The sequence below is a fragment of the Eschrichtius robustus genome, chromosome 3, assembly GCF_028021215.1.
Source record: "Eschrichtius robustus isolate mEscRob2 chromosome 3, mEscRob2.pri, whole genome shotgun sequence".
NCBI lineage: Eukaryota > Metazoa > Chordata > Mammalia > Artiodactyla > Eschrichtiidae > Eschrichtius > Eschrichtius robustus.
Genome location: NC_090826.1, coordinates 88,084,036 through 88,156,124, shown reverse-complemented (window position 1 = coordinate 88,156,124; position 72,089 = coordinate 88,084,036).

Genomic DNA, 72,089 nt, shown 5'->3' with positions numbered 1-72,089 from the left:
GTCTCTGAGGAATGAGCCTATTTTAGCATTCCTGCCAGACTCAGTCAGTGGCTGGGAGTAACCCCTGAGAGGCACGGTCTTGATGCAAATACAGGGATGGATTTCAGAGTACAACAGTTGGGACCCCTGGTCGATTATATTCCCATAGTTGGATGTCTGAGAGGCACATTCTCATGACAGCCGCAGTGATAAACGCTGTGGAAAGAAAATAGAGCAAGGGAGGAGAATAAAGATCTCTAATGGGTGGCAAGTTGCAGTTTAGAATTGGGCTCTTAAGGTAGACTCAATGAGAGAGGAGCATTTGAACAAGGCCTTGAAGGAGGGGTGGGACTTAGCCATGAGGATAGCAGTGGGAAGAGCCGATCAGGAAAAGCCTGTGCAAAGGGCCTTGGGTGGACTCTTATCTAGCATGTTTTAGGAGCAAGGCCAGTATGGTTAGACAGCTGGGACTGAAGGGAAGCATAACAGGAGATGTGATTGGAATTGTAACTAGTCTCGGTCCATGAACGGGTCTTGTTAGGCCATTGTAAGGACTTTGGCTTTTACTCTGTGTGGGGTAAGAAGCCATTGAGGTGTTCTGAGCAGAGAAGTAACATGACCTAGCATGTTTTGCAAGGATGGAAGCAGGGAGACTAGGTAGGATGCTACAGCAGTAATTCAGCTGAGAAATGATGGTAGCTTGAGCCAAGGTGGTACAATGAGGGTAGTGGGAACTGGTTGAACTGTGGATATATTTTAAAGTAGAACCCACAGTATTTCCTGAGATTGGATATGCGGTTTGAGAGAAAGAGAGGGTTCATGATAACTCTAAGATGCTTGCACTGAGCAAATGGAAGTTGCCATCAATTGAGATACAGAAGTTGTGAAATAATTTTTTTTTTGAGGAAGAGGGTAGATACCAAGTGCTCAGTTTTGGACAAGTGGATTAGTTATCATGTGGAAATGTTGAATAGACAATTGGATATATGAGTTTGGAGTTCAGGAAAGATGGCTCATCTGGATTTATAAAATTTATTTTATCTCTGGTAATAAGTAGGATCACAAAATATCTAGAACTATGGTCCACAAAGCAGCATAATCTAGTGAACTAGTATTTATTCAATGTTAAATATATATTTATGACCGAATTCAGTCATTGTAAAATAGATACACAATAGAGCTCTATCTGCTCTCAATTACCTTATTAAAGTAATTTTACTATTTTGTTGTTTGCCAACCAATGTAAGTGAGGATGGCAAGAGTTAAAAGTTATGGTCCATTAACTGAGCTTATATTAGGAGTTAAGAGACATAAGAGCTTCTGAGACAGTGCGTTTTCTTAAAATGAATTTGCTTTCTGGTTGGAGAGGTAAGACATAGGCTTGAAACAATTAGAGGACAAAAGAATAGTAAACAAACTGTCACTGTATTCTGATAAAACGTAGTGCTAACTATTGCACTAATTGAGACCAGGATAGTATAGCGTGGTTAGTAATAGTGGTGTATGGCACAAAAAGTAAGTGCAAAATAAGTTGAAGAAGATAAAAATTAATGTGAGTTGCAGGAAAGCTACTACAGGGAGAAAGCAGAACTTAAAAGCAGAGAAGTCATTTCTAAGTGTCAGAGGGAGGGAAATACAATGTATTCAAAGACCAGAAAAGAAATTGTCCTTACCTGGGGCAGAGAGGAGAATTAGATAGAAACACTGATAGAAATATATATCCATACATAGAATTTGATGTTCAGGGAAAGTGAATTAGGGGAGTGGGTGAAGAAAGATCAAATTCGTATTTCAGAAGAATAAAACTGTCAACTCTTTTCAGAACATATAGGAAGAGGGAAGGATTAGGTAGGAAGATCTTTTAGGAAGGTAGGAAGTATGAAATATGAGTGCTTGCGGATAGAGCCTAAAAAATTGCCAATGTTCTGTAAAAGGAAGGGTGCCCAGGCCTTTTTCTAACCTTCAGGTGTGAGCCTGGAGGCCAAGGAGTAAATGAATAAGTAGGACAAAGTAAGTGGAGTAGTACTTAAGGTGCTAATACAAATATTTAAAAACCCAAGGGTGATGGCGATGGGAATGATTTATAAGGGAGAAATCCAAAAGAAATTTCAGTAAGAGGGTTAAATTAGACAGAAGCATGAGAATTTGATAGGTTCCAAATTATGGACAAAACAGAGCCTTAGATTAGAGATTTTGGATTGCAAACCACAGAGAAATAAAATCCAAATAAAATAATGGCAGGAAGAACATTGAAGGAAACCAAGGGTAGGAAGTAAATAATTCTAAGATGTATATGTGAAAAGATTTTCTAGAGCCTTTCTGAAGCCAGATCCCATTAGGAAAGTGGGTGCTCACTCTCTGACCCTTCTCTCTCTTGTTCTCTCTTTCTTCCCTTCTTTCTTTATGACTTCTCAGACTTCTGGAGGCCAGAAATGGTGTCTGCCTAAGGAGAGAGTTTCCTTCTCATAGTCAGTAGATGTTTAACCAACGTGTGAAGTATGGATAGATGAATGAACAAATGATCAGAACTCAGGGTACTCGGGCTCCCATGTAGTAGTGACACCCCTTTACAATTTCATATCCAGTTCCATAATTGTATCCCTATGATCACCAAACTGTTCTTTGAAACCTCTGTATCTCTGAAAGAATCATTAAAAACATCCTGATTCTCAGATTTGTTACGTGATAACCAGTCTGTCTCTATTCTTGTTGCCCTTGACTCTTACTTTCACATCCTTTCCTTCTCTAGTATGGGATGGTATTTAATTGCTATAAGCAAGTAACAAACAGGTATGTAAATGGGGTGATCACATAAATACCAAGAGATTCCTGATACTGGTTTATATTTATGCTGGGTTCTCTATATAGCTGGGTTGACAATATGCCTATTTCTTTGTTAGGTAATTTGAGCTTTATGGTTTAGAGGCTAAATGAGGAAAATGCAATAGGCTTCAAGACCGTCTATGGTGCATGTGCTCATCTTACTTGAACTGTTCACAGCACTGGGCAGAGTTGATTCCTCTTTTCTTCTTTCTTCACTTGGCCGCCATGCTATGCACTCTTGATTTTATTCCCACCTCACTAGTCTCTCCTTCTTAGCCTTCTTTGCTGATTCCTTCTCTTTTCCCCAACCTGAACACCAGGGTTCAGTTGCTGGTGCTCATTTCTTCTCTATTATTCTCTACTCACTCCCTAGAGATCTCATTTCATCTCATTCTAATGCCATTTATATGCCAAGACTGCATTTATTTTTTATCTACAGCTTAGACTCCCCTTCTGCCCTAGGATCTTAGGAACTCACTTACCCCAAATACCTGCATGGCTCATTCCCTCACCTTTTTTTGGTCTTTGCCAAGATGTCACCTTCTCAGTGAGGCCTCCCCCTGACCACACTATAGAAAACCACAGACCTCTCTGATTCTAGCAATCCCCCCCACCTGGATCTATTTTTTGCCATAACCCTTATCATCTTCTACAATACTATATAATGCACCCTTTTTGTTTGTTGGTTGCTTGGATTATTGTCTTTCTTCTTTCACTATGGGGGCAACTTCCACATAGTGAAGGGTTTTGTCTGTATTTGGAAATCAACGCTTGAAAAGATTCAGTAACCTATCAAGGGGTTACATATCCAGTAAGCAATGAGACCAGGATTTTAAATCTGGGATTGTCTTGTCCCAGAGCTCCGCCACAGTCCACTATATCATCCTACCTCTATTTTTCCTCAGTTGGAATGAGACACCATAGCACCAGGTTTAACTACATATATTATTACATGCCTAGAATAACACATTATGCATGAGGAGCCAACTTGGTCACTTTGGTAATTTGTGGAATTGATTTTTTAAGACTGCACACAATCTATAACCATTTTTCTTTAGGGATTTGTTTAAAAATTAAACTACAGCTTTTCTGTAAGTGAAGTATTCCAGAGGTATACCAGTACCAAAAAAAAAAAAAAAAAAAAAAAATTCTACTAGCAGATATTTAAAGTGTGTTTGTGGATAAGCATGCTGCTTTCTCTTTGAAAAACTTGCAGTTCTTTCAGGCTGAGTTTCCTAGAATTCAAACAACTGCTTAATTTAGTGGAAAAGAATATTTAACTAAACCAATTGTTGGACTTTTTGGAGATGAAGGAAGCAGCTGTTTTCTGAACTCAGCCTCAGTTATATAATAGCCTATCAAAAATAGCCACAGACAAAAAATTACCTATTAACAAACGAAACATACATAGCAAAAAAATCCCCCCAAACACCCATCAAACAAAATGCAAGTGTTCCATAATTTATTTCTTTTCTCATGTGCACATAAAATGAGAAGTTAATATTTAACATATTTAGGATCTTATATTTTAGTTTCCTCTGACTCAGTTTACAAATGGACATGAAGATAATCAGCATCGTAAAAATGTTAGCATTGATGTCAACATCACCAGGGATAAGTCATCTTGAGAGTACATACCCTTGATATGATGTGATGGGAATGGCACTTTACCTTTGTGATCTTCCTCACCAAAAACTCTGAAAAACTTCAGAGTCTAAAGAGTCTACAATTATCATTCTAGCAAGATCAAGGACGATAGGTGCCTCAGCACAATGAATTCTCCTCTATCAAATCACCACCCTCACATCCAAACCTAGTGGCTTTCATACCCGTGTATAGTGTACACCATAGAGGGGATGAAAGTACCATCTAAGCTGAACTTTAAGTGTACTTTTTTTGAGTCAGAGCATTTGGTGAGGACCGTTTGCCTTATGCATTTTCCTGCCTTTGTTAGCAGTGTAAGGAAGCTGCCCTTCCCTTGGCATTGTTTTCGGGTTTGGGTGTTTTCAAAAATGCTGTTCCACTGTGATACCTTCACTTGATGCTTTCGTTTTCAGTCAGTCAATTCAATATTTAAAATATTTGGACCAAGAATGTTCCTGAAGTCAAAAGTATTTTGAATGGTGTCCACAATATGTGATACTACACGTACTCAACTGGATATTTAAATTGTCCAGTTTGCCTCTGTGTGTACTCAGCTGTTTTTTAAACTTGAAAAGTTTGAACTTTCTTTGTTTCTTGTTTTGAAAAATTATTTTGTATTTTTCTCCTCAAATTTGTGATTTTAGTTGAAAGAGTAACTGTAAGTTTTAACATTTGAGTAGTTGGATTTTTTTTGCCCTCGATTTGCACAAAGAAATATTGAGTGGGGCCCCTTGTATTTACTAAAATTTTCGCATTCCCTTTTTACTTTCTCCTTAAGTTTGAATCTCAGGTTTTGTTGGTATAGCAAAATAAATAACCTTCTATATGTATTGGGATCATATATGCAAATAGAGTAGTTGAAACTGATCATTGAGGAGCTATCCTCCCCATAAAGGAGTCACTGATTCCCTAATTCTGCTAGACTCTTGAATTTAGACTCGGGGATTCCTGGTTCTCATATTTAAATCTCAAACACCTTTATTCCCTGAGAAGTTTCAGAGAACAGTTTGGCCATCACAGGAATGCAATTATGGAATTGGGTGTGGAATTGTAAAGGGGTGTCAGTATTACATGGCAGCCCAAGTACCCTGAGTTCTGATCATTTGTTCACTCATCTATCCATACTTCACACGTTGGTCAAACATCTGACTGTGCAACTGACATTGTGCTATGTGCTAGAGACAGAAATGAATAAGACAATGAGCTCTCTTCAGTGGAGGAGACAGGAGATAGAAGACAAGTAAACGCTGTGTGAAAAGTGCTGGTCACTAAAGTCAGATTCAGGGCAGAGGGAAGGCCAGAGTTCACCTAAGTCATCCTAGCAGAGATGACAGCTGAGCCGAGTGTCTGAATCTTTTAGATTTGGACAATTAGGAGTTAATTAATCAAGAGAATGAGTCAGGTTGGAGGGTGGGGAAGCAAAGGGGAAATAGCACAGCCACAGTCCCTGATTTTCTAGATCATCCTAGACAAATGGAATAGTCTCCCCAGATACAGATTCCTTAGCAGATGATAGAATGACTGACTTACCAAGTTGTCCACATGCAGGCTTATAAGTCCCGAGTTTATTATGTAAGGTATGTGGTATTCAAAGACTATTTGTATGTATGACCCAGCAATCCCACTACCGGGCATATACCCGGAGAAAACCATCATTCAAAAAGAGTCATGTATCACAATGTTCATTGCAGCTCTATTTACAATAGCCAGGACATGGAAGCAACCTAAGTGTCCATCGACAGATGAATGGATAAAGAAGATGTGGCACATATGTGCAAAGGAATATTACTCAGCCATAAAAAGAAATGAAATTGAGTTATTTGTAGTGAGGTGGATGGAACTAGAGTCTGTCATACAGAATGAAGTAAGTCACAAAGAGAAAAACAAATAACGTATGCTAACACATATATATGGAATCTAAAAAAAAAAAAAAGGTTCTGGAGAACATAGGAGCAGGACAGGAATAAAGATACAGACATAGAGAATGGACTTGAGGACATGGGGAGGGGGAAGGGTAAGCTGGGACAAAGTGAGAGAGTGGCATGGACATATACACACTACCAAATGTAAAATAGATAGCTAGTGGGAAGCAGCCGCATAGCACAGGGTGATCAGCTCGGTGCTTTGTGACCACCTAAAGGGGTGGGATAGGGAGGGTGGGAGGAAGACGCAAGAGGGAGGAGATACGGGGATATATGTATATGTACAGCTGATTCACTTTGTTATCAAGTAGAAACTAACACACCATTTTAAAGCAATTATACTCCAATAAAGATGTTAAAAAAACCCCAAAAAACCAAAGACTATACGTATGTATACATATATACACACATATAAATATGTTTGTCTACATATATATTTATTAATGTTCCTTAACTAATTCACATATATCAAAATCTTGATTTCTTAATTAGAAAGTTAATAAATATAGGTGGTTTTGAATCAGAGAGACATGGGCTTATTTTCCAACTTTTCCACTTACTAGGTGAGTGAACTTGGAAAAATCAGTCTCAGAGAGTCTGTTTCTTCAGGTGTAAACTGATAGTAATTACAGTTCTCATAAAAATTTTTGACCAAAGTCAAATGAATATTTAGGTAAAGGTGATAATGGAACATAATAGTTGCTTAATAAATGGCAACTGTTATTATTAGTTAACTTCTTATTGTACAAGTCAATTTCTTAGACAGGTCTATTAAATCTTGCAGGGACATTATTATTTTTTTCAATGCTTTCACATTTGCTGAATGCATCTTTCTACACATATAACCTAATATTGTGATTGACTTGTTCAGGAGAAAGACCAGAGTCTCATCCTTCTGTGTGAACCAAGAAGCTATCGGATGGGTTCATTTCCAACATGGGGAAACTGAGGCTTAGATGGACTGATTGATTGGGGCAGGGAGCCAGTTCATTAAATGTTAGCATTCTCTGTCCAGCAGTCCTTCCATTTGACTGTCTGTGGAAATCTTGGAAGTCTTGGTCTGATTCTTTGTTATTATGGAAATATGCTAGAAGCTTATCCAATTAGATTGGCTCCTAGTAGAGCCATCACTCTGAAAGCCAGGGTGCCAGCCAGTTATGTTAAAGAAGATTTACATGGCAAAGCAAGAAATGAGCCAGCTGTCAGTGTGTCTACCCTTCAGTCCATTTTACTATTGAGAGTGAAGGCTGTGAGGTTTAGCCTACTGACAGATTGGATTCCAGACAATAGCAATTCTAGCCTGAAGATTTTTAGAAATAAGTGTTTTGAAAGATGCCAACTGAAAGTTTACTTCTAAAATATTTAATGGGTCTCCCTTTGGAGAGTTGGATGTTTTGTAAGGGCCAGTGATTATTGCATGCCTTAGGCCTTTAAAAAAGAACCTAAACAAAACAAAACCAAAAAAACCCCAAACATTTTCATTTAGAAGTTTTACTCTATTTTAGCATAGTATGAAAAATCGTTGTTATTTTGTGATTAGATCTGTCATCATTAGATCCTTTCCTCTCCTCCCCCTCCCCCTCCCTTCTCTCCTCTCTCCTTTCCCCTCTTCTCTTCTCTCTGGTGAGATTCTAACTGTAGGAGTTAGATTGCTTAATGCCCGTCCAGGGCAAAGATCGAAAGAATTGCAGTATGCAGTCACGCAGTGGTGTGGGTGGGGTGAGAATTTAAGAGAACACTAAGTTCCAAGAAATATAGTTGCCACAAACAGACTTGTAAGACCTCCCTTAAAGCTGGAGGTTAATTAGAGTCCTTATTTCCTGTGAAATGTGAAGTTCTAGGGTATAGTCCAAATAGTGTCAAAGATAGCTGCCGCTTTATACCCACATCGGTTGTCCAACACCCACTGTTTAAAAAAAAAAATCTCAGCAACAAAAATATTCCTTTGTATACAGCTAATTTTATTTTAAAATTTATTTTATTGAAGTATGTTGATTTATAATGTATTTATATCTAATTTTAATCTTATAATATAAAAATATTTTTGGAAGAGAAATTTAACAATTTAGCTAAAAATTTCCTTCTAAGTGAAATTCCAAACAGCAGTCCACTCTGTTCCTGATAGACATTGGAATTGTTAAAAATGAAATCCTAAGCTAATATGGTACCACAATAGTAACCAGCCCTCTAAAGCCAGCCCCTGAATAGGGAAAGAATAGTAATTTAGCTGGGAAAGAAAGGTCAAGCCAGATGACTATCTCTGGTTAGTTTTGTCTAAGGCTTTATTAACTTACTATGGTTTGCCCATTTGACACTTGATTTTTATCAAGCTGTATTCTTATCTCCCTCTTTTATTTACATATCCCTTTCGGAAATGGGTATGAATGAAATAAAAATCACATCATTTTGGGGTGTGGGCATATCCATTTTCCTTTGTTTGAATTTACCAAATCTGTGTGTGTGTGAAGAAGCCAGAAATGCATTTTATGATGGCCTAATGAAGTAAGTATTTTGTTTCCTGGAGCTATTGAAAGTAGTTAGCTCACTTCCAACAGTGCAATGTAAACACTTTCAATTTTGTGTCAAGCTTTGTGTGATTGCTGGGTCTTCTCCCTCTTTCCACAAATCTACCAAGTACAAATGCATATGCTGACAAATGGAATGCAAACAAATGGTATGCCATGGGTACACAATGGGTGAAATGTACAGAGAGGCTCTTATACACCAGTACAAATGGTAGTCCCCAAATGCCAAGTTATTTATAACGAGGAGAAGAGACTTCCTAACATAGGGCTCAAAATAAAGAGGGTTTGTCTACAAAAAGAATCTGATGATTCAGTTCTGTGCATTTGTTTACTGATGATCACTTTTTCCCCTTATGTCTTGACATTCCACCAAAGCAAACTACATGATCTTCCCCTTGAGAACCAATCCAGAGCTTAGCTTTATTTACAAGTTTCATTACACTAAAGAGCAAAATGTTCTAACTGATTGAATAGATATCACATGGCAGCCCACTGACTGTTTGGGAGAAATATTTGACTCCTACAGAGAAGTCCTAAATGTTAGCTGATTCACGGTTAGTTTTGTTTTTGTTTTGTATTTACCGTAGCCTGAACCACTGCCTATGGTTCCTTCCTCCCTCCCTCCCTCCCTTCCTTCTTTTTTTCAGTATGGTGTTTCTCTACTTCAGGGATCCAAGGGGACGGGAAAGACCTAGACTTTTAGGAGTAGAGTGCCCTCATGGGCTGGGAGCTCCAGCATCAAAGATAATTGCAATGACTACTATATCCTTGATGGTCTCCCTGGCTCTCTAGGATGGGTGTGGCCTGGGGAAGATCTTTTAGTACATAGTGGTTATTCCAATATCAAAATGTAAATTCAACACTCTACAGAAATAACATTTTTGAAAAGAGACTAGATTTTTCTAAAGTCACTTTGGTAAGGTATTAGAATAATAGTTGAGAGTCCTTGCTTCTCACAGCAATGTTACTGCAGCTTTTATTCCTGTCTCTGCCAATAGCCCTTGGTTCTTTCCACCAAACCAATGAATGCTAACACATTATTTGAAGCTTATAGCCAACATTGTGATTCAGGCAGCATGCGTAATTAATCCCCTATCATGGCCAGTATTACTTTCTCTCTCTCATCCAAAAGTGCACAGAGCTCTTGATTATTACCTGTATCCTCACTACCTAAATAAAGTTCATCTGTCCCTTTCCCTTTCTCCTTCCTCCCTTTAACCTCCCTAAGAATTGTTATTCTTAGGTGGAACACGACCAAATGGGTCTAGGTATATTTATTAATTTACCACCCCTCAAAGTGTTTAGGTCAATCTGAATGATATATTTAGGGATGAAAACACTTCCCATAGTCTAAATGGAACGTAAGCTTGAGCATTAAAGTTTTACTGAGTGGTCAACTCGTGTACGAAAAGAAGTAACCCTTCACCTGAGGCACTAGCTTGAAATCAGTAAGACTTTTGTGGGAATTACAGTCTGCATATCACCTGTGTGTCAGCTGGTGTTGTGTTGGTGCCTCTGTGGTTGGTTGGAAAGATAAATCACTTGGAATGACAAAATCTTGGTTCAAACATGTTGATGGGAATCAAATGATTACTGAAGGTCTTTTGAGATTTAAAACTCTGTTCACGGTGTGAAACTTTTCAATGCTATACACCTTAGAGAGATGACTGTTGTGGCATGGTTGTATTCATGCACTCAGCCAGTATTCATTGTGTATTTGCCATGACTTGGGCACCGTACACGAGGCTGGCGACAGGGTTCTGAGCAGATAGACACTGTCTCTGCTCTCTTGAGCCTTAGATTTCAGTGGTGAAAATAGACATGAGAAAAGCAAACGCATAACCACAGTTTTAGATAGTTTTAACTGCCGTAGAGAAAACAAAGCAAGGATTTCAGTAAAGTTACTGGTTATGGGTGGTGGCAGTGGCAGGGCATTTAGCTAATTTAGACTGAGCAGTCAAGGAAGGTCTCCCTGAGGAGATAATATTTAAATTGTTCCAAGTTGAAAACTTAGGGATCTTTTTGAATTAGATTCCTCTTTTCATAGTTCTGGATTTATGAGATTTAACTGAATACTTATTTGATTTTTATTTGCTCTTTCTCAGCTAGCCAAACCTTTTTGCTGTTGTCATAGAAACATTTAATAAGCTTGCAAATTGACCATAGGGGAGAGTTTGTTTGTTTCCTTTTAAGAATTACCATAAATATCTCACAACTAGGGAAAACTGCCTCCAGGTAACAGGTGATACTTGTTGAAAAAATAGCCTCATGACTTTAATACCCAGACTTTAGCTATGAGCATATTTTTTTTGAGCAATAATAGATTTTTTTTCCCCAATGAAAAGCCACTTTTCTTTTAGTAATTCTATATAGTTAAACCCATCCCAACATTGTTGGCATGAGAGGTATGTCTTTTTGATGGCTTCTCAATCAAAGAAGTGACAAAAGAAGTTACCTCAGTCCTTTCAGAATTTAGCTATGTGAAAAGAGAAGTAATTTAGTAATTCTAGCTATGGTAGAGCCACCAGCCTCAGAGAATGTAACCCACCCAATATCTTCATTGTCAAATCAGCTTGCTTGACCTTCGTTCTTTATGCATTTTAACTAGGTGCATCGGTAATTGGATCCTGGGGTGGATGTTTCAAGATGGATAGCTCCCAGTAGATAGATATTGAGATATTGAAGTACTGGTCAATTACGCTTTACCTTGCTGGTGGGTATCAGTCAATTGCTGTCCTCAAGGCCCCTCCTGTAATGCTTCAGAAGACATCCATTAGGGATGAGAGCTATGAGTTTCTTTCCACTAGAGGCTTGCCCTGGAGGTCACCCAGTCCTGGTCTTTCTCTCTTAAGGAATTAAGTAAAAATATAGGTCCAAAACAGAAAAACTTTAGAGACCCTTTAAAAAGTTTATGAAAGATAGTATTTGAATGAGACACAGGTGGTTAACTGTATGGCTCATTTATGACTCATTCATTCACAGATATTTAGAGAGGGAGCATGGCAGGGAGACTTCAGGCTGTGATGCAGGTCTGCCACCTGTGAAAGGAGAGCGGCAAGGAAAGAGGATTGTATAGAAGGAGCTTCAGAGCTCAGTGCAATTTTGAAAGCATCTTAGGTAGGCTGATGGGGGGTTCCTGGGTCAAGGTTGTTTGTTAGAGGAGTCCCACATCAAAACAGCCTAGCTCTAGTTCTCCTACTGCATTTAGTCATTCTGGGAACAGCCAGGAGGAAGCATTGCCTCAGAGTGAACTTTGAGACAGATCTGAAAGAGTGCCCTGTGAGACAGTTTTTCTTGAAGGGAGGTCTGAATGGTGCACCCATGGCCACCATAGACAACATCCAGAATTTTATCTTGAGTGACTCCTGGTGAGAGAGAATGAGTGAGAGAGAAACAGGTATGTTTTTGTTTTGTTTTGTGTATAAATTAAGAGTGTGGTTTTAAATTTGATAAATATGAAGTATCTAAGACATCCACATGGAGGTAGATACACCAGGATTTACTAGATAGGATCTCAGAGAAGAGGTTGGGCTGGAGAATCAGTTTTGAAGTCATCATATTTTATAGATAGTATTTAAAGCCATGGGAATAGATGAGATCATTTTGGGGAGAGATTGTAGAGAAAGGAGAAAATGCCCAAGACTGAGCTCTATGGAAATCCAATACTGAGAGGCCAGGAACAGGAGGAGAAACAAGCAGGGGAGACTGAGTAGGAACAGCCAGAAAGATAGGAGGAAAGGCAGGAAAGTGTGCAAGATGAGTGTTAAAGGGGGAGGAAGTGAGACAACTGCATGAAATGCTACTTTTTGGGCTAAAGTAGAAGATGACACAGTTGGCAATATGGAAGTCTCCGGTAGCTTTCTTTCTTCTGAGTATCATGAGTTCAGAAGACAGTTCAGAATAGGCTAAAGAGAGAATGGAAAATGAGGAATTGGAGTAAATATGTATCTAAAACTCAAGAAATTTGGTGATTTATGGGAGCAGGGAAATAGGGCAGTGGCTGGAAGTGGGTATGTAGAGAAGAAAGTTCTTGTTTTTCATGACTGTAGATACTGGAAGATATTTGTAAGCCAATGGGAATGATCCTATGGAGGGTAAGCAATTAATTTTGTAAGAGAAAGAAAGGATAGCTAAAGAAGAAAAGTTGCTGGAAAGATGAATCTGGGATCCCGAGTGCAGATAGAAGGCCTGGCCTTTGCTCGGAGGAGGGAGATGGCATATGTATGAGATATCATTCTTCCCCAGGGGTCTGCAGTGCCTCTCCGCTCAACTTTCTGTTTGTCCAGGGAAGGCTGGAAGGCAGCCTTCATTCTGTTTGGCCATGTGCTCAGCTAGAGATACTATTACCATGGAAGAAAGAAAAATGGATACGGGAGAACAACTAGGAAAAATCTTTATTAGATTTATTCCTAGTATATTTTTGTTGCTATTGTAAAGGATGTATCTTTTTTTTTTTAAGTTACATTCCACAGTTCTCTTTCAAAGCATAGATCTTATCATATCATACCACTTCCCTGGACTCCTTTAACTACACAATAAAGTCTGAACCTCAGCCTGGAAGTCAAAGCCCTTTGCAGTCTGTCCTCATCTACCGGCTCCCATACTTCCCATTTTACTTACTAGTCCCTGCATATGAAATGTACCTGTGAAGTCACTCTGTCCTTCCTTTCTTCCCCAGCTTTGAAACTTCTCACCCTTCCAAGGCCTGCTGAAAGGACTCTTCCTCTCTGAAGCCTACCTGGATTTGTAGAACTAATTATTCACTCACATGTGCCTCCATAGCCCATGATACCTGCTTTTATTATACCACTCAATATATTGCAGTTTCAAATGTATTTGGAAATCTGTCTGCCCATGAAAACATGAGATCTGCTAGTTCCAAAAGTGTTTTAATCATCTGGTAGTAAATTTTATTTAATTCTTTTTCTTCCTTCCTTCCTTCCTTCCTTCCTTCCTTCCTTCCTTCCTTCCTTCCTTCCTTCCTTCCTTCCTTCCTTCCTTCCTTTCTTTCTTTCTTTCTTTCTTTCTTTCTCTTTCATTCTTTTTCTTATTTTTTAAATTGAAGTATAGTTGATTTACAATGTTGTGTTAATTTTTGTTGTACAGCAAAGTGATTCAGTTATACATACATATATATATTCTTTTTTATATTTTTTTCCATTATGGTTTATCTCATAAACCATAATGGGAAAGAATATTATTTAATTCTTAATGTCAAGCTCATAAGATATATTTTTGGAGAATTTTTCTTACAGGCTAATGAAAGCCATTTGATGACATTGGGCCTGATTTTTTCATAAAAGGTGATGATAAAGCAATTCTTTTGCATTGGGCCTGAGTATTTGGGTGGAAATACAGCTGCCCCTGCAACAACATTACCATGTCTCCTTTTTTTTTTTTTTTTTTTATACCATGTCTTCTTGTCAACAAGGACAGAGTTCACCCAGAGACAGGAATATATGCCAAAGGGGAAGTACTGGAAGGGGGAAAACATACTTCTCTTGGACACATGTCCATCCTTTCCAATTTGCCTGGCCTGGAAGCGTGTAAATGCAGTGCTGGAGCACACACATTCAAACCTGTTGGAATCTCTAGCCACCTCTCTTTATATTCCTTAAGTTTTAGAATTATTATGATTAAGCAGTCATTGAGTGCCAGCTACTTCAGTAAGTGCTATGCCGTTCTGATCGCATTGACTTCTTACGACGATGCTAGAAGAAAGGTAGTTTTATGATTTCCATTGGAAATTGAGACCAAGAGTGATGAGGAGACTTGCCCAAAGTCACACACACACAACCTGCAGCAGAATGAGGGTTTCAGTCCTTTTCTGCTTGAATTTAGAGACTGAACTTTAAACACTGTGCTCTGAAAACCCTCCTAGGTGTTTGGTCAACCCATGTCTCTGCTGGGAAGGCCCAAGTTGGAGACAGAGCTGATTTAAGAGAGCCCCATGGTGTATGACAGCGCTCTAGGTCAAATCCCAGGAAAGATAAAGCTCCTTTTAATGTTTTCCAAAGTCTTCTTCCCTGTAGTCTATTATAATGCTGTCCTCCAGCTGTCCAAAGCCCACCCAAACTCACTCGAAATTTCTTTTTTTTCAAAAACAGCTTTATGGAGATATAATTCACATACCATATAATTTATCCATTAAAATGGATTTTTAGTATATTCAGTGTTGTTCATCCATCACCACAATCAATTTTAGGACATTTTTATTACTTCAAAAAGAAACCCATACCCCTTTGCCATCACTCCCAATCTTCTTGTACCCATAGCTCTAGGCAACCACTAATATACTTTCTGTCTCTATAGATTTGCCTATTCTGAACATTTCCTATAAATGGAAATGTACAATATATGGCCTTTTGTTTCTGACTTTTATTTAGCAAAATGTTTTTAAGGTTCATTCATGTTGTAGCATATATCGGGACTTTTCTGTGGCCAAATAATATTCCATTGTCTGAACACACCATATCTTATTTATCTATTCATCAGTCGAAGGATATTTCAGTTGTTTTCACTTTTTGGCTATTAAACATAATGTTGATGTGAATATCATTCAAAGTTTCTAGTCCATCTTTTCATTTTTCTACTCAGAACTTCCACTTCCCCATATCTAAGTCCAGAGCTAGGAGAGCATTAGAACAGTCTAATGATCGTAATTCATACTGAGGGGTAGGTGACTGAGGTACTAAATGCATTTTAAAAGAGGAGCGTTATGACATGAAAGCAACCTAATTGTCCATCATCGGATGAATGGATAAAGAAGATGTGGTACATATATACAATGGAATATTACTCAGCCATAAAAAGAAACGAAATGGAGGTATTTGTAGTGAGGTGGATGGAGTTAGAGTCTGTCATACAGAGTGAAGTAAGTCAGAAAGAGAAAAGCAAATACAGTATGCTAACACATATATATGGAATCTAAGGAAAAAAAAATGTCATGAAGAACCTAGTGGCAAGACGGGAATAAAGACACAGACCTACTAGAGAATGGACTTGAGGATATGGGGAGGGGGAAGGGTAAGATGTGACAGGGTGAGAGAGTGTCATGGACATATATACACTACCAAATGTAAAATAGATAGCTAGTGGGAAGCAGCCGCATAGCACAGGGAGATCAGCTCGGTGCTTTGTGACCACCTAGAGGGGTGGGATAGGGAGGGTGGGAGGGAGGGAGACGCAAGAGGGAAGAGATATGGGAACATATGTATATGTATAACTGATTCACTTTGTTATAGAGCAGAAACTAACGCACCATTGTAGAGCAACTACACTCCAATAAAGATGTTTTAAAAAAAAAAAAAAAAGAGGAGCGTTATGACTCAAGTAAGCCTCAAATTAGTGAGATGGTTGCAGATAGTTCTTTTTGAGAAATGAAGTCTTCCCGGTGCCTTTTTCTTATACTGGCTGCCACCTGTCACTTTTCTCTCCACACCCACAAAATTCCCAAAGAAGCAGTTTAGCAGTCATTTCTGAAAAGCTGCAGATCCTTTCAACAGTTCTGGGTTTAATCCTTTCTCATTTTCTTCCTGTCACATTCTATTTTTCTTCTCTATTATAATTTTTTTTCTGGGTAAAGATTATTATTCTGAATCTTGTCATTACCCATAATTGCAATATCTCCATAATCTCTTCCCACTCTATGACCATTACTTCCTATCTTCTAGCTCCCTCCTTCTAGAACCATGGCTCCAACAATTTGATTCCACTTAGATCTGCAACCCACTGATCTTACCACCTTTTCACTGTCACCCTCTTGATGTCCTCTCTTCACTCTTCACCAAGCTTGAATTCCATTTGCAATCAGTATAGTCACTCTCATGCATATACCCTCAATTCCCTTGCCTGTTTTGGCTTCAGTGTTCTTCCTCGCAAAAGCCACTAAATCCATCTGTCTGTCTACTACATGCCTACACCAATCCATCAGAACATGACAAGAGAAACACAAAAAACCTTGCCTCACTATATAATTTGCACAGATTTAACCCACTGTAAATTGATGACTGTCTACTTCAGGTGGGCCTCTGTCGCTTTATACTTCATCCTTAATGCTGCCTGGAGATGGTTTCCCTAGTCTGTTGGCTTTCCCAGTTTTCTAGCTAATTTTTTTCACATCTCTCCTCAAACCTCAAATACCTCCTGCATCATCCTCAATCACAACTGGAAGAAAATTCTCGAGCCTCCAACCCCCATTTTTACCCGTCTGCAGCATCTGCATCCTTTAGCTCCACCCTCTGCCCTTGTTTCCATTGTTTCTCCTTAGAGTGAAAGCTAATCTTTCTACTTGTGTGCTAGATCCTGCCTTTTACCAGCCAAAGATCATTGCCCCAACAATTCTCCCCTCTGTCTCCTGCTTCCTCAATTTTTCACTTTCTTGGAACGTTATTACCAAAATACAAATATGTTATTTATTATATTGTCTATCTTGAAACAAATAATGAGAACCAAAGCTTTCTACTGACTCCACTATCCTTGCCAGTTACCACTCTACTTCTTTGCTTTCCTTTGCAGCAAAACTCTTTGAAATAGTTGCCTCTATCCACCACCTTCTTGAAATCTCCACTAAAAGGGCTAATCAATATCACAAACAATATATCCAAAATGGAATGTCTGATCCTCACGCCTGCAATACTTCTTCTCCATTTGTCTCCATCTCAGTTGATGCCAACGCCACCCTTTTCATTGCTCAGAGCCAAGTTCCTAGAGGTACCTCTGATCTTCTCTTTCTCTCTTGCCCCACAGCCAGTCAGAAAATCTCATTTGCCCTACTTTTAAACTCTGTGCTTTATCTGATCAATTCTTATCATCTCTATCATTAGCACCCTGGTACAAGCCCACTATTGTCTCTCACCCCCTAATTGGTCTCCCTGCTTCCGTCTTTGCTTCTTATCATTTGTTTCAACAAGGATTGATCCTTGTAAAGCCTAAGTCAGATCATGTCACTTTTCTACATATAACCCTCAGTGTAAAAGCCAAAATACTATCAACAGCGTACACAACCCTGCACAAAGGACCCCTATTAATCCCTGACCTTGTCTTCTATTTCTTGTCCCTTCCTACTCACAAAGCTGATGTGCTCTACCTCAGGACCTTTGCATGGGCCTCTGCCTGGAATCATCTTCCCCTAGAAACCCACGTGGCCAGCTCTTTCAATTGCTGAAAGCTTTCAAACATCACCTTCTCAATTATGTACACCTGAGTCACCCTATTTAAAATCGTATAAAAAAATAAATAAATAAAATTGTATAGCATCTCCACCCTGGTTGTCTCACCCTGTTCTGTTTTTGTATAGTGTTTGCCACCTTCTAATATACAATATATATATAATTTTGCTGTTTTTTAATGTTTATTTTTTACTGTCTGTCTCTTTCCACTACAATGTGAGCTCCATGAAGTCTGGGATTTTTGTCTGTTTTATTCATAAGCATTTAGGTGCTCAATTAATATTTGATCAATGAATTAATCTGAGAAGTAGAGAAATGCATCCAGTATAGCCTAATAAATTTAACAATCAACTTGCTCTACTGTGTGAAATATCAATTTTCTTTGAAAGTTTGGTACTTGAATCATATATTAAACCTGAAACTTATTTTCAAAAGATATATATATATAAGTATACATACTTATATTTATCACCCCCATTGCCACTCCTGTCATAAGCTTTCATTGAAATGGTTGCTATTTAGAGTTTGCTATAGAAAAATATTTGTTTTAGCCTATATTATATTTAAAAGCAACATTCTTTTGATAACTAAAACCTAAAATCATTCGTTTTAAAAAGAGAAGTTTGAAGCCATGGTATTAGCTTTGTGTTCTGGAATTTGGCACTGAGGACTCCCCGGAATTCTCCAACTGCTGAGACCTAGCTGAGAGCTAAGAATAGTGCAGAACATAAACTTCTATAGAGGCAACTGTGAAAGGAATTTTTAGAAGCAGTGTGAGACTACAGTGTTGTCAAAGAGTTTGGGAAATGGCAGTCTTTAATTGTCAAACAGTACAGAGTTTTAGTTATATATTTTATTATCCTAAATTTGTAAGGAAATCTGTGGAAAGCTCGTAGGACTCTGCCTCACAGTCTCATTAATTCTCTATTCATTCACATCTTATTTAACATTATGAGGGAACATAGGGTAAGGTCTATATTTGGCAAAAGGCATGTTGTTATTGCCACTTTTTAAAATTTATTTATTTATTATTATTTTTTTATTTTTTAAATTTATTTTTTGCTGTGCTGGGTCTTAGTTCCGGCATGCGGAATCTATCATTGCGGCGTGGGCTTCTCTCTAGTTGTGGCGCGCAGGCTTTCTCTTCTCTAGTTGTGACGTGCAGGCTCTAGAGCGCATGGGCTCTGTAGTTTGCAGCATGCGGGCTCTCTAGTTGAGGTGCGCGAGCTCAGTAGTTGTGGCGCGTGGGCTTAGCTGTCCTGCAGCATGTGGGATCTTAGTTCCCTGACCAGGGATCGAACCCACGTCCCCTGCATTGTAAGGTGGATTCTTTACCACTGGACCACCAGGGAAGTCCCTAGTGCCACGTATTATGGAGTACCTTCAAGGCACCCCAGAAATGCATGTGGCAATTTTATTTGACATTGGATTATAATTTGTTGAATTCACTTTAGACCTGGGATCCTCATTTTTGTTTGTAACCTTCCAGGGTAGATTCAAGGGCAGTCTAGTAGAATCTGGGAAACGAAATGATGCTGGTTTTCGTTTTCCTGTATTTGCCCTTCCAGCATTCTTTTTTTTTTTTAAATGGCTTGTACTCTTTTTTTTTTTAAACACTTTTATTATTTATTTATTTATTGGCTGTGTTGGGTCTTCGTTTCTGTGCGAGGGCTTTCTCTAGTTGTGGCAAGCGGGGGCCACTCTCTTCATCGCGGTGCGCGGGTCTCTCACTATCGCGGCCTCTCTTGTTGCGGGAACACAGGCTCCAGTCGCGCAGGCTCAGTAGTTGTGGCTCACGGGCCTAGTTGCTCCGCGGCATGTGGGATCCTCCCAGACCAGGGCTCGAACCCGTGTCCCCTGCATCGGCAGGCAGAGTCTCAACCACTGCGCCACCAGGGAAGCCCCCTTCCAGCATTCTTATTTCCCCTTTCAGCATCTTAATCCTCATGGCCAGTTTGGTCATGGGGAATACCACAGAGCTCTGCCCTCCTCAGGAAATTCTTATTTCCTGTCCCTACCTGGCTCCTTCCCCTTCAGTGGAAACCTGTTCTTAACCGACTGATTGCTGGGGGAAAAAAAAAATCTAGTCTACAGTTTTGTTTTGGTAAAATAAGGAAATTGGTCTAGATGATATCCAAGATCTCTTCCTGCTCTAAAATCTTGTGATTCTATGAGCCTCCCTTTTCTGGGCACAATGAAAACTACTGATTATAAACTTTCTTGAGAAAACTTCCATTTTCACCATGTTTGTGGAATTATCCTTTTTGTTTTGTTATCTCTCTCTCTAAGGAATATTATTTGGACCTAAACTAGTATTCTGCCAATAGCACGTTTCATAGAAGACAGGTCAGTCTCAGGCCCAGTTTCTAGGTGCTTGGATTTCAAGCTCCTAACTGGGACTGCTGGGCAGTTTGGTGGAAAGATGCTGGTGTGTTTCCCACTCTTGGTAAAGGCATTGTTTCACAGCCGCTCTGCATGTGCTTCTCCACTTCTGGACTCAGCATGGACCACTGGGTCCTCGATAGAATCATTTACTAAAAGGTGTAATATTGGTAGTACTATGATCGTTTTCCAGTCTCAGTGCTTGCAAGCAGTCCCCGTGAGAGCACACTATGGACGAGAAAGAAGTAAGTGAGAATTATTGTCCATCCCGAAACCCACTGGCCTCTGCTGAGATTAATTGTTGGCAAACTCTCTCTAAGATCCCTGACTCTAAAGCACTCTGGGGAATGCAAAAGATTACAGTCATTACCCTGATGAAAAGCCGAGCTAATTTTGCCTGGATCTGACCCTCTGGTTCCAGGGGGTCTCACTATTCCGATCTTGTCGCTTAGATGGCACACCATAATGACGACATCGAAAGCGTGATCAGCTGCTTATCAGGTGCTGGCCCGCCAGCATTTCCTTTCCAGCTCACAGATATTCCCCTGGAATTTAAACACCTTCTGCAACAGGGGGCCTTCCATCTCTTGTCAGTCACCCCTGCTTTGTCAGTCACTGTCCCCAGAGGGTGGGAGGACAGACAGCCTCAGACACATGAATCCACAGTGAGCCCTGTGGAGCCACGGCGGAGAGGAAACAGCAACAGGTGCTGGTACCCGGGGCACCGGCAGGAAAATACGCTCCGAGCGAGGGCTTAGGGGGATTCAGCACACTACCTGCAGAGCAAACTCATTACGTTTCATGTGCTTTTCCAGAGCTTTCTTCTTTATTTCTGTATGACTGGCAGACAACCACAGTCACGCTTGATTATAATACTGTCTTCTTCGTTACTAAGGAAGCTTTATTACTGAAACCCGGTGAAATATTATAAAGAAAATAGTCGTGATGTGTCACTAAAGAGCCCCAATGAAGGCAAACGAAGTCTTAATAAAAGAGAAGTGATGATCTAGATCAAGGTTTCTCAACACTAGATAGTGCTGTCCCTGTGAGACAGAATGAAATTGGAAGGCAGCGGGGAAAGAATTTGGAATATAGATTTTTAGTTAAACTATGGTTTCAGCCCAAGGGTAAAAGTGGGGAGTTGAGGTTAATTAGAACTGAAATGACTTTGGCAGTATCCACTTAGTTAATAGCTGTTAAAGGGCCTGGCATTTCCTGAGGAGGAGGAGAAGGTAGTTCCTAAAATAGTTCCTAAAATCCTCCCCGCCCCCAAATGGTTAATCCTCAGGAAGTAGGCTTGTTGAATCATTACTGCTAGGGATGAGACGGCACTTTACAAATAAAGGAGGCCTGTTTGAAAGGCAGCGTGTACAGCACAGCATTGTAGCCCTGAATGCTCACCCATCAAGATGTCTTTGAGGAAACTTGCTTCATCCGAGTCCCGTTTATGGTTCTTAACGGCAGAGATACTTGGCATACTCTTTTAGGAGTTTAGAGTTTCACTGATGTACACTAACAGGCAGAACTTGAGCGAAGTTTAGATGACAGGGTAAGAAAAGGGATTTGGGGCTTCCCTGGTGGCGCAGTGGTTGGGAATCTGCCTGCCAATGCGGGGGACACGGGTTCGAGCCCTGGTCTGGGAAGATCCCACATGTCGCGGAGCAACTGGGCCCGTGAGCCACAATTACTGAGCCTGCGCGTCTGGAGCCTGTGCTCCGCAACAAGAGAGGCTGCGATAGTGAGAGGCCCGCGCACCGCGATGAAGAGTGGCCCCCACTTGCCACAATTAGAGAAAGCCCTCGCATAGAAACGAAGACCCAACACAGCCATAAATAAATAAATAAATAAATAAAAAAAGAAAAGAGATTTGTATGTTAAAGTGGCAGCACAGAAAATACATATAGTATATTAGTTGTATTTTATCCTTTGTGATTCCATCCCTCATTCTACAACACTAGAACTTTTTAAAAAAACACAATTCTTTTCTTTTTCTTGACAAAAGTTGCCTTGCTCTGACTTGCTCACTCCATCAGAAAAGGCCTATTTATAACACATGTAGCTTAGTGTGGATTGGAAATCCTGACTCATCCATTCTCACTTTTAATAACTGCCTAGACTGAATATTTGCCTCTTGACAGTGCTCAGTCTTTGCTATGGGAAAGAGATAGTGACCAAATTTTGGTTCTAAGGCGCTAGCAAGAGCTAGAAATCATTTTGAAAACAATAATATGCTTAGCCTGTATCTCCAAGAAGTTTTCCACCCCTTGAGATGTTTTCGTGAATGTAAAATAATAGTGGTAATAACATTTAGTGAGAACTTGCTTTCCCCCGGATGGTGTGAATTCTTCACACTTAATTTTCAGAACAACCCAGTGAGCTAAGTCCTACTAGCAACACCTCAATGGAAGGGTTGAATGGCTAGTGCTCTGGGTTTAATACATGGACCAAGAGTTAAAGGAGGGGAGGTTGATTCTGAACATCATGTGGTGGATGACCCTTTGGATCTAGTTGCCCTGGCACAAGGTTCTGTTCTGGGGACAATGGCTAAGCATGTGAGGATTAAAAAAGTATAAGTTTGAGATGTAAGGGTGGGGAAGCACTATGGCCATGACTGAGATCTGGTCCAGTAAAGATGTCACCTTAGCAGTGGGTAGTGTCTTTTAGATAGTGCAGGGACTCTGGCAGTGGACCAAGCTATGGTGCTATGGACTAATGGGCTTTTCCATTCTCTTCTTCTCTTAGCATTTAGAAGAACAAATGATCCCTGAATTGAATTGTGAAAGCCCTTAGAATTCTTGGACAATTCAGGGTTAGGATGGGTTGCCATTTTTAGGAGAGAGATGCTAGACTTCCTGCTAGGGCAGATACAGTTTCTAGCAACAAGTTGGAAAGGTAAAGGAAGTGTGACTATGTTTATGCCAGAGGCTGGAAGAGGGTCTTATCTCTATGAATATCCATTTCTATGGAGCACTGCCTTGTCCAGAAATCTCCAATGACTTCCCATTACATATGGCATCAAAGTTAAATTCCTCACACCAGCCACCAATGTACTTGACCTCTAGTTGTTCTTTTGGGATCCAACATGGACCTTCTGTTGAATACAAGTACAGATCTTCCTCAATTTATGATGGGGTTATGTACTGATAAACGCATCGTCAACTGAAAATACTGCAAGTTGAAAATGGATTTAGTACACCTAACCTACCAAACATCATAGCTTAACCTATCTTACCTTAAATGTACTCAGAACATTCATATTAGTCTACCCTTAGATAAAATCATCTAACACAAAGCCTATTTTATAGTAAAATGTTAATATATCATGAAATTTATTGAATAAGGTACTGAAAGTGAGAAACAGAATGGTTGTATGGGTACAGAATGGTGGTTAAGTGTGTTGGTTGTTTATTCTCCTGATCGTGGGCTGACCAGCAACTGTGGCTCGATGACTTTGCCGAGCACCAGGAGGGAGTATCTACTGCATATGGCTAGCGTGGGAAAAGATCAAGATTTCACAATTTGAAATATGGCTTCTACTGAATGTGTATCGCTTTTGCACCATCATGAAGCTGAAAAATTGTTAAGTAAATCCGTTGTAAGTCATGTAGTCTCATTTCTGTTTCCGAAATATGCTTCCCGACTTGAAGCTTTGCTCAGGATTTCTTCTGTACCTTCAAAAGGAATACCTTCTCCCCTCTCACTATCCATATTAAACTCCTCCACTAAAAGCCCCTGCTCTTTGTGAAGTTTTTCTCTAGTGCCAGCAAATCTCTTCGCTCTCTAAATTCCTGTAGCCTTTGCTATCCACATTGTTCCTTTGTTTCCATGAGAATAAAGCGCTAGTTATCATTAATTACCTACTTTGCATATTTATATCTTTTCTTTTTAGCAAAGCTTTAAATTCTGAGAGGATAGGACTACAGGACTAACATTTCTTTTGTATTCTCCATGTGGCAACTTTGATCAAAGGGGGGAAAGCTATGCATTGAATCAGAAGACCTGGATTTCAGTCCTGGCTCTGTCATTTCCTAATTGTGACCTTAGGTGACTTTTTCAAGCCTCAGCTTCTTCATCTGTAAAATGGAGTTAAGGGTCGCTATCTGACAGGGTTACTGTGAAAATGAAACATGATAGGGTATGTGAAAGTAAGTGTGCAAACACCAAACACATGTAAATTATTAAGAATATTTGCTCATAAAATCTTTTTAAAATGAGTAACTGTTATGCAACCATACTTTTCTAACGCAGGAATTTATGCCATTCCAGTACCTTTATTAGGGATGGCAGAATATCTTAGAATACTTAGTCTTCGTTTTAAACTTCTCGGTGAAAACCATGACCTTCCTTCTAAGCAACATTTGTTTTCTTATGCAGGCTGGCCCCTGTTGTTAATATCACACCAGAGGTGTGCTATCAATCATCTTCAAGTCTTTCCCCTGCTGATCTCCTTCATTTCCAGTTTTGCTGTATTTTTCTCTATTGCTGCATAACAAATCACTCCAAAATGTAATGCCATGAAATAATCATTTATTATTTCTCATTGTTTTGTGGAATTTAGGAACATCTCATGACATTGCAATCAGATGTCAGGTGTGGCTCCCATCCTGTGAGGGTTTAACAGGGGCTGGAAGATGGTTTAGTCACATAGCTGTTGCCCATGCACCTCAGTTCCTCTCCACGTGGGCCTCTCCATGGGGCTGCTTGAGTTTCCTCATGGTATTGTAGAGGAGGAAAATCTCTTTTCCTTCTAAGTTCTAAGCCATATCAGAGATGTGCTATCTATCAGCTTCTAAATTCTAGGCTGGGTCCCCTGTAACAAAAGACAGATTAACAAGAGAAAAACAATCAGAAATTTATTAACATGTATATTGTTGGGGAGAAAAATTTTTTTTCGCCTACCTGTCTAGGTTCTTTGGCTGTTCTAAAAATCAAATTGACATAAGAGAGATTAAAAGGAGAAAAACAAATTTAATTACATATATACAGGGGCCCCCAAAGACAATGAGACCTAAGGGCAGGTCTGGCCTTTGAGGCTAATATGTCCTCTTGAGATAAGGAACAGGATAGAGGCCTGGGGCTTCAAAGGGGAGGAGGCCGATTCACAGGACAATAAGAAAAGCAGACGTTTGGTAATTAGATGTTTGTCTTGCCATCCAGATAGGTCATTCAGATAAGAAGTTCTCCTTGGTAATAACTCTCTTTCTGGGTTAGGCCCCCATCTAAATTCTTTTAGGTAGTTAAGGAGAGGTAAATTTTTTCTTGAGTCTGCTGGGTCTTGATTCCTTTCAGCTCAAAATACTCTACATGCCAAAGTGGCACATTTTGGGAAGGCTCATTCTGAACTCATTCAATATCTCATATATACATGGGAGAAATTTAAGGGTGAGTAATTCAAAGAGGTGGTTAGGATTGGGGCTTACATACCATCTTCAGCTAAAACAAAGAAAAAGGGTGTTGGGCAGGCAAGTTATGGGAGGAAAGGAAAAGCACAGTAAGCAAGGGTAAGGTTTTTAGGCAGATGTAAGTGTCTTCTCCATTGACAAGTCTTTTGCCATTTAGAGTATCCTTTTCTTCCTGGTACAAATAGGGAGATGTCTTTACAAATTGTGATTTTCTTTAAAAATATTAACTTCCCTTAAAAAAGGGTAACTTCTATTCTGTTTTTAGAGCTTCTCCTGTGTCTACTGTTTACCAAAATAATTCTTATGCCAAAGAGGCATATTTTGGGGAGGCATATTCTGGTCTCCTACATTGTGACAGTTGGCTTCCCCCAGTGCAAATGAATGAAGAGACCACCACAGAAGCTGAAATGCTTTATATGACCTAGTCTTAGAAGTCACACACTGTTTCTTCTGCCATATTGTAGTGGTCACACAGGGGCAGACCTTATTCTTTCTAAGGGGGGTGGCTATGCAAGGCCTGAATATGTGGAGGTGAGCGTCATCAGAGGCCATCTTTGAGACTGGTCACCATAGTCCACTTTCTGGTCCCCAGTGGAAATATACTGATGGCTAGTGGGAAGCAGCTGCATAGCACAGGGAGATCAACTCGATGCTTTGTGACGACCTAGAGGGGTGGGATAGGGAGGGTGGGAGGGAGGCTCAAGACGGAGGAGATATGGGGATGTATGTATACATATAGCTGATTCACTTTGTTGTACAGCAGAAACTAACACACCATTGTAAAGCAATTATACTCCAATAAAGATGTTAAAAAAAAAAGAGAAATATACTGATCACATGCCACAAGACCCCCAAAACTCATGCCATCGCAATATCAGCTCAAAGACCAAAACTGCAACATCTAAGTCATATCTGGGCACACCTTGAACATTGTTCCTCTCGATCTGGAAACCTGTGAACAAGTTTCTGTCCCCTACAGTGTCCAGTACCCAACAGTCATTAAGAAAACACAGGATAATAGCATTCAAACTCTTCAAAAAGGGAGAAAACAGGAAACACACAGAGCCAGTGGTCTATGGCACTTTTGCAGATAGCCAGGCACACATTGCCAATTCCTTGATGAGTGCTCAACTCTACTGCCTGGGAAGGATTCTCCAAGACTCTTGGTTCTGCCCTCTGGGCTCTTGATTCTACCGTCTGAGTCTTCCTTCCTTTTTTATAAGAAATGGCCAGTATTTGCACCCGAGTGGTTTTCTCAACCTGCTTCTTGCCCATAGTGGTTCAGGGATCCAAAGCCCTCTCATTTTGTACTGGGTCAGTCCTTTAAATCCAAGAAGACATAATTCTTTTTAAAATTTTGTGGGTTTTCAGTGAATCAACTTATAATCCACTCTGTTAGACAAAAGGCACACATACATATCTTTTCAAGACAGACCTCTGTTCACCTGGATCTTCCTGTGAGGCTACTGAGAGACATCACCTTTAAGGGTCTTAGAGGGATTTTTGTTTAAGGGAGTGAATCTGTGAGATTTAGACCTTAGAAGGTCTAAGCCTGACTGAATAGTTTTCTCAGGTACCGCCTTAGATCTTTCTAAGGTCTTAAGAAAGGATCTTATAATTCTTCACTGTATTTGATCCTCTGTTCTGAAGTCATTTCTTAATTTGAGACGCTTGGAAGGGCTGAGAATGAGAAGGTTTTATTTTTGAACTCAGCAAGTCTTGGCCTCTTTATACACTTAACTGTTGTTCGTCAGCTCATCTCTCCTTTTACATTTTACTATGAGGAGCAAAAAGAAGCCAGGTGGCACTTTTAGCACCCTGCCTGGAAATCTCCTTAGCTAGATCATCTAGTTCATCAGGTACATCTTCTACTTTGCCCATCACTGCGGGCAGCAGACTACTAAATTTCCTGCCACTCCATAACAAAGATACTCTTTTCTCCAGCTTTCAGTAACATTTTCCACCTTTCCTTTTTTTTTTTTCTTCTTTTTAAACTGGACTTTATTTTTTAAACAATTTTAGGATCACAGAAAAGTTGTACAGAAAGTACAGAGAGTTCCCATGTCCCCACTGTCCCCACAGAGGCATGGCTTCCCCACTATCAGCATCCTCCACCATGTGATACATTTGTTACAATTGATGAACCTACACTGACACGTTATCACTCAAAGTTCATAGTGTACATTAGGATTCACTCTTGGTGTTGTATATCCTATGGGTTTTGACACGTGTATTATAACATTTATCCACCACTATAGTATCAGGCAGCGGAGTTTCACTGCCCCAAAGTCCTCTGTGCTTAGTCTATGTGTCCCTCCTTTCCCTCTAACTTCTGGCAACCACTGATCTTTTTTACCTTCTCCATAGTTTTGCCTTTTCCAGAATGTTATACACGTGGAATCATACCATACGTAGCTTTTTTGGATTTAGCTTCTTTCACTTCGTAATATGCATTTAAGATTCCTCCATGTCTTTCTATGGCTTGATAGCTCATTTTTTAAAACTGTGGGATAATATTCCATTGTCTGGATGAACCACAGTTTATTTATCCATTTACTCACTTTCTTTGAAACCCTCATTGAAAGCCTCCTTGGAGCACATCAGGCTGTCATTTAGCGGTCTCTTCCAAGTCCCTTAGGCTCTCATTAGCATTCTTCTCAAGATCCTTCCAGTTTCTACATGTCACCTCATCTCAAGCCACTCTCCCATGTTTTACATTTTTGTTGCAGTAGCATCCCATTTCCAGGTACTTAAATCTGTATCACTTAGGGTTTGATCAGAGAACCATTCTCTCTCTCTCTGTCTCTCTCTCTCTCATCTATATAATCTATATCTATCTCTATCCCTTAGTATATAAAAATCAGCACACACACACACTAAATTAACTAAATTTATTTTAGAAATTTGACCTTATGCAATTGTGGGAGTTGATGACACAATTTATATGAGTTTTCTGTTTCTTTGTCTGGTAATGGAACCCAAAGTTTGCAGGACAGGCAGTTGGGAAGGGTTGAAAGCATGAAATGGTTCTAAAGACAGATCCTCACTGACTTCCTGATGCTAAGTCTTTAACCTTGGTGATGGGCATATCCTGCAAGAGAAGCTGGCACCTTTTGTCACAGAGCTAAACATGCACCTAGCCCAGGATTTGGAGAAGCTGAAGAAGGAGATCCAGCAGGAGCTGGAGAAGTGTGCTTGGCTGCTGCCAATCAGGGGAGCAGCACAGAAGGACAATGCCCAGGAGCTGCAGCAGTGCCCTGAGCCTGGCACTGACCTTCGCAGCACAGAAGAAAGATGACTGCTCTTTCTTTTTCACCTTTCAAATGTCATGCAAATGTCTTCTGTGCTCCAAACTCATCTGTGCTGTGTAGGGAAGGGAATTCTTGGAAATTTACTTAAATTGACATGATGCAAATCCGCTACACTTGCCTGTTCTCTACCTTGTCTTTTCCCTGCCCTGTACATTCTTTACTTCTTCTCAACTGCAGGGACCATAAAAAGAGATGAAAAATTTTTGCACATTGAATTAACTAAATTCAGTTGAATCTTTGTTATTACAGGATGTTTTTTTTTTTCACTTGTTCAACTCGTATTTAGTTCTCAGTAAATGTATTGCAGCAGCTGTTTTAGACTTTTTCTAAATCCTTGTTGTATTGTATTTCAAACCCTTATTATTGCCTCATGCTTCTCTCTCCTATTACCAATGACAATTAAAGTGAAGGGATATAGTCTAGACTGGTGATTCCCAAACCTTAGTGTGACTGAGACTCAGCTGGAGGCCTTATTAAGACAGAGATTGCTGGGCCCCACCCCCAGTGTTTCTGATTCAGTAGGTCTAGGTGGAGCCTAAGAATGTACTTCTAACAAGTTCCCATGGAATGCTAGACTCCAAAGGTCTTTAGTGATGATGAGCTAGGGATGGGGATAGAGATTGAACCAGAGTGGGCTAAGCATGGTACTATGGTAATAATGAGATTTGGGGGAAAGACCAATGTGTTGTAAACATTTGGATGGCTCCCTTGGGCCTGGTGTCACACACCCTGCTACAGCCCAGGATTAGCTTTATGGGTTTCTAAGAGGATCTCAAGACTGTTCCATGTGTATTTTGGTTTTGGCAAAAAAACCAAGACATTCGTGAATGAATGCATAGCCACACCTTGATGAAATGGTGAAGACACAAGGAAAATAAGTTTACATCTTGCCAACTTGGTGTAGCAATCTGCAGAATACTTTGCTGTGGAGTATTCCATATTTGTGGCAGCTGATATCAGCACCCCTGGCCTTGCAATCTGTTGGTGTTTAGACATGTGGTGTCCAAAAAGTGCTGCAAATCCCTGGGGGAGATTTTCATACTTTAAATAAATACTATTTTCCTAATCTTTTCCCAAACGTGGGCAAGAATATTTATTCTTTTTTTTTTTAACATCTTTATTGGAGTATAATTGCTTTACAATGTTGTGTTAGTTTCTGCTGTATAACAAAGTGAATCAGCTATATGTATACATATATCCCCAAATCCCCTCCCTGGTGTCTCCCTCCCTCCCACCCTCCCTATCCCACCCCTCTAGGTGGTCACAAAGCACCAAGCTGATCTCCCTGAGCGATGCAGCTGCTTCTGACTAGCTATCTATTTTACATTTCGTAGTGTATATATGTTCATGCCACTCTCTCACTTTGTCCCAGCTTACCCTTCCCCCTCCCCATGTCCTCAAGTACATTCTCTATGTCTGTGTCTTTATTCCTATCTTACCAATAGGTTCATCAGAACTACTTTTTTTTTTTTAGATTCCATATATATGTGTTAGCATACAGTATTTGTTTTTCTATTTCTGACTTGCTTCACTCTGTATGACAGACTCTAGGTCCATCCACCTTACTACAAATAACTCAATTTCATTTCTTTTTATGGCTGAGTAATATTCCATTGTATATATGTGCCACATCTTCTTTATCCATTCAACTGTTGATGGAGACATAGGTTGCTTCCATGTCCTGGCTATTGTAAGTAGAGCTGCAATGAACACTGTGGTACATGACTCTTTTTGAATTATGGTTTTCTCAGGGTATATGCCCAGTAGTGGGATTGCTGGGTCGTATGGTAGTTCTATTTTTAGTTTTTTAAGAAACCTCCATACTATTCTCCATAGTGGCTGTATCAATTTACATTCCCACCAACAGGGCAAGAGGGTTCTCTTTCCTCCACACCCTCTCCAGCATTTATTGTTTGTAGATTTTTTGATGATGGCCATTCTGACTGGTGTGAGGTGTTACCTCATTGTAGTTTTGATTTGCATTCTCTAATGATTGGTGATGTTGAGCATTCTTTCATGTTTGTTGGCTATCTGTATATCTTCTTTGGAGAAATGTCTATTTAGGTCATCTGCCCATTTTTGGATATTGAACTGCATGAGCTGCTTGTATATTTTGGAGATTAATCCTTTGTTAGTTGCTTCATTTGCAAATATTTTCTCCCATTCTAAGGGTTGTCTTTTCATCTTGTTTATGGTTTCCTTTACTGTGTAAAAGCTTTTAAGTTTCATTATGTCTCAGGTGTTTATTTTTGTTTTTATTTCCATTTCTCTAGGAGGTGGGTCAAAAAGATCTTGCTGTGATTTATTTCAAAGAGTGTCTGACTATGTTTTCCTCTAAGAGTTTTAAATTGTCTGGTCTTACATTTAGGTCTTTAATCCATTTTGAGTTTATTTTTCTGTATGGTGTTAGGGAGTGTTCTAATTTCATTTCTTTCCATGTAGCTGTCCAGTTTTCCCAGCATCACTTATTGAAGAGGCTGTCTCTTCTGCGTTGTATATTCTTGCCTCCTTTATCAAAGATAAGGTGACCATATGTGCATGGGTTTATCTCTGGACTTTCTCTCCCGTTCCATTGATCTATATTTCTGTTTTTGTGCCAGTACCATACTGTCTTGATTACTGTAGTCTTGTAGTATAGTCTGAAGTCAGGGAGCCTGATTCCTCCAGCTCCATTTTTCTTTCTCAAGATTGCTTTTGCTGTTCAGGGTCTTTTGTGTTTCATACAAATCGTGAAATATTTTGCTCTAGTTCTGTGAAAAATGCCATTGGTAGTTTGATAAGGATTGCACTGAATATGTAGATTGCTTTGGGTAGTATAGTCATTTTCACAATGTTGATTCTTCCAATCCAAGAAGATGTTATATCTCTCCATCTGTTTGTATCATCTTTAATTTCTTTCATCAGTGTTTTATAGTTTTCTGCATACAGGTCTTTTGTCCCCTTAGGTAGGTTTATTCCTAGGTATTTTATAAATTTATTTATTTATTTATTTTTGGCTGTGTTGGGTCCTCATTTCTGTGCGAGGGCTTTCTCCAGTTGCGGCGAGCGGGGGCCACTCTTCATCGCGGTGCGCGGGCCTCTCACTGTCGCAGCCTCTCTCGTTGCGGAGCACAGGCTCCAGACGCGCAGGCTCAGTAGTTGTGGTGCACGGGCTTCGTTGCTCCGTGGCATGTGGGATCTTCCCAGACCAGGGCTCGAACCCGTGTCCCCTGCATCGGCAGGCAGATTCTTAACCACTGCGCCACCAGGGAAGCCCCTATTCCTAGGTATTTTATTCTTTTTGTTGCAGTGGTAAGTGGGAGTGTTTCCTCAATTTCTCTTTCAGATTTTTCATCATTAGTGTATAGGAATGCAAGAGATTTCTGTGCATTAATTTTGTATCCTGCTACTTTACCAAATTCATTGATTAGCTCTAGTAGTTTTCTGGTAGCACATTTAGGATTCTCTATGTATAGTATCATGTCATCTGCAAACAGTGACAGCTTTACTTCTTCTTTTCCGATTTGCATTCTTTTTATTTCTTTTTCTTCTCTGATTGCTGTGGCTAAACCTTCCAAAACTATGTTCAATAGTAGTGGTGAGAGTGTACAACCTTGTCTTGGTCCTGATCTTAGAGGAAATGGTTTCAGGTTTTCACCAGTGAGAATGATGTTGGCTGTGGGTTTGTCATATATGGCCTTTATTATGTTAAGGTAAGTTCCCCCATGCCTACTTTCTGTATGGTTTTTATCATAAATAGGTGTTGAATTTTGTCAAAAGCTTTTTCTGCATCTATTGGGATTATCATATGGTTTTTATGCTTCAGTTTGTTAATATGGTGTATCACCTTGATTGATTTGCATATATTGAAGAATGCTTGGATTCCTGGGATAAACCCCTATTGATCATGGTGTATGAGCCTTTTAATGTGCTATTGGATTCTGTTTGCTAGTATTTTGTTGAGGATTTTTGCATCTATGTTCATCAGTGATATTGATCTGTAGTTTTCTTTTTTTGGTGACATCTTTGTCTGGTTTTGGTATCAGGGTGATGGTGGCCTCATAGAATGAGTTGGGGAGTGTTCCTCCCTCTGCTATACTTTGGAAGAGGTTGAGAAGGATAAGTGTTAGCTCTTCTCTAAATGTTTGATAGAATTCGCCTGTGAAGCCATCTGGGCTTGGGGTTTTGTTTGTTGGAAGACTTTTAATCACAGTTTCAATTTCAGTGCTTGTGATTGGTCTGTTTATATTTTCTATTTCTTCCTGGTTCAGTCTTGGAAGGTTGTATGTTTCTAAGAATTTGTCCATTTCTTCCAGGTTGTCCATTTTCTTGGCATATAGTTGCTTGTAGTAATCTCTCCTGATCCTTTGTATTTCTGTAGTGTCAGTTGTTACTTCCCCTTTTTCATTTCTAATTCTGTTGATTTGAGTTTTCTCCTTTTCTTCTTGATGAGGCTGGCTAGTGGTTTATCAATTTTGTTTATATTCTCAAAGAACCAGGTTTTAGTTTTATTGATCTTTGCTATCGTTTCCTTCATTTCTTTTTCACTTATTCCTGATCTGATCTTTATGATTTCTTTCCTTCTGCTAACTTTGAGGTTTTTTTGTTGTTGTTCTTCTTCTTTCTCTAATTGTTTTAGGTGTAAGGTTAGGTTGTTTATTTGAGATTTTTCTTGTTTCTTGAGGTAAGATTGTATTGCTATAAACTTCCCTCTTCAAACTGTTTTTTCTGCATCCCATAGGTTTTGGGTCATCATGTTTTCATTGTCATTTGTTTCTAGGTATTTTTTGATTTCCTCTTTGATTGCTTCAGTGATCTCTTGGTTATTTAGTAGCATATTTTTTAGCCTCCATGTGTTTGTATTTTTTACAGTTGTTTTCCTGTAATTCATATCTAGTCTTATAGCATTGTGGTCAGAAATGATACTTGATATGATTTCAATTTTCTTAAATTTACCAGGGCCTGATTTGTGAGCCAAGATATGATCTATCCTGGAGAATGTTCCATGAGCAGTTGAGAAGAAAGTGTATTCTGCTGTTTTTGGACAGAATGTCCTATAAATATCAATTAATTCCATCTTGTTTTATACGTCATTTAAAGCTTGTGTTTCCTTTTTTATTTTCATTTTGGATGTCCATTGCTGAAAGTGGGGTGTTAAAGTCCCCTACTATTATTGTGTTACTGTCAATTTCCCCTTTTATGGCTGTTAGCATTTGCCTTATGTATTGAGGTGCTCCTATGTTGGGTGCATGAATATTTACAATTGTTATATCTTCTTCTTGGGTTGTTCCCTTGATCATTATGTAGTGTCCTTCTTTGTCTCTTGTAATAGTCTTTATTTTAAAGTCTATTTTGTCCGATATGAGAATTGCTACTCCAGTTTTCTTTTGATTTCCATTTGCATGGAATATCTTTTTCCATCCCTTCACTTTCAGTCTGTATGTGTCCCTAGGTCTGAAGTGGGTCTCTCGTAGACAGCATATATACAGGTCTTGTTTTTGTATTCATTCAGCCAGTCTATGTCTTTTGGTTGGAGCATTTAATCCAATTTACATTTAAGGTAATGATTGATATATATGTTCCTATTACCATTGTCTTAATTGTTTTGGGTTTGTTTTTGTTGGTCTTTTCCTTCTCTTGTGTTTCGCACCTAGAGAAGTTCCTTTAGCATTTGTTGTAAAGCTGGTTTGGTAGTGCTGAATTCTCTTAACTTTTGCTTGTCTGTAAAGGTTTTAATTTCCCCATCGAATCTGAATGAGATCCTTGCTGGGTAGAGTAATCTTGGTTGTAGGTTTTTCCCTTTCGTCACTTTAAATATGTTCTGCCACTCCCTCCCGGCTTGCAGAGTTTCTGCTGAAAGATCAGGTGTTAACCTTATGGGGATTCCCTTGTATGGTATTTGTTGCTTTTCCCTTGCTGCTTTTAATGTTTTTTCTTTGTATTTAATTTTTGATAGTTTGATTAATATGTGTCTTGGCATGTTTCTCCTTGGATTTATCTTGTATGGGACTCTTTGCACTTCCTGGACTTGATTTAGTGTTTCCTTTCCCGTGTTAGGGAAGTTTTCAACTATAATCTCTTCAAATATTTTCTCAGAACTTTCTTTTTCTCTTCTTCTTCTGGGACCCCTATAATTCTAGTGTTGGTGCATTTAATGTTGTCCCAGAGGTCTCTGAGACTGTCCTCAATTCTTTTCATTCTTTTTTCTTTATTCTGCTCTGCAGTAGTTATTTCCACTATTTTATCTTCCAGGTCCCTTATCCGTTCTTCTGCCTCAGTTATTCTGCTATTGATCCCTTCTAGAGAATTTTTAATTTCATTTATTGTGTTGTTCATCACTGTTTGTTTGCTCTTTAGTTCTTCTAGGTCCTTGTTAAACGTTTCTTGTATTTTCTCCATTCTATTTCTAAGATTTTGGATCATCTTTACTATCATTACTCTGAATTCTTTTTCAGGTAGACTGCCTATTTCCTCTTCATTTGTTTGGTTTTGGTGGGTTTTCACTTGCTCCTTCATCTGCTGCGTATTTCTCTGTCTTACCATTTTGCTTAACTTACTGTGTTTGGGGTCTCCTTTTTGCAGCCTGCAGGTTCATAGTTCCTGTTGTTTTTGGTGTTTGCCCCCAGTGGGTGAGGTTGGTTCAGTGGCTTGTGTAGGTTTCCTGGTGGAGGGGATTGGTGCCTGTGTTCTGGGGTGTGGTGCTGAATCTTGTCTTTCTGTTGGGCAGGGCTGTGTCCGGTGGTGTGTTTTGTGGTGTCTGTGAACTTAGTATGATTTTAGGCAGCCTCTCTGTTAATGGGTGGGGTTGTGTTCCTGTCTTGCTAGTTGTTTGGCATGGGGCATCCAGCACTAGAGCTTGCTGGCCATTGGGTGGAGCTGGGTGTTAGTGTTGAGATGGAGATCTCTGGGAGAGCTCTTGCCGATTGATATTACGTGGGGCCGGGAGGTCCCTGGTTGTCCAGTTTCCTGAACTAGGCTCTCCAACTTCAGAGGCTCAGGCCTGACACCAGGCTGGAGCACCAAGACCCTTCTGGGAAGTCTGAGCTCTTCTTCCAGCATTCTGTAGGTGTTCTGTAGAAGTTGTTCCACACGTAGTTGTATTTTTGATGTATTTGTGGGGAGGAACGTGGTCTCCATGTCTTACTCCTCCACCATCTTGAAGGTCCCATCTTGGGAAGAATGTTTATTCTTATTGTGTCTGAGATTGTCATCTATATTTGAGCCTCTTGCTTCATGAGTAGATTCTGATGCAAATGAGCAAGAGGCAGTTTTTTAGCAAAGGACACAGGCAGGTATAATAAACTTTAGAGTGGCTTCACTTCCTAATGAAAAGAACACTAGTCCCAGGAATCAGGAGACAAGTTCTAGCTCCAAATCTGCAATTGACATGTTGCAAGATTTGAGCAAGTCACTTAAATTTTCTGGTCTTAGTTTTCTGGACTGTAAAATAAAGGGGATGGATGAGATAATTCCAGAGGTACTAAGTCTAAAATTCAATGACAATTGTAATGGAAAACACGTTCATTAAGTAACAGGATTGATGTGTTTCTTCTGGGAAGTAATACACGGTCATATTAGAAATTAACAAATTTGCAAAGTAGATTGAAACAACCTATTGTAGCTTCAGAATCTTGATCAGAGTCTTACAGGACAAACATCTTCTAACTGGTTTTAAGTGAATTGAACTTTTTGAGGTAGGGTGAGAGGGTTGGCTCTAAGGCTCTGCCCCTTGGCACACCAGTCCCTTGTTTAATATAATTTCTTCTCAAGGGCCAATGTCAACACTCAGGCACACACAATGAAAGCCACTGAGTCAAAGTTTCAATGCTTAAGCAACTGTGGAAGGGTAAGTTTTGATGGTGGAATTTGATAAAGCATCTAGATTGTTTACTTATGAACTTCATCAACTGAAACTTAATTATAAATAATAGCTCTGGACACTTTTGACATTGAATGTCTCTGTGAAGGCATCTTTTTGGAATTTAGTTACATCATTTGGTGATGATAATAGCATGAAACATTTTTTAACCTGATTTCTTCAGTATATAGACATTGAAAATTTATATTTTTTAAATGGAGTAAACCATGTTATTTAGTATTCCCAGGAATGATGATGAGTTCAAATATAGTTATTTTTTTCCCAAAGAGAAGTAAAGATTTATAAGCAAAACTTAGATTTAAAAAACCTCTATTTCTACTATCTTAAATAGTGAGCAGAAGGAGAATCTCAGAGCAATCAGTCCAAGTGGGAGAGGTGTAGATTTATAGCGCTTTGGTGAGGCAGCTAGGTCAATTCTTGAAAAATTGTGAATAAAGGTGGTTTTTGATGCACTTCCCTATCTCTTTTTATTCATTTCCAAGCAATTTAATAAAGCGTCTGCCAAGTGTAAAGAGCCTCTGTGCTGGAACATATTCTCAATGCCTTTGTGTTTTTCAGCTAGGATATAAATACATGTGATGAATTTTGATGGCAACACGACAAAGTAGAAAAGAGCCCAGAAGTGAGAATGGTCCAAAAAAAGAAGACTTAAGGAGTCTTTAAAGTCTTAATCACCCAAGGGTGTGTATTTTTATAGACAGGATAGTTCCACAATAATATTGAGTATAAACCATGATTTTTTCTAACTTTACAAAAATTCGCAAAGAGTTATCATTATCTCCACTATTAAAAAAAACAGAACAAAACCAACTGAGCCTTAGTGTTTAAATAACTTCTGGTGAGCGGTGAATATGAGATTCACACCCAAGTCTACTAATGCCAAATCTTGTCCATTGCACCACAGATTGCCAGATGTAGCTCCTTAAATCAGAAGCCTCTTCATTAATCTGGACCATCAGAAAGGTCCAGTCTAAATATAAACACTGCAAAGAAGCTTTTTGACTATAACACCCCTCCCCACTTTTCCCCTACCCTACCCTCACCCCTGACGACTAAGGAGAGAGGAATTTACAGAACTGTAGTCTTTGCAGAACCAAGTTGGCTGATTCAGGAGACTACTACCCTAAAAATAGATTCTCATGGAAGGAAAAAGTATGTACAATTCTGAAGAATGCCCTTGCAGTGTCTTGATTAGTGATTAAAATATGATTTTGACAGGACTGGTTACATAATTTTCAGGGTTCAGTGCAAAATGAAAACGAGGGGCCTCTTAATGATTCAAAAATCATTAAGAATTTCAAGACAGAGACAGCAGAGCATTAAACCAAACGTGGGGCCTCTGTAAGTGTGGAGCCTTTGTGATTGCACAAGGTTGCACGCCTCTGAAATTGGTCCTGGATCCTGAACTCGGAGAAGGAATGACCTCTCAGTTGTTTTTATTGATCTACATTGAAGATAGCTTGATATAAAGATTGAAAGATTATTCCCATTAATAAGGTTGTGGGGTGAAAAGCAAAGTTCCATTAAAATTTTAAAAGTTTTAGTCTGCATAAAATGTATAGGCACAGACAAGTTCTAGAGTGGTTAAGTCTACAATTTTGTCATTTTCTTGGTGGGAGAAGACAAGAGTGGGAGAAATGTATTTTAATAAATACATTTAGAATTGGAGTCCATAATTAGCTCAGCTGTTCAGAAACTGCATGTTGACTTCATGGACAAAGGAGGTAATAGGAACGTGACAATATGTTTTATTTATATTGATAATCTACTATTTTTTTCATCTTCTCTCTTTGAGGGAGAGGATAAAAGGTAGGCTGCATGTAAATTACACAGCTGAGTATTTGAAAATGCCTGCTTACTTGTCTTTGGACTTTCTGGATCTGTAGGTTAAAGTAAGTAAACGAAAGAAACAGCCTTGCCTTTCGAAGAAGTGACAACTTAGCTTATATTTCAGCAAACAGATTTAGAAAAATACTTAAAGTGTGTGGTTGGGCTTAAAGAAGATTGAGGATAATATAAGAATAACTTCCAAATATTTTAGGAATAATTTATGTAAATCAGGAGGTCAATGGAAAAGTGCCATGTAAGATATATGATCTACAAAAGAAGGGCTTCATTGATAATTCTGAGAGATCATCTTTTAGTTTTTCTTAAAACTAATAGTCTAGTGCTCTTATCTTTGAGAGGTATGATGCTTTAAAGTAGAACAATCAAGCTGCTCATTAACATTTATAGAATTTTAATAAGCTTTCTAGAGAATTACCACATTCTTCACCTGAAATTAGTTTGTCTTTATGAATTAGCTACATTGGCTCCAAACATCCTCAAGACAAAGACCGTTTAACCTGGTAGTTTTTGTATTTAAGTAATACAACACTATTTACAGATGATGTTAGCCGCACATAATTGGCCTGAGGTCCTCCAATCACCAGTAGTTGTAGACATTTTTAGATGAGCTTTTACTTAGAATGGTTTTTAAAATTATGGTAATAAACTATTTTTCCACTTTTATTAAGCTATAGTGGTGTACAGTGCTGTGTAAATTAAGGTGTACAGCATAGCGATTTGATTTATATACATCATGAAATGACTATCACAGTAAGTTTAGTGAACATCCATCATCTTCTATAGACACCAAAGTAAAGAAATAGAAAAAATATTTTTTCCGTATGATGAGAACTCAGGATTTGCTCTCTTAACAACTTTCATATATAACATACAGCTGTGGTAATTATATTTATCACATTGAACATTACATTCCCTAGTATACTTATTTATCTTATAACTGGAAGTTTGTACCTGTTGACCACCTTCATCCAGTTCCCCCTTCCCCACCCCCAACTTCTGGTACCACAAATCTGATCTCTTTCTATGAGTTTGTCTGTGTTTTTGAAGTATAATTGACCCACAACACTATGTTAGTTCCTTGTGCACATCTTAGTGAATCAGTATTTCCATGCGTTTCAAAATGATCACCATGATAAGTCTAGTTACCATCTGTCACCATACAAAGATATTACATCGATATTGACTGTATTCCCCACACTGTCCATTTCATGCCCATGACTCATTTATTTTCTAACTGGAAGTTTTTACCTCTTAATCTCCTTCACCTATTTCTTTCTTCCCCCCACCCTTCTCCCCTCGGCAACTACCTGTTTGTTTTCTGTAACTGTGACTCTGTTTCTGTTTTGTTATGTTAGTTTGTTTTGTTTTTTAGATCTTACATATTAGTGAAATCGTATGGTATTTTTCTTTCTCAGTCTGACTTATTTCATTTAGCATAATACCCCCTAGGTCCACATGTTGTCGCAAATGGCAAGATTTCATTCTTTTTGATGTCTGAATAATATTCCATATTCCATATATATATATATATATATATATATATATATATATATATATATATACCATATCTCTCTGACGTGGGGCTGGGACCAGGGAGGTTCCAAGGCTGCTTCTTCCAGCTGGTGAGTGAGGCCAGGTCTGGGGATAGGGCTGGCCTGCTGGTGGGTGGGGCTTTGTCCCCATGTGGCTGACTGCTTGACTTTGGGGGGGGGTCCCAGGACAAGCGCTGACTGGCTGGTGGGTGGGGTGGCCACATCCCAGTGCTAATAAGTTAGAGGGAGGACCCCAAAGTGGCGCTTGCCAGCACCAGAGTCCTTACGGCACAGTGAGCTCCCCCAAGTGGCTGTCATCATCATCTAGGTCCCCGGGTGAATCCCAGTTGCTTCCTGCCTCTCTGGGAGGCTCTTTAAGATTAGCAAGTGGGTCTGAGCCAGACTCCTTTCAAACTACTGTTTCTGTCCTGCGTCTTGGAGTGTGTGAGCTTTTGTATGCACTCTTTAAGAGTGGAGTCTCTGTTTCCTACAGCCCTCTGGGTCTCCTGAAAGCAAGCCCAGCTGGCCTTCCAAGCCAGATGTTCTTCCAGTGCAAGACTCCTTGGGCTGAGGAGCCCAATGTGGGGCTTGGACCCCTTCCTCCATGGGAAGGACTTCTGTGATTGTGATATTCCTTCCCTTTGTGTGTTGCCTACCTGGGATTGCAGGTCTTGATTATACGATGTCTCTGCCCCTCCTATCTGTCTCATTGTAGTTTCTTCTTTATAGCTTAGTTGTAAAAGATCTTTTCTGCTAATCTTCAGGTTGCTCTCATTGATAGTTGCTCTGTAAATAGTTGTAATTTTGGTGTGCGCATGGGAGGAGGTGAGCTCAGGGTTTTCCTACTCTACCATCTTGGCCACTTTCCCAATAATAAACTATTACTGCTACAATCTAATTTTATAGCTGAAATGGTTTAAAAATTATTTTTATTCTGCAGTCTGTATTATACTATTTTAAAAGGTCCCTATAAGACAGTTTGGCAGTTTCTCATAAAGTGAAACAGATTTACAATATGACTCCGTATTCATACTCCTAGGTATTTCCCAACTGAATTGAAACCTCTATTCAAACACAAACCTGTAAATAAATGTTTATAGAGGCTTTATTTATATTCACTAGAGATTGGATTTAACCAAGATGTCTTTCATCAGAAAAATGAATCTTCTTTTACTAAGTGAAAGAAGCCAGATCACAAAGGCTTCATATTGTATCATTCCATTCATATGACATTCTGGAAGAGTAAAACTACAGAGACAAAACAGATCAGGGGTTGCCAGACATTGGTCTAGTAGTGGTTGACCACAAAGGGGATGCACAGGAAAAATTTAGGGTAATAGAATTATTCCGTATGGCACTGGGATGGTGGATACATAACTCTATGCATTTGTCACAATCTATAGAAGGGCATATCACATATAGTGAACCTTAATGTATGCAAACTAAAAAAGTCAGTGAAGATATTAGATATCCCAAGGTGGAATGCAGACTTTGGTCTGTGATTCTAACTATGGGATAAATGTACAACATAACTGCACTAAAGGGTGTGGGAGGAAAAAGAGCTAAGTTGAAAAACAGTGTTTTGACTGAAAACTGTAAGGGTGAAGACAAAAAGAACTATATATGAGCATTGTATTCGAGTTGGTAAATTTGTTTCTCATGGAGGTATGAGTTAATAATTATGAAACCGCTTTACATTTACACTGGGAATGCACAAATAAGTAAATGGATGGTGGATGGTGGGTACCACGTTTCTCACTGTTGCAGTGGAAGGTTACAGGCAAGCAAGAGGGGAAAGCTAGAATGAGCCCTGTTGTACTGGATTAGAGTTGAAGACATCAGTATGAACTCACATGTGGCTTAATATATACACACAGATGGATTAATACCAAAAAATTTTAGATGTGTGTATGTTTAGGTTAATATACATATATCACCTAGGTTCATATACATATATCACCTAGCTCTGTCTCAGTGGATTCTGAGACAGAGTCCACTGAGAGTCTAGAAGCAATGACATCTCAGGAGAAACAAGCACTCTCAGTGCACAGATCTTGATTTCTAAATATCTTTTTGCTATAAAAACAACTAGGGGTCCTTGGAAAAATGGTTGACTCTAGGGCTGGTTAGGGAAAATACAAGATGAGCCTGGAGCATCTTGTAGTACTAAAGAGTAAGGAAATGTTATCAAAATTAAAGGATGGAGCATGTCAAAGGAACTAAATTGAAGGAATGCCCATAGTCCAAACAAGAATAATTTGAGTAGCAAAATAAATCATAATATAGGATTATAATATGAAATATAAAATATACATACATTTATAGTGGTATACATAAATGATTGAATAAAAAAGTAAATAGGGGAGAAGAGATAAATCTTCCTAACAGAAGAATTCCGAATAATTTATGTAGTACTTCCCCGCTCCACTTTCTGAGTGTGGTTGGACTTACTGACTTACTTCCAAAGGGCACAGTAGGGAATGGGAAGAATAGTAACTTTATTGTGGAGAAGTCTGGCAAACACTATCTCAACTGCGTGACCAAGGTTAACATCACCAGTGTTGTCACGTGCATATCATGTATCCTTGATATGATATAATGAGAAAGGTGCTTCACCTCTGCAGTTTTCTTTCCAAAAACCCATAACCTCCAACTAATCATGAGAAAAACTTTGGACAAAACTAATTCTAAGGACGCTCTACAAAATACATAACCAGTACTCCTTACAACTCTCAAGGTCATGAAAAATAAGGAAAGACTGAGAAACTGTCACACTAAGGTGACATGCAGACTACATACAATGTGGTACCCTGAATCAGGTTCTGGAATAGAAAAAGAACACTAATGGGAAAATTTATTGAAATCTGAAAAAAGTCTGGAGTTTACTTCATAGTAATGCACGGATTCTAGCTTCTTAGTTTTGAGAAATGTACCACGGTCAGAGGATAACATCAGGGCAAACTGAAATTGGATAAGGACATACTGGAATTCTCTGTACTATCTTTGCAATTTTTCTGTGAACCTAAAATTATTAAAAAATAAAAGGTTTACTTAAAAAATTACCCTGATGTTAAAAATCTTAATTGATTAATTTGTTGTTTAATTAATTTATTCAACAAGGAGCTACTGAAAGCTATAATCTCTGGTAAGTGAAATAATAATGATGAACAAGTCAGACGTTGTCCCTGTTCTCCCCAAGCTTACAGTTTAGTGAAGGATAGAGACAATAGGCGAGTTCAAATATAATTTTTTTAAAAAAAATTATTTATTTATTTATTTTGGCCACATGGTATGTGGGATCTTATTTCCCCGACCAGGGATCGAACATACACCCCCTGCATTGGAAGCATGGAGTCTCAACCACTGGATCACCAGGGAAATCTATGTTCAAATATAATTTGATAAGCACTTTGAGAAAGTGCCAGAGGTTTAAAAAATATTTTTAACTCCTGTATTGAAGTGAATAAGTATGGCATGCTAACTGGATGCTGTAACATAGAAAACATATTAGTCCAAAAATAATACTCCTATTGAATATTTTTCATACGGGATAATCCCTAAACTCTGAATGATTTGCCAGGTATTTTAAAAGATTTTTTATCAGATAAATTTGGGGATATTCTTTAGTTTAGTATACTTTGTTCACCAAGGAATTATGCCCTTACCAAGTGGAGAGCTGTTTCCCTTTTTCATATACAAAATGAAGAGTTAGCGGATACATTCTTAAAAATATCTTTCAATTTAAAAAGTCAGGGCTTCCCTGGTGGCGCAGTGGTTAAGAATCTGCCTGCCAATGCAGGGAACCTGGGTTCGAGCCCTGGTCCGGGAAGATCCCACATGCTGGGGAGCAACTAAGCCCCTGCACCACAACTACTGAGCCTGCGCTCTAGAGCCCGTGAGCCACAACTACTGAGCCTGTGTGCCACAACTACTGAACAGTAGTAGCTCCGCAACAAGAGAAGCCACTGTGATAAGAAGCCCGTGCACCACAATGTAGAGTAGCCCCTGCTCGCCGCAACTAGAGAAAGCCACGTGCAACAATGAAGACTCAACGCAGCCAAAAAAAAAAAAAAAAAAAGTCAGCGAGCTTTGTCAAATATGTGGCACTTTCTTGGCTTTTAATTAGTTCAGTGAAGGTTTACTTATTGATCACATAAAAATAAACATCATTATATTTTCCTTTTTCACCAAGATTCCTATTCTGTCAGTTTATTTCAAGTAAAACATGTATTCCAAAGAAGAAAGATATTCTCATAGTGAAAAAGGAAAAAAAAAAACCACCTTATATTCCCTTAGGCAGGCAGCGCACATCAAAAGAATGAGAAATCTTGTTCCCTTCATAATAAGGCTGGGCCTTGAAATGCAGCACTTAAATCACAGACTCTACTCTTTCCAAGCCTAGCCAGCCTACCTTAGCTCTCAAAACCCTCAGAAATGGGTATTTTAAAAGGAAACACTTTTTGTAGATTTGTGATTTCTCACTGCAAAGAAATCCATCTCAGTTTGAAGGATCTTGTGGGTTAAAAGTCAAGACTTATTTGGGAATGCTGGATGACAGACATTCTGTGTCTCTTTTGCTGAGATGTAATCTCACGAAGGATTTATAGTCAATGGCTGTACATGAAGGCAGCTTCTCTGAGGGGCCCAAACTTGTGTGTACTTCAGGTGGAAAGGTTGGAGGGGTGAATATGAAACATTATGCCCAATCATGAAATCTGCTCATCTAGTTACAGACAGAGAAGTTTTAGAACCAGAGGCTGGAATCTAAAGCAGTAATAAGATGTCACAAGACAGGAATTTCCAAGAATGCACTGGGGAAGGAAGGGGGTGGGGCAGTGGCCAGATTTCCTCTAAAGAAAAAGAGACAATAGAAAAGGAATTTCTAATGGGATAGGGGAGACAAAAAACAAAAAAACCAAAACCCAAACCAAAACAAACAAAACCATTTTTAGTGGAAGCAAACCTGTCATATAACACTCTTTTTAAAATTACCCTTTTGCTGAATAATTTTGTTAGTCTTCTATTTTACCTACCTGTCACTAATTTCTCCCTCCTTGAGCTTATTCTGCAAACTACTTTCTGAATGATCTTCCTAAAACATTCTAGGGATGATATAACCTTCATGGTCAAAAACTATCAATAACTCATAGCCATCCCAGGAAAAAATCCAAACACATCAATTTTCGTTTTCAAGTCTTTAATTTTTAATTTTTTGGTTTTCAAGCCTTTAGATCATTAGCCAAATCACAAAACTTCTGTGTATTGTTTTCTTCATTTGTAAAATGACACTGACTTACAGAGTATCTCAGCAGCCTAGGTCAGATATATATCTAAATACTAATGTTAAAAAATGGTTCAGAAGTAGTATTTTGCTATCTATCTATCTATCTAATCCTCAATCTTCTAGTAGTAGTAGTAGTAGTAGTTTGTACTTAGGGTGAATATAAATATGGGATATGAATTATTTGTTTCCAATGTTACATTGATTTACCTATACAAGTGGTTTTCGTTTTAGTTACTTTGAAACATGCTAAATAAATAAATATAATATCCAAAAGAAAAAAAAAATCACACTTTTACTATTTATTAGGACTTAGACCAATCCTACCAATATTAAAAAATGAGAATGTTTTTTGGTGCCTGCTATATATTTTCAGGAGGTTTAGTAAATAATTGGTTTAATTTAATCTCTTAATCTTCAAAAATCTCTTGAGCAAACTCCTGATCACATCTGCTTTCAGTAGGTTAATTATAAAACAATTAAGTTCTAATGAAGTTTTTGCTTCCTTACTCTGTTTACCAGAACAATTTCAACATCCTTCTATTGATATGAAACGTGTGGAAACATCATTTTTGTTTTCTTTTTAATCTTGATTCTGAGAGTCCTGGTAGAATAGTTAAGGAGATTTCTTAAGAGTGAACAGGGGAAGTCTTTTTTTCTCTTTTGGTTTTGGTGGTACACAAATTATCTCGTTTCCTCTACTGAGCTGGGAACTCAGAAAAAGAAACGTGTTGGAAATATGAACATTCCTCTTCTTCCTGACTCTTAGGTTTCATTAGAAAACTTTTACATTACATAACTTCTACTGAGAGGAGAATGGAGGCAGGGTTAACCAAGAATGTTTGTTAATGTAGAAAAACAACATAGAATCACTAATCACTCATATAACAAACAATGTAAACACCACTGCTTACAGAAATGGTGTAATTCTGAAGTAAAGTTTTAAGTTCATCTCAGGTTGCCATTGAAAGGAGGGTATCAATATTTACCAGGCACCTACTCTATGTCAGGCACGATGTAAAGCATTTTCCCCCATATTTCATCTCATTTAATTCTTACTGCCGTCCTGTGGTTGTGTAGTTTTTCAATCCAAATTATTAGAGATAAGGAAATTGAGATTTAGGGAATTATAATAACATGTTCAAGGTCATACATCTACTAAATTGCAGGGTTTAGATTTGAAACCACGTTTGTTTGATTCAAAACTGATACAGTTTCCACTATAGCACACTTCTTCATTGGGATTTCTATACCCTTCAGAGTCCAGTTTCCTGGTTTAGGGGACTAGCCTGGTAATCTTGATCTGTTTTGCAAGAATGAATGGGCTAAATAATTGCTAATTGTAAAGTACTCTGATACTTGTAGAGAACACGTATTATTGAAAAAAAAAATCTTATAGTTACTTTCTCAGATTTTTTTGGTTCAAAAAAACCCTACATGAAGCTATCCCTACTCCCTCTTTAATGGCATGAATTAATGGAAAGCAAACAAGAATTTCCAAGAATTTCCTAACACAGTTAACTCATCCTTCCCTGCTGCTAACTTCTCTCAAATGTTTAGATTCATGGGGACACAAAGGCCAGACTGCTGTCTCATTAAATTCTTCTTTAGATAAAATTATATAAGATGCAAATGAGAAAAATGCCAAAGCTCTGTAAAGACCATCTCTGGGTATTATAACCCTGCTTTAGAAGAGTGCATCCATAGGATATAAAGGGAAGAAAAAGAAGCAGGCACAACTGTATATGTAATAGGGCTGCAATTTCAGAATATATAAAATAAAAAATATATCTACATAGAGGAAAGACCTGAAATAGATATGCCCAAATGCGAGCCATTGGTCACCTGTAGGTGAAGAGCTCATATGGTCATTTAACTTCATTTAAAAATATTCTTCTGCATTTTCTAGTTCTTAAAAAAGAACTATATATTTCTTCCCTAATCAGAAGAATGCAATGAATTTTCATCCATATTTTTAAAAAGACACATTCTTTCGAAAGCAGCTCTGATGGAGTGTGAGGGTGAGAATACTCTCAAATGGAAACAATTTTGTTTGTAAGGGAATGCAGCTTTAAAATGGAAGCAAGGCATTTGTCTCTCTGATGCCATGGCAACCAGAGAAAAACTGCAAAGTCCAACAATGGTATGAAAATGTGCCTCAAGAGTGGGTAAGAAGGAGGCAACCTTGGACCTCTTTTTTTTTTTTCCACTTCCCCTAGCACAGAAGCCTGCATTGTGTTTTTCTAGCTGACTCTATTGCTTTCCAGCTAGGCTGCTGCAATAGGAAAGAACAAACAATGATACTAACCTTTTCCTTGTGAAATTTTGGACCTCTCCAAAAAACTGTGTGCTTTCTCTGTGGAGAAAAGCTCAGTTTCTTTTGAACTAGTTTCTCTGCTTCCCCTCCCCTTGACATCTTCAAGTTCAGTCATTTTTATGATGAAGTTTCTCATATTTCCCTCTCAGAATTCCCCTTGGTTTGCTGTCCTCTTAGAAGCTGCAGGATTGGATTGATCTTTTCTCTGTGGTCACTGTTTTCTTCATCCCCAAGAGTTTCTTCTATGAATTCTCTCTTTTTCAGACCGCAGTCCTCAATATGTTTCTCTTGGTCTCCAAGGATTTGGCAGTCTGATACTACCTTTTCTTTAGAAAACTTTTTTTAATTTAAATCTAGTTTTATTCTTCAGGTAAATCAAATTCCTCCAAGCCACTAAAGATTGCTAAGGGTCCTCATTTTGGCAGTACTAATTCAAATATTGTGTTGTTTGAGATTTCCAAGGGAATTCTTCCCCATTAGACAAGTAAGTAGTGATGTTGCAAAGCTTTCTCTTGTGGTCTGTGTCATAGTACCTACTAACATGACAGCAAGATCAATACAGTAAGGATTGTTGACCTCTGTGCTGGATCTTGCTTAAGATTCTAGTGTTTGGATTTAGAACTTAGTCAACTTGGAAGGCCCAGGAACCTGAGCAAGTGACCCTCATATCAATGCTTTTCAACCAATACAAAGAAAAGGTATTGGGAAGAGAGTCTTTAGGATAACCAGAAAAGTAACTTTAAAGAATTGCTGGTCCTCAGAGTGGCAGCCAGAGATGCAGTTGTGGGAGTGAAGGATCCTGCATGGCAAAGCTGGTCCATGCCCCAGCGTGGCCCTCTGGCGTTAGAAACCGCAGGAGATTAGTGCAGCTGCCTGGCCTCCAATGGGCCTGGGCAGCTGGTCATTCCAGAAAACTGGCAGCGATGGTGTCATTCCTAGGAACATGGTCCAGCAAGAAGAATGAAGATTTTATAGCCATGAGAAAGCTAACTATGGAGGATGGAGGGTTCATGCTATTCATCTTTTGAATTTGATGACAGTGCTAGTGGGCTTTCCCAGGTCAGATAAATTTAGATGAACCCAAGGTTTTATCAGAATGGTACCAGACTTGATATACAGTAAAGGGAACAATTTAACAAGCCATGTTCTTTTTCTTGTTGATAAGAGAGAAACAATAGAGTATGAAGCTATGTGAAAGAATACAAGAAGTGAGTGGTCAGAAGCTGAAATAGTTTCATTTGATAAAATGATCTGGGGATGGGCATGTCTTTCTATAATATATGTATGTACTTAACACAGTGCTGGTACTTACTAGGCTCTCAATAAATGTTAATAAGATATAATAATAAATAATAAATTATGCATGACCCTGTTTTGTTTTTGTTTTTTCTTTTCTTTTATTAGGCTTGAGTTCTAATTTCTATATTGCTTTTGGCTGCCAGGTTATTCTGTCTGCTTAGTTGGTTCTTGATATACTAGGTACTCAGCAGAATTTGTTGAGTGGATAAATGAATGAAGGAAGGCTTGCAGTGGTTCTCTGTACTTACTTCTGAGGCAATGTTAATATTCTCCATTCCAGAGGAGCTCAAAAAGATTCACATTTATTAACATCAAAATTTCCATTATAAACTTAGTGGTGTTACACAGTTTAAAGTCAAAATAACCAGTATGGCTTTCTTTATCATCTCCTCTCCTTTTCCTTTTTTCCCTTCTTCATAGATTTTCTTGTACAGTCCTTAAAATATGGGATGATTCTACTTCTTAAGGTGGCAGTTTTGAAAGTCATTTTATTTTAGTATTTAAGTACTGTCGAAGATAAAGCCGGGCACTAGTTAAAGTGGTAAAGACAGATTTTAATCAATGACATACGATTGCAATAGGGAAAAAGAGTCCAGAAATGAGCTCAACTTCGATTTATAAAGAGGTAACTGCGCATTTTAAAGGGAGAATGAGGGAAGAGGTAGAGGGATGGGAGGAGACTCAGTAGAGTCAGGGAAGTGAACAATTACAAAAATCGGGAAGGAAGGGTTGGTCCAAGTGAATCCCATCTGGGTTTGCTAATTGGCATTTATCAGATCAGGCTCTGTGATGGTGTCAAATTGACTGGGCCACAGGATGCCCAGTCTCTGATTAAATATTATTTCTGGAAGTGTCTGTGAGGGTGTTTCCAAAAAAGATTAACATTTGAATTGGTGAACTGAGTAAAGAAGATGGCCTTCCCCAATGTGGGTGGACATCATCCAATCTACTGATGTTCTGAATAGAACAAAAAGGCAAAGGAAGGTTGAATTCACTCTCTGCCTGATGGGTTGAGCTGGGACATCGATCTTCTCCTGTCCTCTATGCTTCTGGTTCTCAGGCTTTAGACTCAGATGGGAATCTACGGCATTGGTCCTCCAGCTCTCAGGCTCTCAGATTACCCCATGGGCTTTCTTGCATACCCAGCTTGCAGATGGAAGATAGTAGGACTTCTCAGCCTCCATTACCATGTAAGTCTTATGCCTTATAATAAATTATAATAATAAGTGTAAAATATTAAGCACATAGCACATAGACAAGGTTCAATAAATGTTGGTTACTGTAACTGACATTATGTGTTGGCTAGCTCAACATCTCTTCCAATCTCCTTCTAGTATGCCTCTCCGTAATGCTAGAAGAACTGCATCGCCTAGACTCCCTTGCAGCTTAGGTGCCATATATGATTTAGAGTCTTTCTATCAGATGCAGCTGTTTGAGTCTTGACTTTGAACTGAAGGCACAGGGCATCCATTTCATGGCACAGTGTAGTGGATTTGTACTCTGTTAACTTTACTAAAATTGAACTGCATTTCTCAGAATTCCCTTCCCTGCATAATTCTGGGTTAGCCTGGCTATGTGATCTTGCATGAAATTTGGAAGGTGGAAATGAAGCAGTAGCACTGCTGCAGTTTGTGTATGTTGTGGTTATCTGCTGGTTCATCTTGTTGGTGTGGGACAGTAGCTGTGCCCAAAGCAACTCTAGATCCCCTCCGTCAGCTTCTCCAACTCCTGGGCCAGCTTTGTATGTGAAAGGGTGCCAGCTTCTCCTGCAAGACACCCCTCTATTGAAGATGGAGGCTTAGAAGTGGTAAGAGACGAATGTGGGTTTTGGTTTTTCTCGTGGGCTCCATCTCGTTCTTAGGTTCTAGGTCATCCTTGTTTTCTTCTACTTCACATCCATCTTTCCCTCCTAATTGCTGGCTCTGCTTGTCCTGCTGGTCAGTCTCCAACACCAGGTATAGGAGCAATAATCATATAAAAGTCATTGAAACATTCACACAATTGTGTAAGGTAAAATCCCCACAAGAACTCCCATATTCTGCATCATTCTTAGTGGCTCTGTTTCTCTTACTGAGACACAGAGGCAGTGTAGTCCTGTGGTCAGCAGCTTGTTGCATTAGTAGCTTCCTGCGGAGGAAAAATGATTCTGAGGGTCTAGGTGCTTCCTAAAAGTCTAGAATCTATTGACTTCCAATAATTTTATAAGGTCCTGATACCTCCTAGTAAATCTCTTTGTTCTTTTACATCCAGAGTGCTTTCTGCTGTCTGTTACAGAACTTTACTGTTGAAGGTATTATTATTATTACCAGTTTAGCCATGGTTTCTGTCTTCACGGAGCTTATGGTCTAGCAAGAGAGAAGATATTACAAATGTGATGTGTTCCTTTTCCTTCCGCTGAAAAGATTTCCTTTGATTTTTATTGACTCTTTTCCCAGTTCCCAGGAGGGAAGTCATCTTTTCCCCTTGTTGCATCAAAAAGAAGCAGAGGACATCTTGCTAAAATGTTCACGTAGGTTTGGTGTGAAAGGCAGCATCTCGTTGCACGCTAGCTCCAAGATTTTGGGAAGCGTTGATTCAGAGTGGCAGCTGCTTAGACACTGGGTTGGGAGAAAGTGCTGGAAAATATTTTCTTGCTAAACATGATAGCGAAAGAAAGTATCTGGTTTGGAACCTTTCAGAAGATAAGAAAGAAAAAACAAAGCAACAAATAGAAAAAGCTATCAAAAGGGCTGGTACCCCTTATATCTAAGCAGGTGTTACTTTCATATCATTTAAAGTCAAAACCAAACTCTACCTTATATTTGTGGTCAAATTTTGTCCTTCAAGGGTAGCTGAATGTTATTATTATGGGACTATTATGCTGAAGGTTATAAATTGAAACACTCAGGCTAAATTATAAGCCACTGTTTTGAATTTAAGGTATTGCTGTTTGAAAATTCTAAAAGCTATAATAACATTTTACATTTTATATTTTTTCATCCAGCAGGATTTTAGGATTTTACCCCATTTTGTAAATAACAGTATGGTCAGATCTCTTTCTAGAGCTTCTTTCAGTCATGGAAGTCATTTCTTCTAGTGTACTCATTTCCCAGGAATATTAAACACTGATGAGAATGTAATGTAAAGAAAACACACATCTTTCCCTTCAGAATCCCAGGGCACTGGAGCTCTGATTTTAGTCTCTGTATCTTCCTGATGCACCTGTGAAATTCCCTGAATACCTTACCCTGGTAGGCATTAATACCTAATACAGACTCTTTATTCCTGAATCTAAGCTGCTAATTTCCCAGTATGGAAATAATAACGTGCTCCAGAAGCTGATGTCACCAGCTCAGGAAAGGGTGGTGCTGGCTCCCAGGATAAGGCGTCTGTCTGTAAGAGGAGGAACAGTCTTTAGCTGGTTTGGGAGCTCTCAGCACACTGTTTCAGGATGAGAGATTTAAATCCAACAGGGTTTGAGTATTTATTATGTATCAGGCCTGTGCTACACACTTGAACATTATGTCCTCTAATCTTCACAACAATCTTGGGAGACCAGCATTATGATGCATCATTACTGCTATTTTACAGAGAAGGAAATTGACACTGATGTTTGAAACATGAGCATTCTTTTGATTAATATTGTCATGATATATCTTTTCCAGTCCTTTATTTCCAAACTTTCTGTGTACTTCTATATTAATGTGTTTCTTGTAAACTGTATATTTTTTCTTGATAATCTCTGTTATTTAATAGGTGGTTCACTCTTTTTTGCATTTATTATGATTATCGGTACATTTGGATTTGTTTCTACTATCTCAGTTGTGTTTTCTGGTTATCTTCCTTTCCCTTTGCCCCTCCCTCTCTCCCTCCCTCCTTCCTTCTCTTTCTCCATTTTCTTTCTTTCTTTCTTTCTTTCTTTCTTTCTTTCTTTCTTTCTTTCTTTCTTCCTTTCTTTCTTTCTTTCTTTCTTTCTTCTTGTGACAGAATTTTATACATACTCTCTCTTTTTGTTCCTCTCCTGGTTTAGAAGCTAAAATTATATAAATATATACACACATATATACATGCAATGTATGTGTGTTTTATACAGTATATGTGATTATATACAATTTTACATGTACATTACACATGTAAACACCTTTGTCTCTCTATACACACAGCGATCCTTGTTTATATAGAGTCTAGGGGTATTCTTGTTATGTCTGAAATTACTTTTATTTTGCTTCTACACTTGAAAGATAGTTTGGCTGAGTATAGAATTTTAAGTTAAGCATTATTTTCCCTAAGGTTTTAGAGGATATCATTACATTATTTTCTGGCATCTATTGCTACTCATGAGAAATCTACTGACAATGAAAACATTAAGAAACATGGTTATTGTCATTACTTTTTAGGTATCCTCTCCTTTCCCCTGGTAGTTCTTAAAAGATTTCTCTTTACGTATTGATATTCTGCTGATTGACTCTGATGATGTGTCTAGGTGCAGATTTATCTTTGTTTATTCTGCTTTTACCTAGAGTTATCTTTTAATGAGCACTCATAGTCTTCTTCATATTTTAAGCCATTTTATCTACTCTGTCTTTGAGTATTGCATCAACATCATTCCTTCTAATACCCTTCCTGGAACTACTGTTAGTTAATTTGTCCTTTGTATGTTAACTACTCTTTCATATTAAAAAAGTCTTTTCATCATGCTATTCTGAATTTTGGTGAATTTTCCAGTATTATATGCTAATTTAATAATTTTCTGTGCTGCCTAGACTTTATCATGTTTGAGTTTTTAAATATCAATGGTGATATTTGTCATTTCTAAGATTTTAATACATTCATTTCACACTACCTTGTTTTATTTCTCTGAACTTATTTCAAAATTTCTCTCTTTATTTTAATGGATGCTATTGCCTCAATTACCTTTTCAAAAACTTTAGACATTTCCATGGTGTTTGTTTCATCTAGCAATCTCAGCACTATTGGCATTGGGCCAGATCATTCTTTGTTCTGGAGGACTGTCCTGTGCACTGTAAGATGGTTAGAAGTATCCCTTGCTTCTATCTGCTAGATGCCAGTAACATGCCTACCCCCATCAGTTAAGATGACCAAATGATTCACTTTGTTATAAAGCAGAAACTAACAAACTATTGTAAAGCAATTATACTGCAATCAAGGTGTTAAAAAAAAAAAAACTTAATAAAACAAAAAACCAAAAATGGCACCGGCCATTGCCAAATCTCTCCTGGTTGATAAAATTATCCCCAACTGAGAACCAGTTCACTGATCTAGAGTGAATTTATGCTCTGTTGATTTTTTAAAGTAACTTTTTTAGTGTTAATTTTCTTCATGTATTTTGGAATTTGATGTGTTGATTTATTCTCTCACCCTCTCTGCTGTACTTTTGCAGGCACTGTCACCGACCCAGAACTAGTTCTTGTATTGGTGGCTCAAGTTCCTGTCTCATGGTGATGTTAAGGATATCACAGATTCAGGCACTGAGTGGCTAGGCTCAGGTCCTGGTTAATGTCTATGTATATTTCCTTTACCTCTGGGATCCAGCTTCCTGCAAGCCAGTTGTTTCACAGAGCTCTGTGTAGCAGCTTTCCTCAACTTATTCTCAGAACGTGCTTTCATACAGTGAAACTTGCTCCATTGTGTCTCCATTGTGTACAGGAAATAAACTCCTGGCTGCCACTGCACATATACCCAGAGTCTGGAAGTCTCTCCATTTCACATTGCTGTCTGGTTCTGCTTCACGGAGATGCTTCTCTTGATTGTAAGCAGAGTTCTGTGTTTTTGATGTCCTCATTCCATATATTATCTATCAGTGCTGTGGTTGGAACACGAGCTTAAGGAGGATTAAGGGGGCTCAAAGTGTGAACTTAGATGAATGTTACACTATATTTAAAATTCATGGTTGCTGAAAAGAATTTAGGTTGATTTTTGGTGGCTCTAGTCCAGGATTTCCCCACCTAAGACTATTAACATTTTGAGCCAGATAATTATTTGTTAGTGGGAGGGGGGATGTTGTGTGCATTGTAAAGTATTTAGCAGTGTCCTTGGCCTCTATCAACTAGATGCCAGTGGCCGCAGCCCCCCTCCTTCCAGTTGTGATGACCAAACATATCTTCAGATCTCCTCAAGTATACCCTGGGGTCAAGATCACACCCAGCTGAGAACTACTGCTCTTGTCTGTGAATTTCTCTCCTTCTCATGTCTGTGTCTCATCCTTGGTCATGTAAAATCAGTCCTTGATGCTTTACATACATGAAGAAAACTTAAGCAGATTTTTCACTTAACTTATCATTTGAGTATGTATTGTTATAGCACTGGATTTCCAATGCATTCAGTTAGCAAGGGTTTCAAGATGATATTGTCTGATTTTGATGTTAGTTGCTTCAGATCACGTGTGACTTGGAAGGATGTTCTGGAGGGCAGTGGAAGCACATTAACGGTAGCAGACTTGAATACTTGTGATTTGTCCTTGATGTTCTCTTGTTCTGATTCCTCTGACAGGACTGACTCTAAGATACAATATTACTTTCATAAATAGTTTCATTTAATAAATGCCACCTGCACCCAGCCCATTGCTGATAGGATGATGCTGTAAAGCTATGGCTTTGGGGAAAAGACATGGAGGCTGAGGTAGTTGTGTGAAAGGCTCTTCACTTCCCCCGACAGCTCTGACTGGGCTAGAAAAACATCTTGCTTAATGCATTAGGGTTTCACTAATCTAGCCCCTTCCTGGGTGCTCTACTCATTCTTTCAGGAAATCTAAGACCGAGGTTTGTTTTTTTTTGTTGTTGTTGTTCTTAATTAGGCAGTTTATTTATTTATTTTTAACATCTTTATTGGAGTATAATTGCTTTACAATGGTGTGTTAGTTTCTGCTGTATAACAAAGTGAATCAGCTATACATATACGTATATCCCCATATCTCCTCCCTCTTGCGTCTCCCTCTCACCCTTCCTATCCCATCCCTCTAGGTGGTCACAAAGCACCGAGCTGATCTCCCTGTGCTATGTGGATGCTTCCCACTAGCTATCTATTTGACATTTGGTTTTGACATGACGTTTTGCAGTGAAGAAAAGCAGTTCTATTCCTGTAGGTGAAGGGCTAAGACACAAACTCCTCTGGTCCTGGACTGAGGTCTGAGTGAGTGGTAGACACTTGCTGTGTTCCCACAAAGAAGGATAGTTGGACAGAGTGCTCAGTGGGTGTCTGGAAGGTGGCAGCTTAGCTGATGCCTGCTGGCAGGGATCAAAGAGGTACAGCCTGAAGAAGTGGAACCAGATTTGGAAGGTAGGAAAACCAAGGGAAGCATGTCCTCTCCTAAGGGAACAGAAGCCCTTTTGTTTCTGTTTTCTTTGTATTATAGAGGAAGCTCTTTCTAACAGACACTCACTGTTGTCCTTGTTTTGTTAGGCAGGTCGTTCCCTTAAGGTCTGGAGTGTGCTGTTCTACTTGGGTATTAGAAGACCGTGTGAACTAAGCTGTGGCTTTTGTGACCTTCAGGACTCACGGCTGATGAGTGACAGTGTTGTTGTAGATTAGTCCGTTGTCAAGAAACACTTCCTCCCTTCATGATTCTATACATTTCCTAGTTTTATAGGGCCTCAAGTCCTAGAATGCAGGCATTATTAACAGAAAAAAACCCCAAAAAACCCCAAAAGAGAACTACCTCTCTCTACCTGTGGCTGTCACGGAGCTAGAGGTGCAGCACCTGACGGCCTTATCCAGAGGGCTGTTTATTAGGCTTAATGTCACCCCCACTTCTTGGCTTGGGCTCTTTCTGTGTTCCAGTGTTCACACTGTCTAAACAGGAAGGATGTGGATTTGCTGCTATCACTGACCTAGATACTCCCATGAATTTTCCATGTGAACTCTATTAGTCTGGGTCCAGGCAGAGAAACAGAGCCACTATGAGTGTTGTCAAATCAGGGGTTTATTGTAGAAATTAGACTTTAAAAAAACTGTGAGAGGAGCTGAGGGAGTGAACTTCAAAAAGAGGGAGTTGGAGAATAAGACAAGTGACGTTCTCTTCCTCTCAAGGCACTTACACAGGTGGAGAAGTTGGCGTTGTAGGGAAAAAATCTGAGAATCTGTGTATGTCCAGCCATTGAAGCAGGACTGAGAACAGGAACTTGTGTAATGTGTATGGAAAGCTGCTGATCTGTACAGCTGCTGCCTCTGTGGTCCACAAGCAAACACCTGGTGGTGGGCACGAGGCAGAGGAAGAAGAGCTGGATGCCTGGTGGAGGAGAGCAAAGGCAAGCTGGGACCTGGGGGTAACTCTGTCCCTCACTACATCTCACCTCAGTGGCTTTCACAGAGTAATAACCACTGCTTCACTTCCGCCTACCAAATCCCATGCAAGTTTCTCTTTTGACCAACTCTAGTCTGGAACCATATGAGAGAGAATTCTGAGGACCTTGGTTTCCAGCTTAATGATGTTGATAATAGGAAGATCCAGCACAATAACACTATTCTACAGCATGTGGAAAGGTGTGTTAGTACAGTCTACTGCCAAGAAATGCCCAACATCATTAGAGTTTAGGGGAGAGCGCAAAAACTTCCAGTCACCCTACACATTGTATCATCTAGTAGTCCATTCAGATTTATCTGTAGGTGGTATGGTAGATTGTATTTTATAAAGATGGTCATACAAAAAGGTTTATTCAATTCCATGTGCTCTTTTTACAGTGTGACTTACACCACCTAGAGATGGGTCTCCCAAGAGGTGGATCTTAGGTTCCCATTCTGTGAATCTAGGTTCTGATCAAGTAGGACAGAAGTGATGTTTGTGACTTCTGAGGCCAGGCCATAAAAAAGATACAGCTTCTGCCTTTCCTTTTTCTCTCTCCTCTGTCTTTCTGTCAGGACACTTGCTCATGGAACCCAGCCACCAGTTGTGAGGAAGACAAGGCCACATGGAAAAGCCACAGGATAGTGTTCTATCCCCTCGCCTTTGAGTCTCCCAACCTTTGAGAGAGAGGTTCAGACACCGTGAACAGAAACAAGCCATTTCCCTACTGTGCCCTGTGTGTTACTTATCCACAGAAACCCTGAGAGATAATAATTGATTATTATTGTTTAAAGTCACAAAGTTTTGGGGGTAAATTTTTATGTAGCAATAGATAACTAAAACAGGTGGACCCTGGAAATCTCCTCTTCCATCTGTTCCCCCAATTCTCCACCTTGCTTTTATATCCCTCTGCCAACATTCCTGGCTCCATCCTGCTCCCATCAAGATATATTTGAGGCCAGTGGGTTACATGTTTGGTTCAGTCCTAGGAAACCTAAGATATAGCCTTGTAGTCATTAGATTGCAACTCCTGCAAGCCAACAATAAATCTTACTAAATACTGATCACCTTTCATAGCATAACTTTAATGTTGTTAGGTTAGGCAACTAACCTCTAGGGAGGAGGATAAAGAAGGACAAGAAGGGACAAAAGGAAAAAGAATCCTTTCTGTTACCACTTGTGTGGCAGAACAGGGACTAATGTATAGTGGGCACTTAATAAGTATATATTGAATAAATGAACAAATTACTATACTATGACTTGGACATTAAGAGAAGACTCACATGGATTCATGGTGGGCATTATTGAAGTTTATGTAAAAGATGGCTTAGGTAGTGGATGGTGCCGGGGTTCTGCCCCATAGTAGAGATGTTGAGAGATCTTTGGGCCTAGACACAAGTAGGTGGACCTGAAGTATTCACATCTGTTCTAAGGCAGGCCAAAAAATCTGTAAGGTCGTGGTAGAGACTTAAGTGCAGTAATTCCCCCACTTATCTGCAGCTTTGCTTTCCACAGTTTCAGTTACCTATGGTCAACCATGGGCTGAAAATATTAAGTGAAAAATTCCAGAAATAAACAATTGCATGCCATTCTGAGTTGCATGATGAAACCTCATGCTGTCTCACTCCTTTCTTCCCCAGGAAGTGAATCATGCCTTGGTCCGGTGTATCCACGCTGTATAAGTTACCTGCCTGTTAGTCACTCAGTAGCTGTCTTGGTTATCAGATTCACTGTCTCAGTATCGCAGTGCTTGTGTTCAAGTAACACTTACTTTACTTAAATATGGCCCCAAACTACAAGAGTAGAGATGCTGGCAATTCGGATATGCCAAAGAGAAGCCAGAAGGTGCTTCCTTTAAGTGAAAAGGGGAAAGTTCTTGACTTAACAAGGAAAGAAAAAAAATTTGACTTTGAGGTTGCTGAGATCTACAATAAGAACGAATCTTCTATCTGTGAAATTGTGAAGATGGAAAAAGAAATTTAGTTTTGCTGTCGCAGCTCAGACAGCAAAAGTTATGGCCGCAGAATGTGATAAATGCTTAGTTAAGATGGAACAGGCTTTATATTTGTACAGTAAGATATTTTGAGAGAGAGAGAGAGAGAGAGACACCACATTTACATAACTTTTATCACAGTATATTATTATAATTGTTCTATTTTATTATTAGCTACTGTTGTTAATCTCTTAGTGTACTTAATTTATAAATTAAACTTTGTCATAGGTATGTATGTACAGGAAAAAACAGTATATTTAGTGTTTGGTACTACCTGAGGTTTTGGGCATCCCCTGGGGGGTCTTGGAGCTTATCCCTGGGGGTCAGGGGAGACTACTGTAAGTGTTGTCCATACACAAGGCAAGGGATTTTTTTTGATTTCCAATTACATAAGGCTAGGTTGAAAATTCTGGGACTACTTTGGGCTATAAGGAGCAGCACTGTAACCTTGTAGGCCCAGCATCCAGATTCTTCACCAACAGGGCACTGCAGTCTGTTTATTATGAAAACACATGGCCAAGTAGTCTGGTGCTCTCCTTAGGCAAACTGCTATCATGGGTTTATCATAGTTTAGTTTATCACTCTAAACTAATATCACTCAAGGATGGAGGTTTTAGGAACCTTGAGCAATGTGGGCTCTGACTGGGAATTTTGTGACCACCTAGTGTTCAAGCATTGTCCTTTCCTGGGTGATAATAGTACAGCATGAGGTCTGGGTGAAGCTGGTCAAGGTCTTGGTTCTGGAGTCCAGTAGAACTGTGTTTGAATCTTAGCACTGCTGCTTACTCTGATGCTGAGCAAACTACTTAGCCACCTTAAAATTTAGTTTCATTGTCTTTTAAATGAGGCTAACAATAGTATCTGAGTTTATTGTGTAGATTAAATGCCATTACGCATTATGTCATATATGACAATATCCTATGCACCTTACACATAGTAAGCACTCATGGTAACTCTTCCTATTATTAAAATATATTCTTTGGCAAAAGTCACTCCCTATTCAACTGTCCCTTGAAAACATCAAAAGCCTTTCATTATGATGCACTTGGTTTTCCTACTTCTTGATTTTCTCTACAAAGCAAAATACTATCAATTCATCTTTTGAGATCAACTTCCTTCATGATGTATTCCCCAACACTTCCATCTCACTCATATCTCTTCTTGAAATTCCCATATCCCATATTACTAAGGCCAAAACATACTATTTAATTTATCACTACTTGTTTTTCTCACATGGCTCTGGGTGTGGTCTTGTCTCTTTAATAGAATTTGAAGTAGCTTGAAGACAGGGATCATGCCTTATACCACATTTGCACTATCTTGAGTGTTCTAGATGATGCTGGGCAAAGAGCTGGTGCTCAATAAACAATGGGTGATTTTACTTTCTATTTGGAAGGTGATTAAAATAATATTCCTTCTTTGGCATGGATCAAGAGGACGGCTCATGAGATGTCATTGATAGCTCTGGGCTGGGTCTAGAGAGATGATCCCTGAGCTTCATGAAGAACAAAGGGATTCTGGCTACGTATCACATGTGCACAGGATATGTGAGGAGACCAGTGAGCATTCAGTAAAGGAATATGGTTTACACAAACCAAATGATCACATACCCTCTGCTCTGCCCCTGCCTATGGCTGGTTGAGAGCCAGTGGTATGTGGCTGGAGAGGTGGGGAAGGCTCAGATGTCTAGCTTTATGGTCCACACTGTTAACAGGGCTCTCTCTTTTCTAACAGCTCCCAGATTTCTCAGCAGGCCAAGGGCAGGGCCTGGTCTAGAATAGAAGGTTGACAGACAACACATCACCATGCTTAAGTAGGACTGAGAGAATGGAAAAACTGATCCACAGTAGGTCCACCCTGCCAATTCAGTGGCAGTTGGAGGAAGTGCTTTCAAAACATAGTAGTAGAGCCTGACAGACCAGCACAAGGAGACATGCCAACGCTTGCAAGCTCCCTACCTGAAACTGGGTGGATTCCACGTGACTAGAACATACCTTTTCCGAAGGTATGGTACCTCCCAACTGTCTTCGGTAACTCTGCCAATATTTCAGTATGATCTGGACTGACACTGTTTAGGCAAAACCCAAAGAGAGAAAAACAGTTCAGGTGCAGAGGGAGTGGTGGACTGGCTGATAGCTTACACTTCAAGAAATAATCATAAATTTCCTATTTTACACTAATTTTCCTATCCTCAAATGGTGAACTTCATGAATGCAACTAGACTATAGAAGGTAAGCACTTAAGTTTCACAGACTTAGTAGTTGCTTACATCATCGAACAGGTGAGTAGAATGGGGCTACATTTCTAGTGCCTTCTGGTTGTTTCATAGGTCACATGCTCAGTAATAGATCTCTAAATGACCACAGCTCACAGTGTTATCTTACGGAAGGGGCTGGCCTGATTTTTCTTGATTGGGAAAAAATAAACCTGTTTAACCAGATGACTTCACCCTTATTCCAGTGACTGGGAAAGAATACAAAAAAAGACTAGCATATGCAAGAATGATGTCCGTTCCCCTGGAGAAACTGGTGGAGAGGGTGGTATTGTTGGAGGGACAGGTTATGACCTGCTTGGAAGAGATGAAATACAATTGTGATTAACACTCACAGAGCAATTTTTAACCTTAGGCTTAAAGTAGCTGGTTCAAAAGAAAACAAATTCATTGATGTGAAACACTGCGATTATTGGCTTCAGATGAGAGAGAAAACGGAGCCATTTTGATTTGGAAATAGCAAACACATTGAGTTTATTCTGCCTGATTCATGGAAATCTATTTTTTATAGTACTTAATTAACCATTTTATGAAAAAAAAATGGAAAGGGCCTTCTACTTTATTCTGTAGAAAAAGAAACATGCCTCTTCTCACCTCATTTCTGCCAGACACACGGAGAGACTCCAGACTCACAGTTATCTCTGAGTGAGGAGGAAACCTTTATAGATAAACATGAATAAAAACAGTGGGACAGATTCCTTTTCTTTACCGTTGGCTTCAGGTTTCCCTGTCTTTCTAATGTCAGGTCTATGATCAGAAGTTACCTGAAAAGCCTTCGTAAGGAAATGCTACACTCTGACTTGTCACATGTGTAGAGCAAGTGAAGAAACAGTGGCCTGGGAGAAAATTCAGTCCTTCTCTGTGAGCTGGAAACTTTGATAAACTCTCAAGACTGCTAGAAATGTTACGTTTTACTTCACTCACTTCTTAATTGAGCTGAGACCCTTAGCACATTTCCTGCCAGTGGGGTGGCAGGAAAGCTGATACTTTAGGGGGACTTGTGTGGTTTTAAAGTGATTTTTCAGAACTTCAGAAAGGTGTATGAATGTCCTGAAATATCACTGCATGAATATTTGTGTCAGTAGTACTTTATGAATTCAAATGGCTATAATTAGTAAGAAACTTGGGAGTAGAGAGTAAATTGAATTAGGATGCAGAATTAATAATCCTGAGGTATTGGTGAATGACACTTGGGAAAGACATGGAGTCATGAAGAAAAGTACTTATTCTACTCAGTTTGGGGAAAACCAGAACAAAACAAAAAGTCTGGCTATTTAATGTCAATTTAAATTCCAAATAGATTATAATTTAAATGTAAAAAGAAAAAGCGTAATGATAGTGGAAAAAATATAGGCAAGATTTTCATAATCTAGGGATAGGGAAGGACGTTCCCTAAAAGTGACATCTAAAGCCAAATCCAAAGGAAAATTCATAGATTGGTTACGTGAAAATAGCTCCATGATAGAAAGCACTACAAGCAAAGTTATTTATTTATTTATTTTGGTTGTGCCAGGTCTTAGTTGCAGCATGCAGGATCTTTAGTTGTGGCATGTGGACTTCTTAGTTGCAGCATGCATGTGGGATCTAGTTCCCCAACAAGCGATCGAACCCGGGCCCCCTGCACTGGGTGCACGGAGTCTTACCCACTGGACCACCAGGGAAGTCACACTATAAGCAAAGTTGAAAGACAAAAATACATGGCTTTATTATATGAGGTTTATAAAATCAGTATAATAAAAGAGGTTTATAAAATCAATGAGGAAATTGTGGATACCCCAGGAGAAAAACAAAAGAAAATTACAAATGGCCAATAAACATATGAAATCAAATTTAAACTCACCAATGATGAAATAAATGCAAATTAAAAGAATGCTTACCGTCTTATCAATAGAAAATATTTTTAAAAATTGGTAATAACCAGTGCTACGCAAGACAGTGAGGAAACGGTCCCTCTCATGCACTGTGGGAGGGGATATATAATGGTACAAATTGTATGAAGAGTAATCTGGCAACCATTGTCTCAAAATGTAAAAATGTGCATTCTTTGACTCTGTATTTCTACTTTCAGGGATTAGATAAAGAAATAATCACACACAAGCAAAGACGTGTATGTAAAATGCTCATTGTTGCTTTATTTAACATAACAACAAATGGAAACCACCTAAATATCTGTAATTGAGAATTAGTTTTAAAAAGTTAAAGCAAAGCCATACAATGGACTACTTTTGCAAATAATACTATACACATACATTGATTGATATGGAGGAATATCCATGTTACACTTGGTGAAAAAAGGTCACAAAACAACACTTATGGTATAATATAATAATTTGACTGGGAATGCTCAGGTTATGCATATAAGTTTGCATAGGTTTTTTTTTCTCAACATTTTATTATAAAATTTTTAAACATACAGAAAAGGTGAAAGCACAGTAAAGATTCTTATATTTTCCACCTAGATTCAATAATTGCTAATATTTTGCCATGTTTCTTTCTTTCTCTGGGCACATGTGTGTGAGCACGCACACATACACACACTTGATTTCACTGAACTGCCTGATTCATGAATCTTCTCTCATGATTTACCAGATTCTGCTCGAAGAAGTAGTGAAGACCTCTGTCTCATGAAAGGCAATCTATTTTATTTTTGATGGTGTTTTCTAAGGAAGTTTTCCCCTAATTTGCATTAAAATCTGCACTTTTTGGTGGGAGATTATTGAACTATAGTTTGGCTGCCACTTTTTCCTCAGGTAGGACGGTGCTGACACCCTCCTCATTTAGGATAAATTGGGAGTATATCAACTGTAGCTTTTATGTTACCAAAGTAGCAATATTAATAAGTATTTGGCAGATTTGCTTAAAAGAAAAGTCTGAGTAAGGCTTTAGAAAGAGAGATCTCTATTCGCCTATCTCTCCTGATGTAAACTGGAGGAGGGGAGGGGAACAGCACCACCCCAAACAGACGTCTTCACCTGCGCACAGCTTTCCCTCCTACAGTTATGTTGAGCCACATGCTCATGAGGCAGATGCTAGATAAGAAGATGCTGATGGCATTCTGGTACCCTTCCAAGCTCCCCTTCCCAGTTCATCTCCTTTGTCCTGATCTCCCCATCTCCACCACCCACCCCGCCTCACTGGGCAGGGCAAGGGTCCTTTCTTGCCACTTTTCTGTGCTTAGCCGAGCATCTCAGTGTGGATTATTGTAATCAACCCTCTTTGGTAATCTAACCTTCTTAGAGTGTGTGGTGTGTGTTTGTGTGCACGTGTGTGTGAGAAAGCTGGGGTGAGAAATGGCTTTCTGAAAGTTGGGAGACGGGATTCCCTGCCCTCCTACCTCCTACAAAGTTCTCGGATTTGGCCTTGTTCACCTCCTTTTCCTTTTAGTTTGTTACTCCCCTTTTCCACTTTCTGCTTCCCTTCCCATGGCACACTTACTCCTCTTCTCACTGGGATTCTCTCTTGATATTTCTCCTCTGTTAAAGCTGTCACTCGTCTCAATTTGCCTGAGTTTCATAGTTCAATTGTGAAACTGATTTCCTCTTCAGAGTTGTCTGTTGGGTTCTCTCACAACGTTCTTCCCAGTTCTGGCTTATCTCAAAATTTCCAGTGGGACGGAAGTTTCCTAAATGGTGCTTGGACTCAAGGTTAATGAATATTAGAGATCTGGGCAGGGGTTTGGGCACCAGGTTGAATGCCGGATTTCTTGCTCATTATTAGGAGTCCACCATGTTTGTTTGAGGATTGGCCGCTAGAGATTACACTTTGCGGTAACGTAAAGGTCAAGTTCCCCAGACTGGATATAGTCCGAGTTTATAATGGATAGAGATAGGAAAATGCTTTCAGCTTTTACTCGAAGTTTATTACAGTCTTACATTGTTAAAGGTTGATACCTTTTAAAAAACTGGAAAATTCTCACTATCATCAGTTAATTTGCCATGGTTTTCTTGTACTGATTTGGTATATATCCCTCTACGCTGCCTTCCAAAGAAAGTCAGAATTCATGGTAAGGTACAGAATGCTTGTCAATCTCATCATTTACTTGCTTTATGGATTTTTCAAGGTTAGAATTAAGTACATGCTGAATGTCAGAACTTCTATATCATAATATAAAAATGAAAAAAATATAAAAGGCATTGGATCATTGAAAAGGAAATGGAATAATAAAATTAGAGAATGTTTGTTAGCTCTGCCAAAGCAGCAAATGAACCAATGCCTGAAAGTTTCAAAGCTTTAGAAAGATTTATACTGCAGTGTTATCTGGCAACTATAGAGGGGTTAATATATGCTAAAGCATTTCGATTGAAATAACATCCCAGAATTATTAAGGAATGACATGTATAATACACTAAACAGTTTAAAATAATTTTAGACATTATAGCATTTGTACTATGTTTATAAACAAATGGTTAAAAGATCGTTTAATGCTGAGGTAGAATGATGATTTGACAATCTCTCAAGGCCTGTTTTGGTATTTTATTTCTATAATTCTTGCATATTATGTTTAGATTTTATATAATTTGTATTGGTGACTGTCTCAGCACCAGTTATATATCCTTATAAATTTCAGTAAAGATATCGATATATGGACTAAAAAAATAATCTGATCTGATTCAACTGTCCACATTAGCAGGATATTTTAGAGAAAATATTTAACGTTCATTGAAGATGATAACCCTGGTTAAAATTCAAAAAACCAGTGCTAGGTAAGTTTAGAAGCTCTGCCTGCAGCACCCACTTTGTGTATAGCAGCATGTTACACATTGTGGAAGCTATAAAGATGGATAGTCAGCCTTTGTTTCTAGAACTGCATAGCCTATCATCATTGGCGTACAAATTGCATGCATGTAAGATACAAATAATTAGTTGTGAAAGATAAATAATAAGACAAGATAATATGTAATAGGTGGCAAGTGAAAGATGCTGCTAATGAGTATAGTACCAGGAGAAGGAGACAGTGTTTTGTGTAGTGAAGATGATTGAACATTTTCTAAAGGACAGGACTTTGAAAAAATTGGAGCCTGTTTTTACTGAGATTGGGTGTGCTGATATACCACAGATCTGCTCTGAATGTAAGGAAAAGAGAGAAAATATTTAAAAGTGGAATTTAAATCATTTTATTTGCTTATAGAGCTCAGTCCTTTAAATGAGGATCAACCCAAAGCAGGTGGCATGCAATCAAGACCTTGGCCACTTTGCCCTTTATATGCAGGATGCTCATATCGGCTATTGTAACCAGGTAATAATGTTGCAAATTTCTTTAGGATTTCGAAATCATCTAGTTTCATTTACACATAGCTGCTGTGTTTTCTTTTGGCGGTATTGACTCAACAATTTATATTCTTGTATACACATTTCATTCTTTTCACAGTTATTTAACTAAGCTGACCTCACTTGTTAAGTATTTCTTTGTAGAATTCTTTAGTAAAGCTGCCCACACAAATCAAAATTCAGGAGGGTTTTTTAAAGGGAAAGTTAAATACTCGGAGTTCTAGGCATGTTCTATACAAATATTTGACTCTGTGTAACCTTCACCTAATATGTCTGATGGGTATTTACCAATTTATATTAACATTAGTTGTCTATTTCACTGCAGCTTATCAAACTGTTATAGATTTTACAGCTCACCATTTTTCCAATCAGTCGTGCTAAAATCATCTTATATTAAGAAACTTTTACAACTAACTGAAGAAGGTAACAATTAACCCTATAAACAAGAAGCAAGAGTTTTTGAGATTGCAGATTTAAACCTTTCAGCTTGATTTCATACCTCAATAATAACTGTAATTTGGCTAAATGTTCCCAAGTAATTTCATCCAAATGAGTAGTCTATAGGAAAGACAGAGTACATTTACAGGCTAGGACTTTGTAAGAAAGTATGCACTAATTCTAGAACTGTGCACCTCTGAGATAAAAAAAATACACAAATGAGACAAAATAATGGAGACATCTATTTGGAGACAAAGACAAGGCAGAAATATTCCTGTATCATGGTGAATACCAGAACGTTCATTAAAAGGTGTGTTGGGAAACGAAATGCTAAACTTAAAGGCAGGGCCCTGCCTGGTGTGGAGAGAACCATCTGTGTAACTCTCTTTCTGATTCATGGAAGGATTTTGGTATAGGGAAAAGGAATAGGATCTGGAGTTTGACAGACCTGGGCTTAAACCCAGTCTCTGTGCAGTAAGAGCTGTATGACCTTAAGCATATTACTTTGCCTCTTGGTGCCTCTATTTCTCCATCTGTGATATGAAGGCAATACTACTTATCCTCAAAGAAAGTTGTGAGGCTTTCCCTTCTGTGTAAAGAACCCAGTATAATGCTCTATAACTGTCAATACCCCCATTTCTCCCTTCCCCACATTGAGCAAATGCTCAGTGTAACAGCTGCATGACCAACCACTGTCTATACACTTTGAGAAGAAGCCTTCCCACAGTAGAATAGAGAGCAGCCTTAGCTGGCTTTAAACATAAAATAAATCTAGAGGAAATATTTCCACAAATCTGCACAGATAGGAAGCAAAAACAGTCAGGTGGGAAATGACTTATTTCAAAAAGAAAGCTTGGATGGAAATGAAAGAAACTTGAGGTAACCCCCTGAAAAACAGTGGGTTGATAGAGTAATTAGTGGCAGAACTTAAATGTCAGGTTGTTTATGGATCTGAAAATTCCTACAATAAACCTATGCAAAGCTTCTCTCTTTGGTGGCAGCTGACCATGTCTGAGTGTACATAGCTGAGTTTTTTAGAGATGGGAAAGGATACAGTCTGGGCTACTTAGGACCCAGGGCTTGAGGCTGTCTGGTAGGTTGGTAGTGCTCATCAAGAGCCATCCTGTGTGTGAGCAAGAAAGGCCTGGATTTTTGGGGGGGGGGGTTGGGGGAGGCTACCTCTGTGATCCTATTTAGAGTATGATTTGATAGAAATCTCTAAATATTTCCTCACCTGTTGTCTCCTTGTTGGAAGTTTTGCTCTAAGGCGTTTGTTTCTTTAGGTTAAGGTATTATCATTTTCAGATGTTCTCTTTTAAACAGAAAGAATCTATAAGAGGGTCTCATACAACACATTTTTGTCCTACTCCTTCACTTAGTTTTAATTCCCCTAGTGGGGAATCAACTTGAACCTGGGCTTTGCTCCTTCCAGGGCTCAGGCACTGTGGCTAATGTCTGATGTGATGCTGGGGCAGTTCACAGAACTGTTTGTACGGGCTGAACAGGTCTGGGTGGAAACTTCATTCTAAAAGCAAAAAGAGCCAGACACTATGCTTGGCTGAGCCATAAAGTGTTAGACATTGAAGAGGAAAAATGATTCTGAGCATAAAAGTGTATTGTTTGTCTTTTGACAGGGAAAGAGAATAAGTAAAAATAGAAAAATTTGTTTCACTGAAATATAAACAGTGAAGTTTGAGGAACACCTCTGAAGATTCCTATCCTTAGAGATGAACCCAAGTAGGAGAGAAGCATTGTCTTTACAAGCCTCCATAGATCATCTCAGAAGCTCCAGTTACCTGTGGATCCGCAGCCCTGGGTGGGTGGGAGTTTGGGAACATGGAATTTGCCTGGGGCTGGAAGTTCTATGTTAAGAGGTGGGGGGATCTGTGGAGTTAGCTGAGGTTGCAATTAGAAAATGTGTTTATATGATCAGACATGATGTAGAATATATAAGGAAAGAGAAAACAAAGGCGTAGATTTTAAAATTCAATTATATTTCTATTCCCTGAGTAGTGGAGAGATGAAGATTTAGTAAAATAGGGAGTCAGTGTGAAACAGTGATTAAAGGTAAAAACCAGCTGGGGAAAGAGCACTCTAATTCTTTGTAGACCAGTTTTGGTCAGAGATTAATTATTAATTTATAAAAAGAACCAGCTCATTAAAGGTGTGGAAAAAAATCTGTTGGAAAAATCTATTTGTAGAAACATTTGCCAAAATCTTGTCAGAAAATTTTACTACACAGAAAATTAAGTAAATAAAAGTATTTGGTAGATTCATATACCTCAAAAGTGGTATTTTTGCTCTCAGAATTATTTGATTCAATTATATAATGAAGATAAATTTATTCCTTTTTAGGTAGATGTCTTTAATTTTTGAAATGAAGTCAGGTTTATACAAAGTTGGGCTCAGTGTTCTGTAGAGCTTATATTCTCATCACTGGCACTGTCTATTTGGTGGCAGTAATTTGAAGGATGAGGTAAAATTCCTGGCTGGGATTTGTGAAGTCAAACCAGGAATTACCTCAAAATATTCAAGTGCTCAAATGATGTGACAGGGATATATGCTGAGGAAAAACTGTGAGTTGTTAGTCATCAAGGTGTTAGTGTCATTTAAAATAGCTGAGACTAAGACCCTAGGAATTGGAATTTTTGATGGGACGGTTGCTAAAAGAGGTGGAAAGGACACAGTGGGAATGTGGACCCAGATGTGTGTGCTTGAGAGCTTTGACAGCATGGGCTACGGTGTCTGGAGAACTGCGCCCGGATGGGGTGGGGGGCAGAGAATGAGGGAGAGAAGGGGTCAGAACCACACAGCCTCCTTTCACACTCAGCTTAGTACACTTCTTAGAGACACACCCTCAGGGTTTCCTAGGAGATTCATGTGGCAACTTTTTATGACATCTTAAAAGTAAACATCCTCCTTCTTAGAAACTGAAGCACTTTACCAAATATTGCACATGGCACTCAGTTATCACGCTTCCATTCCAAAGAAAACAGTGCAGGTTTCAGGAGTTTGGAAAACTGGTGGCTTTAGCACTTTTCCCTCTCTTCCTCAATCCAGTTAACAAACGTTAATGAGCATTACTGTGTGCCAGACACTGTGCTGGCCCCCGGGTGAAAAAAGATAAGTAATAAACGAATGCTTGAAGAAAGGTTTAGACGTTGGGTGGGGTATGGATAGACGGATGGGTGGGGTTTGGGCAGAGATAGATGATGGCATGGAAGCTTTACTAAAGAGAAAATATTGGTCAGATAAGGAAGAGAGAAAATACATTTCAGATAGAGCCATGGCTTCTTCAGGAAATAGAAATTTGGTGGGATTTGACTCTAGGATGTGGTAAAGAATCTAGTGAGAAAGATAGTAAATATAATTATAGCTATTATTTATTGAACATTTTGTTGGTACATGAAACTAGGTTAAAGTCAGATTGTAAGGCCTTAAATGTTATGCTAAGAGATTTACTTTATACTTTATTCTTAGAAGAAGTAGAGAATGATTCCCTGTAGTAAGATTGTGAAGGAATCCACAATTCTTTAGTAACCTAATTATGGCTATAATTATTGAGTATTGATTTTGTGTCAGGCTTTGGGCTAAGTATCTTAAACATTTTCTCATTTATTATGTCAGAGTTTATTATATTAGTATAAGAAGACATGATAAGGGCCTTGATTAGATTTATAGTAATAGTGAAAGGGCAACAGTTTAAACAGTTGTGGGGAAAATATTTTAAGACCGTGATCATTCATTCATTTGCTGTCTTATTCATTCATTCAAAAAACGTTTATTAAAGCACTTACTCTTTCCCAGGCTCTGGGCCAAGTGCCAAAAGCCAAGTGTATGTGGTGAGAGCTTACTATGTGCCAGGAACAGGTGAGGAAATAAAGACACAGAGAAATCAAATAATTTGGCAAGCCCAGTCAACTACCACATTAGGATCTGACCCACTCGGTCTGGTTCCAGAGTTGTCATCCTTTCATACTCTATACTATATCTCACAGGTAGATAAGACCTCTCCAACATGTCAATTTTTAGTTGGAGAGAAGGACATGGAACAAATAACTAAAATGCCCCGAGTGTATAATTTCAGTGCACAAAGTGCCATGTGTTATTTCCGGTTTGGGGCTATGATGAACAAAACTGCTACAAACATTCATGCACAGGTTTAATGTGAACGTGAGTCTTCACTTCTCTGAGTTAAATGCCTAAGAGTGCAATTTCTCTATGATCGTATGATAGTTGCATTTAGTTGTTTTTTTTTTTTTTTAAAGAGATTGGAGTTTATTTATTTATTTATTTATTTATTTTTGGCTGTGTTGGGTCTTCGTTTCTGTGCGAGGGCTCTCTCTAGTTGCGGCAAGCGGGGGCCACTCTTCATCACGGTGCGCGGGCCTCTCACTATCGCGGCCTCTCTTGTTGCGGAGCACAGGCTCCAGACGCGCAGGCTCAGTAATTGTGGCTCACGGGCGCAGTCGCTCCGCGGCATGTGGGATCTTCCCGGACCAGGGCTCGAACCCGTGTCCCCTGCATTGGCAGGCAGACTCTCAACC